Source organism: Rhipicephalus microplus, chromosome X, assembly GCF_043290135.1.
Source record: "Rhipicephalus microplus isolate Deutch F79 chromosome X, USDA_Rmic, whole genome shotgun sequence".
Lineage (NCBI taxonomy): Eukaryota > Metazoa > Arthropoda > Arachnida > Ixodida > Ixodidae > Rhipicephalus > Rhipicephalus microplus.
The window spans coordinates 194,724,010-194,796,098 of NC_134710.1; the positions used below are offsets into that span (position 1 = coordinate 194,724,010).

The window sequence follows — 72,089 nt, forward strand, 5'->3', positions numbered from 1 at the left end:
TGTCTTCCCAACTCTTAGGGTTACACCAATCATTTTTTCTTTTATTGCATGCTTTGTAGTCTTTAGCTTCTTCACTAGAAGCCAAGGTTGGGCAATTTGATGCCCTAGCTTCTTTTCCAGTTTTTTTTTTGTTATTCTCCTTGTTTACTCTCCATATGTACACTTTCTGCTTTAGTGACAGTGGTAAGTCACTGGTCGTGAGTTGAAAATGTCTACTGTATGCACGCCAACTCACCTGTGTTTTTCAGTGGATTTCCTTCACATAAAGCAGACTCCTTTGTTAATATTTGATCTAGATAGACACCATCTTCTACTTATTTAAAGTTCCAGTTGTTGCTTACAAATTCTTGCTTTCTTACTAGAACACCTGGCATTAGCTTTGTATTCTGCATTGTCATTTTTCCAATATTTATTGCAGTCATTGCTGATGACTGGAATATTGTTGGCAAAAGATAAATTTCCGACTTTCTTTGTACGAATCTTCATTACTATTTCTTTCCAGTCTATTCATTTACATGCTTTTAGACAAGCATTGAATAGCACTGGAGAGACTATATTGTCTTGACAGACTCCTTTTTTTGATCAGTATTTTCCTGCTTTTATTGAGGAGGACCAGAGCAGCTGTGAAGTCATTACACATTATCTATATGGTATGTTTCAGGTACCCCTGTTGGCTAAACACCTTCAGAACTTTTTGTATATATAAAGTCTGAATCCATTTTGCAATTCAGCAATGAAATATAAAGCAGTTTCGTGTCTTTGGCTTCAAATTTCTCATTTATTTTATCGATCATATGAAATGAATCCATTGTAAAATACCTGAAGCAAGTCACCTTGTTCTCTAGGTTGAATAAAGTCAATTGTAGTGCTCATCTTATTCAAAATAAGTTTCGTGAATATTTTGTTCAATGCTCAAAGACGACTGATTCGTCAAGTATTTCACAGGTCAATTTTGGTATATTATTAAAATAATGCAAGACACCAGAATGTTCCGCAAACTTTTCTCTTTTTGAAATTACTGTAGGATAGGAAGTTGCAGCACGAGGTAAATGTGTACACAAGGATGCCAGTGTGGACTGCAATGTATGTTTCAGCCAGCTGTCTGTTCTTATATGCAGAGGGAAGAGTGGTGTAAAGATGAACCTTGAGAGTCCTGCATTCAGTAAAATGGACGGTCGCCAGGGTGACAGTGATGGGAGGCAGCTGCTGCAATGAGCAACCATTACGGCGGAGAAGAGGAGTGGCACCTATTGTACTTTCTTTTAAATTGGCTGTATCACTTTTCTCTGTGTGTTAATGCATATTTCGGTCTTTGTAAATGGAGTGAGCGAAGAGGAGGGCTAACATAACATTTTGTGGGCAACATTTTAGGGACAAGAAGCTATAACTTTCACTTTTAGTTTTCTCTCAAGTTTGCCTTTATGTCTCACGATTAAGAAAGAGGATCAACTCTTGCAAATCAGCGGCGAAGTTTTAAAGTTATCGGCTGCTAAAGTGCTGATATGCAGTGCTGCTGCACACTTTGATTTGTAAACAAGTAGTACCAAAGCATAATTTTTATTTGCCACCACAGGGCATAGTAGCTTTTTATTTACCTAAATCCTTGCATTCAGGAAGAAAATTTGTATTCAGCTCAGATGTCGAAGGCCGTGCTTTTAGTGCAAGGAAGCACTACAGTTTTTTTGAGCGACTGTGCACAAATTTTCTTCTATGCATATTTTTTGCATTCGTGCAAGTGAAAAGATTATTGGGGATAGTTAATCACATTGTTATGTACATGATGATCCATGAGACGAAGTTAAATGTTCTGTGGCCCAGTTTGGAATGTGTAGTAGGCAAAAGAAATGATGTGACATGGGTCTGCTACTCTCATAAAACACCTCATAGGTTGTATCTTAAACAGCTGAAGTGTAAAAACAAAATCAGTAATTGTATGAAAACCTTTACATTAGCGTGATTATCTTTATCACTTTTATTTGTTTGTAACTGATATTATTGCTTTACAAAACATTGTTAGTACTTCCTGTGCATACGTACTATGCACATATTGGAGTTGAGGCTGCACTTTTGCATGCTCAAGAGTTCACTTACACTAATATTTGTTTACTTCTATAATTAGCCATGCAGTGAACATTGCCCTGACTTGTTAGTCCTTCACTGTGGCACTCTCATGTAGCACAAAAGGATCAGCTCAAGTTTTGCCATTGCACTAATTGTCCCCCTTGTAGGTTGTTCATTTAGCCGGTATGTGAATGCTTTGTATGCATGTATCTTACAGTCTACTCAATTTTGTTTTTTTTTTGAGCTTAGATGTTAAAACATTTGTGCATATATTTTGTTGCACCTTACCAAAAAACTGAACAAGCACCGAGTCAGTGATGGAATGCCTATTTCAATGCCCTGTTCCTTTCATAAAAATTATTTACACTGTGTACATTTTTGTGTACCTGAAGGATTGTTCTTGTGATGCTTGTGTTCATGCCATTTTGTAACCTTGGATAAAATGAAAATGCAGTTTGTCCATTTATGTTACTTCTAGTTTAAAGCCTGCCAGTTGCAGGGTGATTTGCAGCTTAGCACAAGTTGTATACCGTGAATAAATGGCCACTGTAGATGACACTACTGCAAAGTATACCATTTAACTTACTTTGTTTTTGTTGTACTGTATTTCTAAAAATGCCTCTCCTGGTGAGCAACAGCAGATTTCAAAATTTACTTTTGTTCCACTTCATTTATGTTCACATGTTGCTGCTTGTCTGCTGGCCTCCTGAGGTCAAGAGATCTAACCACATGTCCTGGGTTATTGTTGCATCTTTTCTGTTATATCCTCTGACCTATTTATTGTACACAAAGAATGTGGTATTAGATTAAATATGATGACGTCTAAAGACTAATGCAACTAAAATTTTAATTCTCACCAGCCTTTTGAATATTTTTCCATGCTTTTTGTCTTTTGCTGTTTCGTAAACTAGAAGTACTTTTTGCTTAGTGAATCCACTAGGCGTCTGGCTGTGACTTTTCACTAAAAAACTTTGATGCAACATTTTTGTACAAAACTCTTGCTCTTCCTGTTATGTGAGGACACCTTGAGAATGTTGCCTGTTGGTGGAAGTGTGCCATAACATATACAGCAGTTTGCATCTAGGCTGTACTGAAGGAGACAATGCACATAAATGTGCTACATGACTGGCAATAGCATTGATGTTTATTTTTGTGTAGGGGTACTTTAAAGAGATTCATTTAAAGAGCTTCATGCTGAATCTCTTGCTGAACAACCTGCATTCTCATTTGCACGTGTTCCCAAACTGCACTGTCATCTATTTTGTGTCAATCTGTTATAGCTAGGCAAGGCCTACAAGTGAGCAGATACCAGACTTGCATTGTCTCTGCTAGGTCAGAGCATTTGTGTGTAGAAGGCAACTAAGTAAACGTGCAAAAGTATTTGGGCTGGTATGGCGGCTGAAGGGATGCCCACATATAAGTGCTCCTTCAGGAAATGGCATTGTCAGGTGTAAACCACTGTTAAATGGGTGGAAATGTCTGTGTGTGTGTTTGGATACAGTGTTAGAAAAAAACACATTATTTGTGGCTGTAACATCGAAAACTTTGTCAGTCACCTGTTTCATGTGCTGCTTGTTGTAGTTTTTATCCCTGGCATTGCTCAAGAGTCTTTTCCATTTGTGACCTTGCCAGACGTTTTGCACTGTTGAAATTGTCTTGGTTGACTTGTTTTACAACATGTGCTTTCACCATACATTAAATATCCGTGCTAATATAAAGCAGATAGCAGGCATTGTTCAATATAATGCCTTTCCTACTATGGTTTCATGTTCTTGAGCTCGCTTAGTTCTTGAAACCTAATTTGGCATGCGAAATCAAAAGCAACTTCATTATGCTCTAGCCAAAGGCACCATGATGTCCCTGTAATTAGGTGGACTGAAATTTCTCAATTTTTCGTTGGCATGCAAGCCACACTTGTCTGTCCAGTGGCCCCACTTTGTAAATCATAATTAGGAACAACAGGTGCACTTTTAGAATGATTTGTGCAAAGCTACAGACATGGCAAATAGTATGCCATGTTTCTGAGCGTCATTGCAGCTCCCATCAGCTGTTGAGCTATAGTAGCTGATTCCAAATATTTTTATCTATAGCCTGTACATCCATACATGCATGCACATCGTATGTCTGGTTTAACATAAACTGCTATATTTGTTCACACTTGTGAGTGTTTTTTCGTTGTTTTGGTTGTTAACAATAAAGTTGTCGCCACACTTGAAGTATATACACGTTACAGATATGTATGGTCTGTATTGTACATGCTAAAGTAACACTAGTATAAAGTGCAGTCATTCTGAATGGGTCTGAAGTGATTGTAAAAATAACGGTACATAAGAAATTGTCATTGTTGTGTGTCCATATATTGCCACAAACAGTTGCACAGACATAAGTACTGTACAGTAACAAAAGAACAAATTTATTGAAGTAGCAATAGAACACTTTCTTTTAAAGTGGGACAACAATGATAGAATGAGCATACTGCCTACTAAAGGAGTCGGATCCTGGAAGGATATATTATGAGCATAATATTTAATATTATCATAAGGATCTTAGGTAACTGTTCACTGATTGGAGGCTACTCTTGCAGTTATTGCTCGCGGAATACGTATCTTTTCTTTTTTTTTCTAAAACCTGCTGAAGGTACAACAAAACTGTTGAGAACAACACTGTAGCTGTATCAGGGTTACCGAGACTGAACAATTACCACTTTCAGGTTTCCTAGTAATATATTTAGCAGATTATAAACTGTGTTATGTGTGCATGTGTTTAATTAATATATTAGCCAGGAACGCCTGCCCAATGGTTAGCATCTATATGCTGCTATTATGCAAGATTCGCAGGAAACCAAGCAGCAGTTCCTAGTACGAAAAAAATTTTGAAAAAAAGCTCACACAAATGGTTCGGGACTAGCATAATTTGAGCATTTGTATCACTTGCTTTTCAGTTGTTGCTTTAATAGACTGACCCTTCATTGCCATATTTTTGAAAAAAACTAAACTACATTTATCAAACATTTTTGTATAATTTTGAAAGAATATCATTCCATAACAAAGTTCAGTGCAAATTTAAAAACTTTCCCTTTGTCAAAAAGTTCAAATGCAATTTTTTTCCTGTTCTATAGTTTTTCATGACATGCAACATTTTTATAGACCTCATACACGCTTATAAAAATAAATACATTAGTCTGCTTCCTACATAGACGCTAGTTCTGGTTATGTTAGCATTACTCACTGTAGACATTCTGTACATATGCCGTGTAGGCATTCTGCCCATTATGTAACATATGTTCAAGCACTGACAATGCCCTTCCTTCCTTTGACGAAGGACGTATGATATGAAAATAAGGATATTGCCAAGAAAGTTCAGCATTAGGTTATTTGCTCCTTCATTGCCAGGGTCCCATCATGTCAGAAAGAGCCAAGGATGGACATCAAGTGCTTTGTGTGCATTCTCATAGAATGCACCATGAAACTGTCTTAGAGACATGTCAGTGAAACATAAATCTGAGTAATATTATTACACCTATTAGCTAGAACTATTCAATTGCAGTAGTTTCATTTGATGTAAGCGATGCGCTAGCGGCCCGTGTACTGGGCAGGCTAAAGAATGCCAGATAGTGGAAATTTCCGGAGCCCTCCACTACGGTGTACATGGTCTTTGCACATAAAAACATACATATTGTTGTTATTATTAGAACTGTTCAATGTAGAATCATCCTTGTTCACAACGGGCCACTTGGCAAGTGCTGGTACCATTTATTTGTTGAAGAGGTCTTTTGAGGGGATGCCAGAAGTACATTTCCTGGGTTATCATATTCTGACATGATTAGTGAAACTTCAACGAAACATCTAAAGAACCTGTCGGCTGTTTGCGCTGCCACTCTCCACCAGTGTAAGCATATGGAATGTGTCGATAATGCGCCTAGTCTACTGTTTATGTCTTTGAAGGCCTAACCATAGTAGCACCACACATAATGGAAACAAGGAAGAAGCAAGGAGTGAAACGAATGAGCGCAACTTGTCACTCCATGCTTTGACCTTGTTTATCTTGCGCAAAGTAGATAAAAGGTCAATTCGTTCTAATTAGGCCAGCTAGCAGTCTTGCTTCAGTTTTTACACATGTGCTCATTGCTATTGCTTTGTAATATCATAGATGGGCATAAAGAGAAGACACAAACACTTTCAAAACAAAAAAATAAGTCATAGAAAACTTTCTGATAGTCATCCTCCTCAGGAGGAATTGAAGCAAGCTGTTATATATGGTCACTTTGTGGGTAAAGGTTCCACATAGCATAGTACGGTCATTCATAATAACAGTGTACTTTATATATCTGCAATGCCTATGTATTGCAGTGAGGCGAGGGAATGTTCAAGTACGTTCAGCTATGGCTAGTCGACTCTCTTCGCAAGTGATATAGATGAAGTTCTGTGATAATTTGTTGGATTTGACCAGTTGGCTTGTTTTTGGATGGAGTATGAAGTGCTATGCGCAACAGTACTGGCAATCTTGAATGGGTGGGTTAATGTCCCTTCAAGACACAAATCTGCACAGAGATCTGTGCAAGATGTCCTTAGCTACCTATTGGAATAAAACAATAATTCCCACAAAGAAAAAACATTTTAACACTAATGTGTTACTTCATCTACAAAAGTGTACACACAAGTTTCGACATGTGCAAGTGGCGGCCGCAGAATCGAGCTGCTCATGATGCTAAAAATCAGGCAATTGTGAATTTGGATACATCGTGCATTAGAGCATATGGCATCATTTGTTGACAGAAGAGGGAGTAATTTCTCGCCGACTAAGAATTTTAAATTTCAGGCAGCCTGTTGCTCTATTAGCTGAGAGATCGAGCAGAGTTGCAGCCTGGTGGTCGCTGGTCGAAGCACGCCTAGTCTGGATTGTTCATGCGTCTTTTATTGCCACTTTTAGCTTGTGTGCGCATGTAGGGTCGTTTGTCTTGCTCTGTTAGCACAAGTTTTAACTGCTGGAACTTTCGCCTACTACTATTTACTGAAGCAGCTGTCCTTGCTCGGCTGGACACAATTCACAAAAGCATTTGGTGTTGCTCTGCTGTACATGCCCTACAACAAGATCAGTTCGTGTACTTGACGAAAGTGCTGTGTATAGTTGCCTTACTCTTCTTCACCAGGTCATTTCAGTGTGGCTGTTTCATGATGCTGGGTGATTTTAAGGCCACCTGATCCGAGGATCTTTATTAATGTAAACATTCTTTAATGAAGTTTTCAAAACAGTCATTACATTGGTCACACCTAATATAACACTAAAAAAGGTCCCATAGGGCCAGTCTGCAATGGTTCCTTGCGATACAAAGAACTCCATAATACAGACAATGTTGGACAACCAACATTTATCATTGATACAAATAATAACTTAAAAATAAGTGAACGTAAGAGCACACACGAATTCTCACTCGAAGGAATAACGATACTAAGGTTCTTTGGCAACACAAATACAAACAGGTGAATAACGAATTTTAAAATCAGTACGAATCATTATATGTAGTTATTATAGAACACTAAATCTCCGTCAAAGTGCGATTATATGAATTATAAGAACCAAATACACAAATAATTGAGATCTAAATAATTCGCTATCACATTACGTCCTCGCCGTGCGTCTCGCTCAAACCCACCAGCCACAATGGCAGATGGGCCACAGAGAAGAAACACGGGTCGATTCCAGAAGACGACTGATAAAATCATCCTCATTTGATGTCACCGCCTCCTCAAGGCAACCGCATACCCTGCGAAGGTTAAAACCACAGAAAAATAACGATGCAAAACCAATATGACTTCTGCACAACGTCGTATCTCATAATATGAGACAGCACATGCACAGAACAAGACATCATCAAAAAAAAGGGTAGTAGAGTTAAAAATAAACACAAACGAAAACGCTAGGACGCTGATTTCGTAAATAAAGGGGAAATTTCGATAACGTCGGCGAATACCTCTTGTCGTCAAGGTTACGCAAATGCATGCATTTTTTTCCTAAATAACTCTACCTTGGCGTGAGTTATAACCAAAAATTGCCACTAAACTCAAAGCACGCTGCCCAGCAATGGCGCATGCCTACAATGAAACATGTCTGCCAGAATGTAGACAAACAGTTTTAAAATATCACAGGTGTGAATACTGTACAAATTGTACATTTCAGTAAGTATAAAGTGTCTGTACACTTGTACACAGACACTCAGGCTTTGCGCGGCAGTTTGTAACCTCGCCAACACCTTCAAGTCTATGCCTATGACGAGATCGCTGTCGAGCCGCATCACGAAAATGTCAAAAACAGCAATCGCTAGCACTTGCCAGATGCCAAGTTTCGGGCGCCCAGCTTTGCCTGGCGAGCCTGCGGATTCTCCCTCAGAAACTTGAGGATGTCCCCACAGTCGATCGCTTGCGGCAGCCATCGCTGGAGGAGCAGCTCCTCTAGGAACCAGATCTGCCAGTCTCTGCCAGTCCCGGTCACCACGATGTAGGCGTCATCAAAATCGTCCAGATGCTGGATTTGCACACCTTGTACACCTGTCCAGTGCATAAGGAGCTGTCGCACCTGGAGGCAAAAAAAAATTTTAATGAGAGAATCGTTAAAAATGAATAGATGCCCAAAGTAAATGCACACAACAGATGCTTGTGTCGGACGCTAAATCCAGTGGTGCCACTACACACTCACAAACCTCATCACAAAATTGCATCTTAAGAGGAAATCAGTTTGTTATAATAAAAAATTCGTTATAAAGGTTATTTTTAATACTGTTGTAAAACTTTTTCATTTACTTTGTTATAACCAATATTTCGTCATATTTATGTTCATTATATTGAGGATTTAGTGCAGTCACATTCCATAAAATATACTGAACCAAACATAATAAGCCAAAAAAAAATTCAAGGAACCTTAAGCTTCGCCTTTTAAGAGTTGAACGCAATAGCGAAATCCGGCCCCTAGTGCGCCCTTCGATCGCTAAGTGCACACTTATTAATATGTTGTGTTAGCACGAATGGCACACACAGGTTTTTTATCTAAAACAAGAGTCGCATGGCCTCCAAGATACACGCCCTGTGATCGCCATTTCGGAGGCCATAAAGAGTCTCACAATGCCTCACAAATAGCAGCACATTATCTAGCTTTTGCGGTTTGCTTGATCAACGCCTCTGGAAAGGCATGATATGTTTTCCGCTAGATAGACATAGTTGTCCATTTTTAGAGTTGTTCGAAAGTTTCTGTGTGTTTTTAGTGGCAATGGCTACACTATCCCGGTCTTTTTCGACGTAGTTCAAGGCTTCCCAAATGCGCCTACAAATGGCTGAATTGTCTCGTTTTCGTTGAGACACCTGTTGAACGAAATGCGTTAAAAAGGCCGTTTAACAATTCTTCAAGTAATAATGGAATGAATTCACTAGAAGAGCTTATTACCTCTCGAGTTCAATGCCGCAATAATTTTAAGAATCCATCCAGTTCGAGTGGAACTACAAAGGTTTGTCGCGAGCTGCAATTACATTATCTCTCCTCTCGTCCCGACAAAAGTGCTGGAAGCTAAGCAGGGAGGGGTGGCAGGGGCCGAGAAACTACCATGCCTCGTGACCTTGAGCACTTTTTTTTTTCTTCGAATGCGCAGCTTTTTCAGTATGACCACGCACGCATGCATGGACAAGTATCAGCCTCCTGGGGCGATCTTGATAACCTGATTTTTCGGTCGTAGACGTAGAGACTAATTTTTGCTCACAACCAACGGGACCGACGCCGACGGCGGGTTTTCTGCGACACGAGCTCTCTAACACAATCGCGTTAAAAAGTGTTTGGTACAGTGCACCAAATATGCTGCCTTAGCACTATTTGTACTTTTTAATTAAAGTGCAGCAATTACGACACAAAGGGACATAGATTATGGACAAAAAAAAAGCTTGCCACCAGAGGGTATCGAACCCACAACCTTCAAATTTAATGTCACAGGCTACAACTGCGGCTATTTTCTTGTCTCTTTTACAGGGTAGAATTTCTGTGCATGTAGTCCCAGAAGTATTAGTCCGCACCACTAGTAATGATATGTTTTTTGTCACTGCTAGCATGAAATAAGAACTATCAGATGTCTATAGTTTACCTTCTATTTTTTTAATGTTACTATGTTGCCGTGTTACCTGAACACATGTTTCAGCAATGTTTCAGCTCCCCATACACAATGCAATGATGATAGCTTAATTTATGACTATAACTGCTGTAGTTTACTAATCAATGGCATCAACATCTCCTGCTTTTATTCAACAGCAATTAAAGAAAAGAATTTTTACAATACATCCCATAAAACTGTGCTATTTATACCGTGGAAATGACATATTTCGCTTTTATCAAACCTTCCTTGTCTAATCTTGGCCCTTTGTCAGCACATCATCACATTGAAAGCTTATGCAATCAAGCATGGCTTGGCAGCGTTACATTACGACTTGATACAGCATATGCATGCAAACTTGAAGCACTCGAAAAGACTCCAGAAATGTCCCTATCGACATATGTCACTGTTCAGTTTGTGCAGTGAAGGAGAAGTTAAAGGGACACTAAAGGCAACTGTTAAGTCAACGTTGATTGTTGAAATAGCGGTCCAGAAACCTCTCATTGTTACTTTTGTGCCAAGAAGGGCCTATCTTGAAGTAAAATCACGTTTTAGTGGTGCACGTCGGGTTAGCGCACTTCAGATTACCTGCCTCAAGAAGCGGACCGACCGGACCAACTCATCACTCACGTCACTGTTGTCATGCACTAGGTTGCCCGGATTTACTGCGCTAGTAGCAGCAGACTGAAAGCAGTGGGAGCCACAGCAGCAACAACGGCCATTGATCAATTTTCCACCCTTGGCTCCAAGATTGCAGACATTTTTCAGTTCAACTGTGCCCCGCTGGATGGCAACACCTGTCCAGTGTAACTACGCGAAAATCGAATTTTTGAACCACTCGTGTCCTTCCCCATAGTAACGCCCGGCGGTTCTTTTTTCCACGAATCAAACAGAAATGAATAAGCAGCATTTAAATGTGTCTTTTGATTCACGGAAAGTTCTTTATTTAGTGCAGCCAGATCGATCACTAGCGATTAATTGTAAGTGGTCCGTCTGATGTCATCGGTATACTTTTGAAAATGCCCAACTGAGGCGCATAGGTTCTTGTGCATTTACCTTAATTTCTCGGTAATAAGAGCACTGTTGTTGATAAAGTTGTCATTTTTGATGTCATACATAGAGCTGTCACTCTGACATAAATTGTTATTTGACTTTGGTGTCCCCTTAACATTCAGGATGAACTTGCGTGGACACGCACACATCTACAAAATATCGATGACTAATATAGCCCACAACATACTTAAAATCAAGTTTAAAGAGTGTGCCATGCCACTGCAAATGAAATGCACCTTTGGCTTTTGTGTAAAGAACCAAACACTCCTTGTATCACGAGTTTGTGTTGATTGCCACAATCCTTGTGAGCGCTCCCTTCTAGCAGACCGTTTTAAAGGAAAAAGGGGAACAGACTTGCATGAGAAGAGTAGAAAAACAGATGGCCTTGCCCTGGTGTGCGCTGCCATATGCCATAAAAATTTGTCATCTAGCCTACAAGTACGTTTCAAGCTCGCCTTGGCAGTGCATTTTTCGTAGGCCATGCATATCTATGCCACCTCAGAGGGGATTATAGTAGCACCCAGAAAACTTTCCACGTAGAGAGTTGTCAACACGGTGCTCATGTACGTGCCGTCTTGTGTGTTCACATTGCCAGCTATGTTTTACCAAAAACTACTCTGGCTCCTAGCTCACTCGGTGCTCTGTGAAATCGAAACTGCAGCTGAGCGCTACAAAACAGATTCCAAATAACTGACCGTTGCACGCTCAAGCAAGCGAGCCTTCCAGGCGTGATAAGGCGGTCGTTCGCTACCTATTGCAACAGAAAGAGTTACATTGCATGCTGATGGCGACATATTTCATAGAAACGCAGTGCATCGAAAGACAAGGAGAAGCACATACTATTAACTGCTTTATTAATAAAAAAACAGCTCTACATACCCACGTGTTTAGAGCGCTGTTGGCCAGAGCAATGCTCTCGAAAGCAGAAAGATCACTGCGAGAAGTTTGTGTGCTTTTTCTTATGGGTGTTTCGCAGATCACTCTCACGAGAAACAGAGCAAGTTTTTATTAAAATGCAACCCCCCCTACCCCCCCCCCCGAAAAAATGCCCCGAGACAACTGTCCTAGAGGTTAGCTCTGCGAATAAGAAGGAAAAGCTACGTAAGTGGGAAACTCTTTACATTTTTCATTTTAAGCAGAGTCATACGTAATGCAGTACAAGTAATGGATCACTAGTAATTGACTACATTTTGTTGTAATTTCGAAATTAACCTTAAGAATATTTTAATTAGCTTTTCATATAATTATTTACCCTTTTTTTACAAAATCGAGCTTCATCCAGACATCTAGGGCCATTCTCATCCTAAGGAATACGAGACTGCTCTGTAGGGACTCAGTAGTGATGTATTGACACCCCTTCTCTCCACCTCCCTTGGTCGACATGACCTAGGAAAAGCCTCCCAGCATTCACACGGGCCTACAGCCTTCTCTATACTATTGTAGCTAATTGTAGTTAGAGTAAATTTGAGTTGTTGCGTTACGGCAATGAAACTTTGAAGGAAAGCAACTTGAATTTGATATGTTAAATTCCTGTAATTGCTTTCAATAACTGTAATTGACCACTGTAATAAATCACTTTCATAAAAAGTAACTGTAATAGTAATTGGTTACTTATCGTTTGTCATTTGCACAAGTATAGGTCTCAGCCACATTAGCAAATGCAGAATATTAGAGAACAAGCATCTGATAATATCTGAAAACAGCACAGTGATTACGAGATAAGGCAGTACAAAGGGCTCTGCATTTCTATCACGTACCTAAGGTTAGCTTGCATATACCATATTTACTTGATTGTAACACCAGGGGTGATGTTCCACAGTGTCCAGGAAGAAAAACAGTAAAATTGTATCATTGCACTTTGTTTACCATATCAATTTTTCTGCTGTATTTTTGCTATAAAGTGCTGTATCACTGCCATTTAACCACACCTTGCTTTGGCTAAAGATATGGCTAAAAATTTGGTTAAATTCAGATAAATGAATGAAATTAAGGTAAAATGAATGAAACATTTACATAATTCGAAAAGTTGGGGGCTTATCTCGATGCCACCACTACAGCCTCTTCACGACCAGTTCATAATATCTATCTATATGTTGGCATTCTGATACTGTCAGGAAGGAGGCCAAAGTTGGTCGAGATAATCGTCATCCTAAACGCGCTCACGCAGATAGATGGCCAAAATATATCTCACGGAATTGAGCTTCTCTTTCAGGATCTGGTCCATCACTGGATTGGCTATCAGGATGCGGACGGGATCCCCCTCGAAGACTTCGCGATGAGAATCGTGGTAGGCAGGGTCACAGGGCAGCGAGATGTGGCATGGGTCGAGGGAAACTGCCAGCGAACTGTACGCCCGCAGCGCCACCATCGGCAGCCTGTGGGTCTGGCAGTCGTAGCCACCGCCCGCACAGGCACCCACACGGCACATCTCCCGCGGCAGCCGGTGTTGCTCCAGGCACCATCGCAGAAACGAGACCACCAGAGTGCCCACACGGGGGTCCTTGCCATGGTCTAGCTCGGTGTCGCACCCGTCCCATGGCTCGTGAAGGAGCAGTGCCGTGGAACTGGTGACCTCTTCGACGTCCTGCTCGTTGCACTCACCTTGTCCACCCTGCTCCGACAATCCAGAGTCCACTGTCTCGTCAGAGTCGTCCAGACAAAGGGGCTCCACAAACCCATCGATAATCTGCCAGGCTTCAGTAGGAGCCTTCTTGTGGGAAATGCATTTGCCTGCACTCAGTTTCTTTGATGCCTCCACAGTTGGATCGGCACTTGGCTTATCCTGGGAAGCTGCTGTTTCCAACATCATCATGGCATGCCGCCTCCTCGTGACAATCTTGCTCAAGGGTGCAAATTTGCTACTTTCCACAAACTGATTGTAAATGTCTAACAGGCAGTTGGAGCACAGCCCGGGCTTGAATGGGGCGCTAGGTTTGTGCTCGCCAAGCAGCGTCTCCTCTTTCAGCCACTTTTTAATTATTTGAAAGGCTGTCTTGAAGGAATCGCAACTTGCACCCAGACCATCATTCTCCGCAAGGCTGCTGTTCTCTTCGACAAGGTGGTCAATCTTCCAGTACAAAATGTTCGGGCGCCACACCTTGTCCTGAGCGCCGGCGCTGCGCAAGATCTCAATGAGAAGGTCCGCGATGCACCAGGGAAAGCTAAAAAATGAGTCCTCTTCTTTCTGCTCATACGTCACCATGTACCAGGCTGAGGCCCTGCGAAGCTTCCTCTTGGTCAATTCCTCTGTATCGAATATGCAGCTCTCCTGAATTTCTTTCAAGATGCCTTTGTAGAAGACGTCGCGTGTGGTGACCGTCAGAAACTTGACCATCTTCTCAACGAGGTCTTCTATGTTGAGCTTGTCTGACTGGGCGGTGTGATAGGCGTCGAACGTGTTCACCACGCACGCCATAACCTCACCCTCAGACCCGATGCCGTACTGGTTCAGTATTCGCCGAAGGTTCGTGTTGTAATCCGTCAGAGCCTGCGCCGCCGACTTTCGGTACTCTTCCCAACCTGGTATGGCAAGCGCCTGGCACCGACCAGGGTCAACGTGCCGGTGACCCAACCTGCCCACGGCGGCCTCCAGGGAACGGCACGTTCGGCACAAGACTACGAGTGCCCTGTCGCACCGGCACGTGGTCTTGTGGCTTCCTTTTTCCATGAAGTCTGGGTACAGCATGGGCCGCTCGTCTCGTCGAAGGTAGGCAGTCTTGCCGTTCTTTGTGAAGTCGAGGCAGACGCTTATCTTTTCAGCGATGGCAAGGCACTTCTGTGAATAAATTCCTTCAGTCTCCTGGTCAGCCCAGGCCAGGTGTGCGTTGGGGAAGATACCAATGGAATCATTCTTGATATAGTTGCATATGAATTGATTCATGTAATCGGTCTGCAATAGAGACAAAAGAGACGTGCCTTTGTGATGGAAGCTGTCACAACATGCAGCGATTGGTTAACCATGCCAGCTCAAAAAAGAACAAGAACAAAAAAGGTACCCACATGTTTTTACATTGCCGTGAACTTCTGCACAGCAAAACAAGCAATACTCAAATCACAACGACAGCACGAAGCACTTTGCCAAATCCAACATTACAGGACAATTGTATCATCTCGCTCATGCCAGAGCATCAGTGATGTTTGCATGTTAATATTATTGACACGCAGCAGCATACATGCAAGAAGTTGGCTAAATACATTGAACAATGATGCTGTCACCGGTTAATATGATGCAACAAGATAGTAGATGACAATAAGCACTAAAACTTTTTGGTTGCACCTTGCCAAACAAGGCTACAGACCTCAGCAATGAGTGAAAATATAGAAGAAATTGAGGAGAATAAATATTTGATCATGCAAAGTGATGAGTACAATTTGTATAGATAGGATACGTTAGGTCACACATAACAATATTGCAAAGTCACAGACCTGCAAACGTAAAAGCAAACTGAATTGGTTCCTTGATGATCAAAACTTTATTACTCCCAAAAGGGGGGACCGGCGGAGAGGTCGGTTACGCTGCTTAGAGGAGGTCAGCGGGGATCTCTTAGGACACCCCTGCCTCCAATGCGCATGGCCTCCAATGCGCGTGAGAAAGCGAAGACCTTCGCAAAAAATAAATATTTCCTCCTGCCCTGTCGTTTTCGCTGGTAAGCATTCTTTACCACGTGAGATTACCCGGCGTTGCTGTGCCGAGTTAGTGATATGCAGAAGAGACTCCCATGTATCTTCTGTGTGAGAAGCGTCAGCGTACTGTGGGCGCGTCCATGCCATGTGTCCTTGAGAAATGCAGTGGATGACTAGTCAATCACATCCCCAGGAGAGCAACTGAGAAACACCCTGATGAAACTGATTATTTCCGTCTTTACATGGGACACGTTTCAACTTGTTGGTACAATATCAATTCTGGAAATAGCGCGAAGACACTACAAGGCAAGAACAACATAAAAGAACGAATGCTGAAAACCATTTGTGGGCTCAATCAAGCCTATTCAAAATATTATAAGTTTCAAGGTATTCGAAATGAGCTAACAGACTTATAAACCACACGTAACCTCTTGGAATTGTGGTTTCACTGCAGTAGAGGTGCTACACCGTGAATGCACCTATCCGGGAGAAACCCACACTGTTGTGAAGCCCGACTACAAGGTTGAAGAACATAAAACCCTCACATCAATTCATCATTTCTTAACTTTAAACTTACTGAAACGAGCCAGGGCGGGCTCGAATCCGACTATAGTCAGTTATAAAATGTTAACGTGTTTTACAAGTGATCAGTTGCATATTACTGAAAATCAGATCCTGCTACTATTTAGTGTTGCTTCCACTTGCCTATAAACCAAAAAGAGTGACCTATGTGCATGCCTTGGTTCTATTTTAGATATTGTGCAGGTTAAGCCATGAGAAATATGTTCCTTTTCTTTCATAATATATAAAATATACTATTTAAATTTGTTTTGAAATCATTCAACCAAATCACTATTTCTAGCCTGAAATTTACTACACTTACACCTCAATATAACAAAGTTTCATCGTACACGAGTTTGTTATATACAAAAATTTGTTAAAGATTTATTTCTAACGCTATATCCATTGAAACACTATCTTTCATTTACTTCGTTATGACCGATATTTCATTATGTCAGGGTCCATTATATCAAGCTTTAAGTTTATTTCTCCCAGCACTTGGTCCACAGTTCTTGTCTCGTTTTTTTGCACTGTTAATAATATTACCTGTATATCTTATGTATTCATCATCATCATCATCATCATCATCATCATCAGCCTGGCTGCGTCCACTGCAGGACAAAGGCCTCTCCCATGTAATATATAATGGACATTTCAGTGTATCCTCATGCAGTGAAATGTATGAATATTTATTGCTTCATACACTGTTTTTATCCCAATGCTTCAGACTTTTTTAATCCCTAAAATTGCATTTCAATAAGTTTTAGATTGTCATCGCCCTCAGTTGCTCTGTTATAACACAAGCAGTGAAAATTTGAGTGATGACACAACTGGATGTCGAGATGAAGTTTCAACTTGGTAATTTAGGTGTCTATAACCCTTAGAGGACACTAAACACTTTTCTATCAATTAAGAACTATGCAAGACAAGTAGAGAGCCATGATTTATGATATCACAGCTATTGGTGCACAACGTTTAATGAGGCATCGCCAGCTAGATTTTTTTGGCACATTTTGCCGCTTACCGCTTTTCGTGTTAAGAGTGATACCTTTGCTACCGCAAAAGGGTACTTCACTAAAGTGAGAAAAAAATTCAAGTCAGAGCAAAGACTCAAGCTTGCAATGTATTTGGTGCAGTGTTTTGCTGGTCGTGAGCTCTAAGTCAAACCTTCAATTCTGTGAAAGTGCCAAGTGAATAATACAGAACATTTTATGGCGAAAGTACAAAAGTGGGCCTGTCGAACATGAATAGGGGCTTTGGTTAGAGTCTCATTCACATCACATAGCAGTTGACGAAACATGCGCAGGCTGAAACGTCACAACTCTGTCATGAAAGTAATCAAAACTAAAGTCAATTGCGATTAAGGCTTACTGTGATTGGCTTCCCGTGTGGCTCAGGGTTGCGATCCGAGAAGTTCATGGGCCTTCTGTTCGGCCCAGGGAACAAGAGGCACTTTTCCCAAATGACAACGTACTCGTCCCCGTCCAAGTCCGAGCCTGCATGCCATACACAATGTTCAGAGGGCAGCACACATACTCTGTAGAGTCCCCAAAGGGAGCCACACATGGAACAAAAGGACAGTTCCCACCATAGTGTAATAAAAGCACAGACATATATTGGCAACCTTCACGCAACTCTAAGCCTGCCCGCCAAATCTCACAGATAACGATTATATAACAAGTGGTACCAGGATGCCAATATCACACACAAAGACAACACACAAAATGTAGCACCCACAAAGCAAGAATACTTGAGGAGCCAAAACTGGGCTCGCTCGAGCGTCCTGAAAACGTCACGAAATCAGGCGCAGCAGCAAAGCACCCTCCATCATGAAACTCCGCTAGCGGAGAACGAAAAACGCACACGCTGCCTTCACCACGCTCTCGTTCAAAACAACTCTGCCCCATATCGCCGTTTGCGTTCAAGTGAATGTGTTTTGGTCGTTCCGGTGCGTACTCGTCGGTTCCAAATTTTAAAGCGACAGCGTTTAAGAGCTACTTTTGCAGAAATGCCAGCATTGGCGTTGTTGATTGCGAGTGAAAAATTTACGCTGTTCGTGACCACTAAATCAAGACACAAATAAAATGAATAGGCATGTTTATTTTGAGCCACCCAAGTATCTGTCCTTGCATGCTTTCTGCAAATCGCATCAGGTCAAGTTCATTTTAAAGTCGATAGTGCTGCGACAGGTTCGCCACGTTCAAGTAACCCGCCACAATCATCGTGGCACCAGCACCAGCAAGACCCGGCTAGGCTGGCATGCGCCACGCGTTCGTGCGCTCCGGCAACGAGGAAGAGGAAGATAGTTGGATCTGTGCCACTCGGCTACTCAGACTTGACGACCATAGTCTTTAGAATCGTGGGCACAAGTTCGCCCTACTAAAGACGTTTGTTTTTTTTAACCTGTCTGCCTCAGCATCACTACATTTCTGGTGGAAGCGCTGGGTTATGAATCGAAGCCCCGCGAGCTAAAGACAGCGTAGTCCCGACGACCAGCATATCAACCCCGTGGAAGTGACTCCTGTACACCAGAGGGCAAGTCGCCGTTTTCGAGGTGACTCACCTGAGTTCAGTCCTCTTCACTTCACACCAAGGGGAATTCGAACGATGGATGCCACCACTATGACTAGCCAGGTAACACCGGCACAACTGTTCATTAGCCAAACGCACCAGCCGCCAGTATTCCACGGCGACTCGTACGAGGATGTTGAAGATTGGTTGGACCTGTTCGAGAGAGTGGCGAGCTTGAATGGATGGGACGAAAGAAAGAAGCTCCCTCGCGTATACTTCGCCCAGGAAGACTTCGCAAAGACATGGTTTGAGAATCATGAAACCTCGTTGCCTACCTAGGAGGTATTTCTACGACAAGCGGTGGCTACGTTTGCGAACATAGACCGGAAAGAAAAGGCGGAGGCTGCTCTTCAATCGAGGAACCAGCTCACGAACGAGAGTGCTGCTATGTACACTCACGACATGGTCCGTCTCTTCAAGCGTGCGGATTACAACATGGCTGAGGATAAGAAGGTGCGCCATCTAATGCGCAGAGTGAAGCAAGAGCTGTTCGCCGTTCTCGTCCGCAACCCTCCAAGCACAGTTGCCGAGTTTTACTCGGAAGCGACGGCCATAGAAAAAACACTGGAACAGCGGGCTCGGCAGTAACCGTAATCTTAACTGCGCACCTGCACAGGTATTTTCCGGAGGCGTGCGAAACGACGTTGAAGCCCTGCGAGAGCTCATTAGATCACTTATTAGAGAAGAACGGAGCAGAGTGCAAATGCTCCAGACTTCAACTGCACTATCTATTACGGACGCTGTTCGTGACGAACTCAGGCAGGTGATACGAGAGCCAGAGCGTGAGCTGCAGCCGGTTCAACCGCTGTGAACATACTCTGAGGGTGTGTGACAACCCGCGGTACACAGCAATGCAGCAGTTGCGATGGCAACTACTCCTCTCCCACCTGCGGCACGCAGCGCACCTCGTCCACGGGAACCAACAGCTACCTATCTGCCCCCAGGAGCAGGTAGCACACATCACTATGTGGGGCGTAGGCCCAGGAAAAGTGACGTCTGGCGGGATCATGAACGCAGGCCTCTGTGTTTTCATTGTGGGGAAGCGGGTCATCTGTACAGATTCTGTCCTTACCGACAGGCTGGATTAAGAGGCTTCTTGTTGTATGCACCGTGCCCCCGAAACGGCGAAAGACCAGCTAAGATTGAGGAGTATATGTCCACTGTCCACGCGCCAGAACTCACCACGTCTACGCCCACATTGGTCACGGTCACCATCAGCTATGCGCTACCGGTCATCTGGCCCACGTGCATGTTCAAGGCAGCCTGGTCATCGCTCTCCAATTCCTCTTCCGGGAAACTGAAGCAAGCGACCTGTGGAGGTGAGGCCGCTGATAACGTCAGTTACGAAGATCCTCCAATATGGTTTGAGGGTGATGACTGTGTATTTCCGGTAGATGGGTGCAGCAACGAAAACGTTACTTCAGATTTGTGGTTGAGAATGGAAGGATGGGAGCTGAATGCCTTAGTCGACACCGGTGCTGATTATTCAGTGATAAGTCACAAGATGGTGAAAGAGAAAGAGCTAAACAAAGCTGTGACACAGTAGAGTGGATCGCAGATACGCATGGCAGGCGGTCACATTATTACACCCCTTGGCAGATGCACTGCAAGACTTGAAATACGGGGCTTTATTTACGTGGCCAATTTCATTGTGCTGCCAGAATGTTCAAGGGAACTCATTATAGCAATGGATTTTTTGCGAGCTAATGGCACCGTAATTAACCTGCGTAGGTCCAGCGTGTCGTTTTCGACTGAACGAGTTATACCTGTGGAAAAATCTGAGGAACAACGCCTAACTGCTCTACGTGTTGTTCATGATGACGTAACTGTTGCGCCACGCTGCAGTATAATGGTGCTCGTAGAAAATGACGCATTGTACAACAGCGAAGGCATAGCGGATACAAATGTAGGGTTGTTTTTGAACAAAGGTGCCTGCGTAGCTAGGGGACTTCTTCACTTGATGAATGGCCGTGCAGATGTCCTACTCACAAATTTCTCCAATGAACTTCAACACATCGCTCAAGGCACGGCTATTGCCTATTCACACGACTTCTGTATGGCGACTGAACTATGCAGCTTAACGACATCAACCATTCGACCAGTGCACTGCAACGTCGACACATCCATGACCGTCAATCAGAGCCTTCCGGACAGTCAAAAGAAACAGATTTACGCCTTGGTAAAAGAATTCTCTGATTGCTTTTCAACTGCCTCGAAGGTCCAGCACACGTCAATCACGAAAAACAGAATTATAACGCAAGACGACACGAGGTCTATATGCAAGCATCCATATCGGGTGTCAGAGAAAGAACGGGAAATTATCGGCGACTATAGTCTTTCTTGGGGACTTATGACGCAAAAACTTTGGTCTGCCTGTCTGTACATTTGTCTGTTTGTCCACCGTTACCGGGGACTGGGTACTCTAAACATTACCAGCCGATACCCCGCACGGCCAAACTCATCCGCAGCGACCACCAATGTTGCTCAGGAATCAACGTTCATACGTGTGTGATTGTCAAATAAAAAGCAATTAGTGCGCATATCTGAGGCACCATAACACCACGTATATATTCTGCATGTTCGTCTTTTACTAGAAAAAGCATACATAAGTAATACCAGAGTCCTTCAATACTTTTCTGGTCACGAAACTTCTCCGTTACGCTATGGGAGAGCTTCATATGGGGACCAAAGCTCCGGGGCGGTGGGGCTACGGGTCTTGTGATGGCGGCTTAGACGGCGGCGGCCACATTTGCAGTGCATTGAAGCGTGAGCTTGCTGGTGTTGTTTTTTGTGTGCTTGAGCTTTCTACACTCATCACGAAGGGCAAAGTATGTGAACTACCATGCCTCTGACGTGCTGCGTACCTGATTGCCGCTCTGGCTATCGGAGTACGAGGGAAAAAGCTTCGTTGTTGTGCCTCCCAAGCGACCGCGAACAACGCGACAGGTGGAAGCGAGCTATTCCACGACAGGGGACGGACGCTTTGAGCTTCGAGTCGAAGGTCGTTGGTGTGTGCAAGAAACATTTCGACCCCACGGACATTATTCGAGCCGATGAGTTCAAAATAAGTGGACAATCTGTTCTTCTGCAGCGCGAGAAGCCCAAGCTCCGTGTCGGTGCCATACCCCGGATATTTGAAAACCTGCCGGCGTATCTTACGAAGCCCAAGCCGGGGTCGCACTCACAACGAGAGAATCCGCCAGCAAAACATCGTCGCGTTTCGTCGCCGAACGATGGGACTGCAGCTACTGTGAGCTCCAACACAGAGATCTGCGATCATGACGCTGCCGGGGTTGATGGTAAGCCTCCAATCGCATCGCCTTGTTTTCTTTTTTTCACTATGTCGAAAGCCTGTATTGCTTGTGTGCTACGTGATGACGCTTTATCAATATTCATCCTTATTTATTCGTTTTACAGGTGGGGCGATAAGCACTGGAGGCTGCATGTCAGACAGAGAGGAATGTCTGCTCCATCTCAGAGCTCCAAGCTGTAAAAGACCAGCTTCGAAGCACTGAACAGCAACTGCGTCTGTGCCAAGTGAAGATTGCGAAATCGACAGTACAGGCGAATAAGAGCAAAAGATCGCACCAAGACGTCCAGAAACGCTCGGCTCGCGAGAAGCTCATTTTTGACCAATGGCTCATGAAAGCCAACGCGCAGTCTCCAACAGCTGCGCGGTAAGTTCCAAATACTCCATCACACACACTGCATTGCTATTGGATGACTACTTTTCCGTTTTAAAATGTTATCTAAAGGTGCAGCCCATTTCAACATCGTGTATTTGTTTCTAATGCACCGAAAAACAATTCCTATTGAGGCAGACGTTGGTTTGGCAATTTTGTTTTGTATAGTGTTCTTTGTAATTTTGGGAAAAATTGCAGGTTTGTTTAGGCAAATATAGTGTGGGCATTCTTTATAACACCATTCTCTCATTACATTTTGCTTTGCATGGATAGTTTCCAACAAGCTCATAATGGAAAACACATTTGCAATCCCATCTCTCCATGTACAAAAAAGAGTTGATTTACGACTGCTTGCTGCTAAAGATAAAGTCCACAGCAGTGTACACTTTTCTTCAAGAAAAGGAGTTTCTGCCTCTTCCGAATCCGCGCATCCTCGATGGCTACCTCAGAAACCCGAAAGCTGACTTTGGTTTCGACACCACTTTCTTCACGGTTCTGCGTGAAAAGTTAGAGAGTTCTAGAAAGAGAGCGTCGAGGTAAGAAGCAGAACTCACTTCTTTAATCGTACCATATTCAGCAACGCCATTGAGACAAAATGTTAACCTACCCAAAACTTTGCAGGGGTGCTCATGTTTGATGAAATGAGCGTCAGAAAAAGCGTGCGCATTTGCGAGTCGGACATGGCACTACTGGGCAAGGTGGATTTCGCCGAACACACACGACCAGGCGATCATGGCAAAGACGGCTACCACGTGCTGGTCTTCCTGTTTCGATCTTTCCTGGGAAGGTGGTCGCAAACTGTGGGCACATTCTGTGCTTCCGGTGCTGCCCCAGGGTAAATCGTTGCAAAGCTTCTCCTGCAGTGTATTGTTCACCTCGCAAACACTGGTGTTGTTGTTGATGCAGTGACGTGTGACAATTCCACATCAAACCAATCAGCTTTGAGATCTCTGGGTATGCATTTTCGAATTTCGTTTAGCTGTGGTGAGTGATGTAGTGGAAAAACAACTGTACGAGTAGACCGATTTATCTCTAGGTGTCACCGGGGACATTCACAAGCTCCAAACTTGTTTTGAACACCCGTGTGAGCCCTCAAAGCAAGTCCATGTAGTGATAGATCCCCCGCACATATTTGAGTGCATCAGGAACAACTTGCTGAAAGTTGGCAGGTTTTTCATAAGTGAAAAAATTTACATATGAATGCCTTGACCTGAACATAAATTATTCAGTTATAAACAAATTTGTGACTTCTCCTTATGTTGCAGCTGCCTGAAGGACAGGAGGTGTTTCACTCTCACTACAAGGACTTGCTGGACTACGAGGAGGAACAGGCTGGGCTCCGGGCTGTCCCGAAGTTGACGAAAGCCCACATTTTCCCCAATGCGTTCCAAAAGATGAGTGTCAAGTTGGCTGTCCAAGCGAGTCATGCACGTTCAATGCAAAGTATTTCAAAAACGTCTGCTCAAACGTGTTTTCGAAAGTTAACGTAAAACCTTGTTGCCACACACTTTGCAGCTGTTCAGTGAGAGTACAGTTTCGGCCATGGAGTTTTACAGCGAGCAGGAAGACTGCAAGAAGCTCAATGGGTCGACTGCGACATCCGAATTCACAAGAACACTGAACAAGCTGTTCGACTGCCTGAACTCCCGGAGGCCGGACCATGTCCGATTCAACGAAGCACAACACATTGCTGTGAGAATCTTGCGTGTGTTATGAAGTAGCCTTTGTGTACTATAGATGAAGCATACTTTTATTCCAGGTGTTGAAGGACAGCATTGCATTGCTGGACAACTGGGAGAAGTACATTCAGGCATTACCAACTCAGCGGTAAGTCTGCTTTCTGAGTAAGCAGACATGTGGAGCTCTCAGGATAACACTGCACAGCTCAGTTGCACTGATCGAGAGCTTGCTGTCAACTGGGTTCCATTACGCGCTCGTTGGTAACTTTAGGCAAGATCCTCTGGAGGTAACAAGATTACTTTTTGCGTATAAATGTGCTATGAATTTCTTATTTTTGCTATAAACTTCTTTCTAGAGGTTTTTTGGCATCGTCAGGGATTTCGCTGGTGACAGAGGGCAGCCAACTGTCCAACATTTCTTGTTCATCTATCGGATGCTCTCCGTAAACAACCTGGTTCAGCCACCAAAACGGGCCTCGGTCGTGGGAGAAGGACCCCAGCTGTTGCTCAAGCTCCAGGGTCTTTTTGACAAGGAAAAGACTGCCTCCAGTCAGGTAAAGTACCCCTTGTTTGTTTACGCACAGAAATCGCCATTATGTTAGTCATAGCTCTAGTTTCTTTTTTTAGGAGCAGTTCCACTACACAAACGACCAAATAACCAACTGAAACATAATGTGTTATTTGCATTTATGAATCTCAGCCTATACATGGAATTATTTGAAACTTGGAATGCATTTTTCAGGTTGACATGTTGGCAGTCCTCTTTGATGATGTTCTTGAGAAGCCCGGAGACCCTACGAACATTTCATCCTTGCCTGACGATACGCTCTCTACCAAAGAGTGCATCCTCGATTATATTGCTGGTTACGTGGTGAAGAAGTTTTCAACTATGAGCTGCACCGACTGCGTGGCAACACTGAAGAGCCAGACACGAGAGCCAACTGACCTAATCCTGAAGAAGTCAAGAGGATTCCTGCAAGTGCCCTCATCCCAGCTCTTCAGCCTGTTGCGTAGTGTGGAAGGACATGTTGAGGAACTCACTGTGGACACAGTTGCAAGTGGCGATGTGTATGCGAACATTGTTGACCAAGTTTTGCTCGACAGCCGCACTGCTTCTGCTGGTGTGGGCTGTAGGTTGCACTATGTGGGTACCACAGCAGAGATTGTTCATTTTTTCTTGAGGTGCCGCCTGCACTTCTACACCAGGGAAAGAAACAAGCTGATGCGAGCAACACGCCGAGCTAGCTGCCCAGCAAGTTGTGGCAACAAGCCTAGTGGATAGCAGTTCTGTTTGTCATGCAATATGTAGAGGCCAACTGTTGTTTTTTGTGTTAGCAAGTAACACAGATTTGTATGATACTGTTTATTTTCTTGCATCCGCTATGCTATTGCCATAAACTTGTATGAATAAAAACTTGTACCACACGAACGCAGCGCGTTTTCTAGTCCGTTGCATGCGCTTGGCAGCTGCCTACGATGATCAGCCAGCGGTCAGACACCTTCCTGTCATTTGTAAAGCGGAGCGAAAAATTCACGGCAGCCACATTTGGGTGATCGAATCAGATATTTTGAATTTGGAAACCTTGGCAAGGCTACTTTTGCCTGCATGTTTTTCTTTTTAACTTGCCCGCCGCGTTTGCCCAGGGGCTAAGGCGTTGTGCTGATAAACTCAAGGACGCGGGTTCCCGGCCGCTTTTCTGATGTAGACAAAAATAGAAAACGCCTATGAGTCTAAGATTTCGGCGCGAGTTAAACGATACCTGAATGGTTAAAATTCATCTGGAAGGCTACACTACGGCGCGCGTCCCATTGTCTGTGTAGCGACAGCACGCCAAATTTCATAACCAATCAATCAATCTTTTTTTAACTTCCTGTTTGGGTGGGAGGGGTGTGACAGGCACTGAGCGGGCGAAATTTCATCTGTTGACACCCTATACCTATGAGGAAAAAAGTTGCTCAATTCGCTTCTGCCCAGGCCTTTCCGCGCGCTCATTATGCTGCTTCCGTATCGTGAGCATTTTTTTTCCTTGCTGGCAACGCTAACTTTCCGAATTCAGATTATTTATTTACATTATTAGGCAGTTTTAGCATATCGTTACCGTGTTTACGTTACCGTTTACCCTGTTTGCGGGAATAGACTTCACAGCGCGAGAGTTACCGCGAACGGTAACTTACCGGTACTGGCGTCACCTCCGGTAACAACAGTAACGCAAACACCTTAACGATATGGTAAAACTGCCTATAAGTGCGCTATCAAGTAGTGCAAACACAGCGCTAACCCATTGTGCTGTACGTTTGCACACCTATTTGCTCAGTGCAGCATGTCACCCAGGGCTGAATACAGATTTATTTCTGGCCCTAGTTACCTCAATTCATGCAGGTGGCTGCAAAGGCTAATCAAAAATTGAAAACACGAGATGTCCGCCTTCTCAAAGCGAAAGCGTAGCCGAGCCTGCTGCAACAAACGAACGCTACAACACATACGCCTCAGTGATACCCGTGGACTTGCCTGAATTTCACAGCTAAGCTACACGATAACGACTGACTCAAAAACATGCACACTTCACTCGTTTTTTTACAGGAGAAAATGAAAGCAGGCGCGTTGCCGACGGAGAAACAGCCGGCCAGCAAGCCTCGCGACCGCTAGCGAAGCCTTCACATTGACAGCGGCAATCCTAGCGGTAGCTTTTGTCCCTGAATGAAACTTCGGCCGGAGTTTCGTGACCAGAAAAGTATTGAAGGACTTTGGTAATACTAAGGACCGTAGCGCTTATCATGCTCTGCTGACCGTCCAACGCTTGCACGGAAAGGAGAGCGTTTCCACTCTCCTTTCCGACGGTGGTGGCACCTACCCGTCGCCTTGCTTTCTACACCTTATCACCTCTGAGGCGGGCACACACACCCGTCTCAGAGCCACGCGCTTTGTTTTTGAAAAAAACTGTCATAAGGCGGTCATGTCTCAAGTGTGACGTGACCTGATGTGCTTGTTCGCCTCCACTACAGCTCGAGGCACTGCAACGCAGCGCCTCCAGAAAACTATTCACCGATTTTCTTGCGCAGAACATAAAATAAATGTCTTCTTCACTCTCTCCACATGCAAGACTATCGTCTTTCGACGACATTTGCAGATTAAATGCAGATACGGGACCAATTTTTTCTCCATGTGTGTGTGTATTTTTGCTCTTATGCTGCGACATTTTTTTCTTTGTGCTCTATCAGCTCAGGACCGTGCAAAGATGCAACGAGTACTTTGTTAGGCCAATTCAACTTCAGCGAGTCGCCTTGATTTCCACGAGCAATGCACGAAGCGGTCCTGCGCACAAGGGTGCAGCAGCGAACAGCACGCATTTGGTACACTTGCAGTACACTTACGTGAGCGGTAACAGCGCTAGACGCCTAAGCCACACGTACGGCCGAGGAGGCAGGTCACAACCTACCTACATTCTTTAAGATTTTTATTGCTGGCAGAATTGTTGCGATGATGTGCCGGCACGTTCGTCAACAGCCGTCATCACGCTCCTTTGCATTTCCATGCAGCCATCATAGCGCTTGAGCCAAGCTTGCAGTAATTACTGCATGTTCTACAGCTGATGCACTTATCGTAAAGGCTCAAAATTGGAAGTTGGTTGCAGTAACATATGCGACCAAATATTTGAAAAGATTGAACATTCGAGTTACTTGAAGTATTCTAAACTTTCGAATATTCGCACACCTCTAAAATTCAATGAATTCCAATACGTAATTGTATTCATCAAGGGAATCTAAATTTTCATTCAACCTCTCAAGCTTTTTCGAGAATGCTGCTAAGGTCGGTAACATTAAATAAAATCTGTGACCTGGCAGTAAAAGAAATATGATATCAATGTTCTCTTTACGATCTGTTGATGCATCTGAAGCAGATAGGTGTGACTAGAAAAGCTTACCGCCCATGTGAGCTGGCTGTGGATGGATACGATAATATATTTATTGCAGTTTTATTCTTCTAAATTTGATTTAATTTTATAAACAGGTACTGTATAGACAAAAGCACTGTGATTAATAAGATCTGCCGCGGTGAACGAGTGGTTGTGGTACTGAAGTGCGAACCGTGAGGTCGTGGGACACAATTACACTTTTTTGTTACCGTAAAAAGCGCATTATAGGTCACTTTTTTTTCAAGAAAACGCAACAAAAAGTCAACCCTCGTTTTATATACCAGTCATTAGCAGAAAAAAATGTGAAAGTCTCACTACAATGGGCAGCTGAAGTCAAAAGCCCCCATTGCGATCGTGAGCATCAGCAGAGGCGCCGTTAGGCAAAGCTAGGCAAGGTCTACAGTGTCCTAGCAATGCCATATTGCCTCGGTTATCTGCTGTCAGTCTGCCGTTTTCTTTTTTCTAGTATTTCCTTCAAAAGTGAGTGGTAGTCGACGGCAGTTCTTGATAGGCTTTAAGAAAAACGGTATGAGTATGCTGAAGCGCATGGCAACCTGGCAGCGCAATGGGAATTCGGTGCTTTGGAGGAAAGCATCCAATATAAGAGAAGCCAAAAGCAACGCGAGACATTTTGAAGCAACCAAAAAAAAAGCTGTTTCAAGGACGGACTGCAGTGCACCCAAAACTGGAAACACTACCAGCCAAATATGTCTGGGAGCTGCGTGCAAGGTCTCTACCTGCAACAGCGGGCTGCATCCGCATAAAAGCTCTCGAGATAGCGCGCAACTCTGGGTTCATGAGGGTGCAATTCGAGAGATCGCAAACGTGGGTGTGCCGATTTATGAAACGGAAAGGTTTTGCATTGAGGCGGCATATTTCGTCTTTCCACAAATGCCGCATCAGTAACGCATAGGATGGAACAGAGGACGATGCACTCTGAACGTTACTAGTGAGAAAAAGGTGTCGGACAAAAGTTTAGACGAGTCTGAGTGACAGCACTTTAGGGCCTTTGGCGTTTAACTACACAAGATTAGTGTCCAAATAAAAAAAATGTCACCAGAGTGCAACTGGTTGTGTTGCGTATTTACCAAGAAAAGGGTGAGCCATGATACTTTGCGATATTTAAAAATTTCTTTTTAGGAAATTAAAAGTTGGCGTGGTTGACTCATATAGCGATCAAACCTATATTTCAGTTTTTACAGTACATTTTCACAGAGGTGAAACCTGAAAGCCTCATATACCCTAGTTTAGACACATGTTAAACAGTCAGGGTAGCCAGAATTTCTAGGGCCCTCTCTTACGGCGTTCCTCGTAATAATATTATGGTTTCAATACGTAAAACCCCAACGATTATTATTCACTTAAAAAACAGCACCAATGATGAGGGACAAGAAAAGAAGGAGACAGACAGCGGCACTGTGATTATTAGGCATGATCACAAAGTGCGATTAGCCATCTATTTCCTCAGGCTTTATCAGTCTGATGCTATGAAACCTGCTAATGGCAAGATTAAAGTTAGCAGTCATGAAACGAAGGCTCACCAGCCATTTCATCGGGGTGCGGCCTAGGTCCATGCGCCGGGAACACAATGCAGTCAATGACGTGGTGGAGCTCAGGCACGTCGACCGTGGTGAACTTGCGCACGTCACCCGGGTGCACGCAGGGGCACTTGGTGACCAGGACCATGCCCGTGATGACCGTCTTCTTGGGCCGTCCCTTGTGCTGCACGTGCGGACTGCGCATCTCGGTGCACTGCACAAACACCTGCAAAGCACAAGTTGGGCAACTTTAGAGAGAACTGAAAGTGTGCACAAGAATAAAATGTTTTATAATAAGCCCTGAAGGGAATCTGAGCATGCACTGTATTTCGCATACGACTGTTAGGCTACTGCATATAGCCGACAGATAATGGAGACAAAAAAGGCACAGGGGGCAGCTATTAGGGACACTTAACCGAAGGTTCATCGATAATGAAGTAAAGGGAAAGGAAAGTGGATCTAAAGGTTTCCAATCAGTAAAGACCCATCCCACAATCTTAGCACTACACATGCAATGCTTTAAAAACCGTGCTTATTGCAAGACCCATTGTTTTATTCATGCAATCTGTTTCTGTATATGTAACCCACAGAGCATAACACACAGTCTTGCCAAGGGAATGTGAAACACTCCTTACTATCACCAGCGGCACCAGTGAAGAGGTACAGCACTAATTAGATGTAAACAAGCGCTACCGTCTTGTCGGGCTTGTCTAATGAGTGCTGCAGCTCATCAATAGGGAATTACCAATAACTAATTTCTTCAATCCTACGACATATGTTTCCTACAGGTGGCCACATGGCCAATCACTTCTTACGCACAACATATCCTACCTGGCAAAAAGAACATTGCACACTCACTTCCATGCCAACAGAAGCCACTGACTAACACTCCAAGAGTTCCACGTTTAGGACAACAAAGCAACCAGAAAAGAGTTTAGGACCAAGTTGAGCGCAGTGAACAAAAAGTTCTCTTTAACTTCTAAGGTGGTAAGATTTGCTGCAAAGTTTGGAAGCAAAATGCATGCATTCATATTTATTGAATCTGAACTTGGAAGCCATTCATTGAACTTTGTCGAGTTTATATCATTTAGCAGCAGTTTGGGGGTCCCATACTACCTTAAATTATTTTATTTATTTATTTTATTTATATCTAATACTGTCAGCTCTCTCTTGAGGGCTCTTACAGGGAGGGTACAACCAAATACAATTCATTCAATATACATCTATGTCACGTAGTAGTGCAACCAATTAATACATGTGTAATACTTTATCAAATAGGCAAACACTGCCTGCATTTATAGCAATGCCTGGCTACGCACTACAAGTCTTAAACACAGCTGGGAGAAAGAAAAAAAAAGAAACTCAAACCAAGGAAAATTCAGGCTAATCATCTGGCAGCTCCATCGTTCAAATACATGTACAACAATTTTTTGAATTTGTAAAGATCGCTTGCATTTACTACAATGCCTGGCAACACACTTTAAAGCTCAATCGCAGCTGAAACACGTCACTTCGACAAGAGTACGGTACTAAAACACAGTTATGATTAACCTGACTGCTTCGTTTCCCTGGCACTTTAAGTACAAATATTTGTTACTCTTTAGCTGTCCTTGCAGTATCCTGAAAAAAGCTTTCAACCGGTTTTTTCGTCTTCGTGTCTCAAGTGATTCCAGTTCACAGAAACATCTGCGTGAAAAAATCTAACCGGCAGTGATTCGTGCATATGAAGCGGACGGCACGGCGTTGTACTTTTTCTGATTTTGTTTTCAGGCTGTCTTGATGAGGACTCCGCATGACAAGCATATTCTAGTAGTGGTCTAACGAAAATTTTGTAAGCTACAAGTTTTATATCTCGCGTAGCTTGATGTAGTTTTTGTCTTAATTAGATGTAGTTTTTGTCTCACTTATTTGTCGTTCCAACACTTTGTACACCAGACGTATCACTTCGGGTGTTGCCCCACGCAACCTTCACCTCAGGCCCCACTCAGCTTCATTTCCCTTTCTACGGGCGACGCCTGTGAGAGTGTTCCACCTCGAGACAGCAGATATCCAGTTTACATCAAGCGAAAGAAACAAATCTGGGCTGCCCATGTAATGCGCGAAACAGAACCGAGGCACAGTAAGAACAACAGAATGGTTACGAATGCATCGAAGACTCACTCGAGTAACTGACAAAGTTTAAAAACTTGACAGGGATAAAATGGAATCGTCTTATCCATGATAAGTTAAACTGGAGATCACTGGGAGTAGCCTTCGTCCAGCAGTCGACTCAACAGTCCAAGAAAGATGATCATGATGATGATGGTAGTGTTGAAAATTCCTGCTACCAAGGATCGTTTGGCACAGCACTAAATCTATAAGGTGAAGGTTGGGTGCTACATTCGAACTGGCAGAAAGTCGTATTTTTGTCCCCATAAACTAATTTTTCATTTACACTCAAGCCTCATAATAACGAACCCAGATATCATAAAATACCACTTATGACGAAGTCAATAAAAGAATACTTGTAATAGATAGTGTTATAAATGTACCTTTACAATAAATTCTAGGATATAATAATGTTATTTTCGTGTAACTTTGTTACAATGAAGTCTGAGTGTACTGTGAAAGCCCGCATGTAGCTCTGACCTACATATAGTCCGGGGTGCATTTTGGGAATAGCAAACAGAAGAAGAAAAGTTTTCACCCAAATATGGCCGGAGTGAAACGAACAAATGCATTTATTGACACACTTCATTCATCTTCGTCGTCGGACGCACCTCTTCCAAAGCTCCCTTGTCGGAAATGTTCTCCTACAGCACATCATCCTCAGTAGAATAAAGCGCGTTTATTGTACAAAATAAAAAAGCATTGTGGCATGTTGCAAGTGTTCCTTATGACAACCTTACAAGTCCATTATTTGGTCAGTTTAATGTTCTCCCATTTTGTTGCAATTAGGAGTGGCGATGAAGTATAAAGAAAGTGTGAAACGAGACCACACTGGATTGATTCATTCATCTTTGTAACTTAAGAAAACCACACCTTCTCAACTATGACATTCGAGAGCGTTAAACTCAGCCTGTCCCTTTTCACGAACCAATCATGGAAAAGACCGGCTACCATACCGTATATCACTACTTGGTAACAATCTTGAGGGGGGAAACCTTAAGCTAATTTTCACTTAGCGTCAGATGCTAAAATAGTATTTTCTTAGCCGTGCGGGCATATGCGAGTAATTGTATGCCATATATGTGTTTTCTTTGTCTTGCCTGTTTCTTAGGTATGACACATATTTTATTTCGATTTTGTCAGAAAGTAATCTTACATACTTTTATGTATGCGGAAATCGGTATGGTTCCACCATTCTACATTTTTACGAAGGTGTTCAGAGAAGTTGTGTACTGCTCGCAGGAAAAGCGTCAACTCGTAAATTGTAATCTAAACATTTTCATGTTCTGAAAGATTGTCTTCCGCCCCACCGCGTTGGTCTAGTGGCTAAGGTACTCGGCTGCAAACCAGCAGGTCGCGGGATCGAATCGCGGCTACGGCGGCTGCATTTCCGTGGAGGCGGAAATGTTGTAGGCCCGTGTGCTCAGATTTGGGTTCCCGTTAAAGAACCCCAGGTGGTCGAAATTTCCGGAGCCCTCCACTACGATGTCTCAGTGGTTTTGGGACGTTAAACCCCTCATATACATCATTTAATCAGATGGAACACTAAAGAAATTCCTTGAGATAATAAAATGAAACAGTTACTCGCGAATGTCGGCGTGCTTCTGCGCATTTTATTTGAGCTAAATATTGAACCTCATCTGACGCGTTATAACTATGGGTCAATGGGGTCTCGTTGTGACCGCATAAGACCATAACATTACCGAACAGGATTCAATTACAAGCCCACATTAACAACCATATATATGTATCCTCTTCAATCATCAATCATAGGTGGCTCCGTATATTACCTTATCAGCTCTTATCGGGAGATCCAAGGTTCGTGCACTATACTCATTGGGAACGCTCGGGTGTCTAGTTCCTGCATGTTGCCGATGTTACGAGTTCTTGACCCTGCATGCTCGAGAGGTTGATTGTCTAGCTCCAACACTTCCTACGTTATGGGTATGAGTTTTTATTCTTCCACGTAGCTCCACGGACCTCTGTGTCCTTATACAGGGTGTTTCACGTGACAAGGACCAACAAATAAAAGTCCTTAACCACAATTGATAGAAAATAACTACATAACACTTACCGTCATCTGCCACTCGTTATAGTTTTTTCATACCACACTTGATCAGAATAACAAATAAGATTAACTATGTGAATTTTTTTATATTCACTCTAGGGCCAAATGCATCTCGTTACAATGTGGAAAAAACTGAGACACAAACGATCCAGTTCCTTAGTGACAGACGGGTGCATGGCAATATTTTTTGCCTTTTGAACAACACGCGAGAAAAATCAAAAGAAACCACGTGAGTGCACTCGAATAACACCCGTACTTTGAGCAAAAGGGTCTTGAGTGTGGACCTTGCAAAATGATTGGTTGCGGCTCCACACATCAGTTTACACAGCGCATCAGCAATTTTGGCGACACACGTCAAGAGAGCGTCGCCAACAATAATATATATTATTGTCGGTGACGCTCGCTTGACGTGTGTCAAAATTTAATGTACTTTTATAAACAGGCTAATGTCATTCGACATCACAATTATTAGGCTGTCTATTGTCAGTCTCATGCGCTTTTCTAATGTGTACCTAATGTGAGTCTAGTAGTACTTGGCCACCGTTAGTCTATAGAGTTATGACATTAGAGTTTCTGATGACTATAGTCTAGTGTAAGTCTTTAGAGGCCCGACATGAGAGTTTCTGATGACCATTGGCTAGCGTTAGTCTGTAGAGTTTTGACATCTGAGTTTCTGATGGCCGTTGTCTAGTGAATTGCCATCGAGCATATGCATTAGGCTGACATCAAACGTCGCATTGTAGACTAAGGCCCTATGCCTTCAACAGCACATTTGCTGAAAAGAATATCAATAAGTCACTTCTTTATTAATATGAGCGTGAGCACACATTAGAAGACTGTAAACGAAATGCCATCAGACTATTCTTAACAACGAACAGATCATTGTTTTTACATGTCAGAATCTTTCGAGGACGATAAATAATGCTGCAAGTATATAATGACTGCATTTGGAAACACGTATTACACTGTCAAGCAATTCAGTTCCGATAGGAATATAAATGAACCTAGTTCGTCCTTGTGTACAATTCTTGCAAAAGTGCTGCTTTATATTTACAAATAAAGAAACACCAAATGACACATTTCAAGAAATAACTGCATTTGCATTTAATTTTCGACTTTGCACTGATGACAGGGTCTCCTGTAACACCGTCGTGGTGGCATCGCTGCTGTATTTAAAACATGCAAGAGAGAACATGAAAACTTAGAAGGCACTGAAGCATACATTTTAGCACAGCACATGAATAGATAGTGCAATTGATGAGTTATGCCTTTTGTAAATAGTGATATATATTTATTAGGTATAATAAATAATCCATCTGAATTCAATATCGAACCACATAGCTTGACTTCATGCTGCATTGAAAAAAAAAACTAACCACTATACATCAGTTCGGAGGGCTGCCGATTCATCAGTAATTTGAGAGAAGCCAGCTATCACGAAGGAATCAGCTCAGTAAGCTTCTCTTAGGCAATATTGCAGAATAACCTCCTTTCACGATTCCAATGGCCCCCAATTTATGACTACGGCATGTAACAGTGGGCCTACTCCACATCTTTGTTTAACACAAAACTTCCACATTAAAATCCCTCTTCTTTAACAAATAGCTCCCTCTTCTTCCCTCTTCTTTAACAAATAACATCCCTCTTTAACAAATAACAAATGGCCCACCGTCTCAGGTACAAGTTGGGGGCGAGGGGGCGGCACCCACTCCTATGCGCACGGTTATGTGCAAGGTGAAATTCAGCATCAAACAGGCACATAAAATGTAGAGCTACGTCAAGGTGATACAGCTACACAACTCTAGTGAAAAGAATAAAAAATTTTGCTTTTTGTAACCCGCATTATATTACACGGATATGCATGTTGTAACATGTTACAGGTCGTTTCTACACATCTCTCTACAAGCAACAAATTGGAGGAAGCAAGCAAAACATTTTTGTACCCTTGATTACTTTTGCATACTATTCAATAGCTAAAAATACATTATTTAGGTACCTTGAAGAGGTGACAAAACTTTTATGAAAAAAGAAATAGTTTTACCTAGCTCCTTGCTTTAGAGTAAACAGTTGCCCATGTTCACTAGCCAGTATTGCAAATTATGAAATTTGTCGCTGGTCATTTATAAGCACAAGAATCCACTCTAGGGTGTGTTGGCACTTGCTGAACGTCTTGATAGGACAAGGATTGTGCATGTTTTTCCTGCTGTTGAAATATTTCTAAAGAAAAATTTCAAGAGCAGGAAAAACATGCACTATCAAAAGGGCGGCAGCGTTAACTAGCACTACTTTGTGTCGTCTCCCTTTTCTGTGTTCGTATTTTGCCGTACCTTAGAAACGTTTCTAGGCGATGAATTACCAACCTGACCAAATGTTTGCGTTAATCAAGTATTTAAGGAAAGAGCACATCACAGTGTTGAACTCATGACTATTTTAGATCATGCAGATGCAAAAAATATCCCCTGAGCCCACACGTCACAGAGACAACACAATTTAGAGTGTATGTACGAGCTCAGCGAGGAAATCAAATCTAATCTCAGTAGTGAACAGCATCATGGGCTAAGACGCCGACAGATAAAAAATAATGGATGCAGCAGTCCATGTATTTGCTTGCACTCCTGTGTCCTTCAAGTAAGTACCAACCTGCCCAGTATGGTCAACATATATGTACAGTACTTATGGATTGAAACAAGACAATCGTAGCTCGAGGCTTCCGAATCATGTGCCACCCTCATTGCTGCTCGCCGAGCCAGGGTGTTGCACCGTGGTATAGAAAGAGGGCGAAACCAGCTACGGAGCAGGCTTACTCCTTCCGGTCACTACAGAGTTGGCATTTAGTTCACAAAGCGCACACAGCCAGCGTGGCGCTGCAGGGATCGCACACATTTACATGCATAGAGCTCGAATTTAGGGGACGGGGCGAACCATTTATATTGTGACGGAAGCACACGACGCTCTCGATCGGCGCCCTTCTACGATGGGGCACGTAGGCTGCGCAAGTAGGAAATTGGATACGGCCAAGATGTCGCGCCTGAAATGCGCTCGTTGACATAATAAATAGCTGCACAAAAGCATAAAAAGTTTTCCAAGCTTTTTGTCATGACGAAAAAGATAAGCACCAATCACGGGCCTGTTTCCGTGCAGCATCAAAACAATGACTTAGTACTTTGTTGTCTTGCCCCGAGCAGTGAATAGTGCGGCTATTCTGCGTGGCAAGCACTTGTAGAGCTGTCGGACATGGTAGAACGAGCGAGCTTCTCGCATTTTTATTCAACAATAGGCAACAGTTTGCCCTAACGCCACTATTACTTTATATTATTTCTATGTTGCATGAAGGAAAGCACACGACACGTTTTCTTTCTTGTCGAGACAGAAACCACAAAGAAAACTTTTCAGGCTTTTGTGCAGATGTTTATCATGTCTACAAACGCACACAAGGCGCAATCTACTAACTGAATCCTGCGTCTTACTTGCACAGCATGCGTACTACATTGCCTAAGCAAGCAGAACAAGAGGGTCGTCTGCTGGCGTGGCAATAAAAGTGGTGCGCAGCGGCGAGCCAGTTCGGTCGGCATGCGAGCATGTGTGAGCTTTGCAGCGCTGCCCTGGCTGTGTACACGTGATGAACTACAAGCCGACAATTCGGCAATCGGAAGGAGTAGTCCTGCTCCATAGGTCTTCCCCCTATCGCCCTATACCACAACGCAACATATAGGGTCTACGCGCACCCACGAGCGGCAGCACATGTACCGTCGGCCACACGCTCTGGCTCCGAGTGTCCTGTTTCAATCTGCGAGTACTGTATTTTCATAAGAACATGAATTCATTCAACAATTTAACTTTGCATTCCAACAAGGCTATTTAAGGAACTACCACACAGATAACACTTCTCTGTATGATATGCCTTCATGTCTTGTGAGATACACACATTCATAATATATTGATAGATTATGGTGGAAACATGTTCCAAACAATGTGATGAAACATGGGTATTTGCTGCCATCCAAGAAAAGCTGACCCTAATTCAGATGATCAAACTATAAGGCATAACGATTATTTGAGAAGGCTTTGTTAGAAAGGAATAGGTATTCGCATGTTGCACGATGTTACATAAAACAAGATTGCACTACAAATTTGCTCATACATGTGAAAATTTCAAAACGAGCTGAAACAACAACCCCTGTAACTTCCTTAAACACGAATTCACCAAATTCTTGTGGCAGAATGTGCACATTGCAAAAGTGTGCTTATTTAAATTCATTAAATTTTCAGACTACAATGTTGTTTGCTGTCTCTTTAAAAAGCAGAAAAATGGATGACACTTCTACTTGTAAAAAAAAGAACTTTTTAAAAAAAATCTTTGATTTCCACTAAAAAAGTTTAGGTAAAAGCAATCATCATGACAATAAGCGAAACATAATTATAAGTAAGATTTCACTGCACACAGTTTCATGACAGTCCAAACAAAATAGATGTTGATGGACAAAACTTGGAAAGACCAGCAAATCCTATATGAGGAAATGGCGCCTCAGCCAACTTTCCAACTTATGTGATATTTAGCAAAATGTAACACAAAGACCATGAGAGAGGACGCAACACGTGCCCTAACTTCATATAAAATGGTTTATTGCAACCGAAGCACTAAAAAATACAGCATGAGCATCACGCTGCAAATTTTTGTGTTTCCGTTGCAATAACCCATTCTGTTTAGAGTGCCCCAGTCTCATCCTCGTTTTATATTGAGCTAAATAATACCTAATGTTTAACAAACAATACTGAATTTTTTCCCTAGTGCAACCCTTTAACAAGAACTCTTGCCTTGGTCAAGACAACAGTGAAAAGGAACAGCTGTTCCCATTATCAAGACGCCTCCGAGTGTCACAACGCACAACGTTGGCTCCGGCAACATTCCATGTTCAAGGAATACTGCACTGAAGTGAAGGATATACGCTTCCCACACCTAAGCTAGAAGACAGTGTATGCTATATCTCAATAGGTGCTATGTGTCCAAACTATCACTCTGTGGTAACAAAAAGAAGTGCCTACTACTTAATAAGGCTCGTTAGGGCTTGCAGGAAGACCACTTCAATCATGCACTGCAACCTGTTTTCTGTGTGGGGACCATGAACAGCTGTCATCGCTGATACTTACATAAAAGATACCACAAAAAATTACTTTCACACACAACAAACATTATATCACACACAGATAGCGAGTACCAAATATGTCTCAGCAAATTGTATACTGATACATTATAAGGTAAATCCTTGAATAAAGGGATCAGGGCACAATAAAAACAGGCAATATTGGACTAGCCGCTTCTTTCAGACAATTGGCAGAGTGCCACTGAATGTTTCGCATTCACAAAACTACGTAATATTACTACGCAGAGCATGCCCATGTGTACGGGCGATTGAAATGATGAAAACAATATTTGCAAAGAGTGCATGGTCTATGCGAACATGGCGTGTGTAAGAGCGAGCCATACATGTTATATTGCATCATAAGTGTAAGCTATTCCGGAAACAAACTGTTTGTACTCTGAAGCGAATTCCCATGTAGTTTGACTTTTGTTTACACAAGCTATCTGTAGGATTTCTTTTATTACTTAAGCCCTTCGCAAAAATAATAATATTGTGAAACTTTCTGTCAACATCTGGAAACATATGAATAAGATTTTTTTCTTCTAATTTGCAGCCTCACAGAACAATATAAATACTAAATTCCTGAATTCTACACATAGGTTATATATCCTAGTCACAAAAGCAAGTAGGCGATATCAGTACAACACTGATGTAAAAAAGAAAGCACAAAAATACAACTTGAAGCACCACACAATCAAGAAACAAATATACTACATGAGCACAGTGTAATTTATTCAGGATGGAGCACCTGGTATGCTTCAAGGAAAAAACAAAGATTTATGTAGCTAACAAAAGTTTACACATATTGCAACAAAGGGTGTCATGCATTACCTTAATTAACTAAATTAAATTAATATATTCTACGAACACTCGATATACATGCATATCTTCAATGCAGCGGTAGGAGTGTACTCTTAGTTTCAGCACATAGTGTAGATTACTGAAATACGTATACTTAAAGTTAGCTGTTTTCAAATATTTATGAGAAAATCTAACCACGATGAAATACATGGATTTCTGGCACCAGGATTCGGAGCGCAGCCACGAAAACATCCTTCGTGTGTGCTTGACAGGGCTGTGCGTTTCTCCATCTACGTGCCCAGTCGTGTGATTGTTTTGCGCGTAAAAACGCACAAACTATCGAGTTGGGTGAACGTGAATTGCTCTCGCGACACCCGTATGTTTAAAAGCAGACACTTTTACAGGGCGACAAGGGATCAAAGGATAATCTCGTGCAGTAAACAGCCAAGAAATAACAGCACGACAAGTGGCTTGCACGAACGAAGGATAGATCACGTAGCGCCACGCGAATCTTTTAAACATGCAATCAACGCACACAGCGACTGTCTCTTATGGTGATATAAAATAAGCCACCTCAAAACATACCTGCCTATCGTGTCTCTGGTTAGTCATCCTCGCTGTACCAACAAACGACCCGGCAATCGCTTCCTGCATAGCATTTCTCACGCAATGAAGTAACGCAGTTACGTAGTTCAGCGCCTTTCTTCAACTTACCAAAGTTTTGGCATTGGCTGTGCACTCTTGAGTCGCCCGTCAAAAAGCTCACGCTCTCGCATAACATCAGTCACTGCTTGTCACTCCACGGGGTCGTGGATAGTCTTCGGAAGTGCACTCGACATTGAATCACGCGAACAACACGAGTAATCGATAAATGGAGGAAGAAATCACTTTTCAGAGCGAACACAAAGGCACGCGCCTGATGAGGCTATTTGGAGCGGCAACGTACGGCGCGGCATCATCCGCCACCCGATCAAAGAAGCAAAACTTCCCAAAACGGGGAAATAATACCGTAGACGAATACCAAAGAGGATAAATATACAATGCACGCAATATTTATCAACACGGCAATATGTAACCGCGGACTTGCTGCACATGTCCTTGCATGAAGCTGATAGTGAGCCCGCCGTACAACGAGGCCTGTTGCAACTGCTGATATAAAGGCTTAACCAAAATGATTGTGCAGGTGGCAGAACCAACAAGTCGTTATACACATACTTCACAAAAACAAGAAAATGTATTTATAACTTTTCAAGCCAAATGAAGCTTTCTTTATCATTAGTTTGCAATATATGTAGGTATGCAGTTGTATGTATATTGGTATGCATACCAAAAAAGTTTCACAACTCTTGTCAAAAGCGATGGTCATCTCTGAGTCTCTGCATCACAATGCCAATAAGTAAAGATCTCAAGGGCAATGCTTTTGCAGCAGCGGCTTTGTTCATGTGCAGAAAAGAATGAATGGCATGCATTCCTGCCCTACAGAGACGAAAGGTGTCTGACCGGGTGTCCGTTCCTTTACGTATCTACGCAGTGGCGTAATCAGGGGCTGGCACACCGAGTCCATTACCCTTTCCTGCCCTCCCTCCTCCCCGCGCCTTTCGGGCGAATTTTTTGTTTCGGCGTGGCACACATGGAGCAAAATGACTAGTTGCCTGAACTTGCTCCCCCCCCCCCCTTCCCGAGAAAAACGAGGGATTCTTTCCTTCCACACCCTTGTTTTTTTTTTTTTAACTTACGCCGCTCTCTCTATGTGACAGGTAGCGTTGCGACAGCAAAACAGTGGCGGGGTGAGAGGCATGAATGCGCATTAAACTTCCCTCTTCCTCTCCATCACGCCTTCGCTCTCCACCACCTACCGGTGGCAGGGAGGGGAGAGAGGGGCACACAGGTGGCAGCTGCCGCTCCCAGCCGTATTTTTGTTGAAAATGTGTGACTCACAAATAAATACGCTTTCAAATGCTCACTTAACAATACGATGAGTTTATCACCTGTGCTGCCCTCGGTGTCCACTGATCAGCTAATGTAACCATCCCCCTCCATGCAATTGGCCAATTGGCACGTCTATGTAACTGTTTAGGGTACCGCTTCAGTGTAAGCGATCGACGCTATGCTTGTTAGATTTAAATACATACTCAAAATTTATGTGCGCAAGGTGGTGGAAAGCAATCCTGATGCCCCAGTAAATTATTCCTCCACATCGCGCTTCTGGCTCGAAAATCTCAATAATAATAATATTATTATTAATAATAATAACAATAATAATAGTTGTTGTTTTTAGATGCGCCTGTATAACCTTATAATTGTTTCTGGGCACGCTACATAAGTAAGTAAATAATAAATCATTGATTAATAATGAAATTACAAGCCTTAGATTCCTCATTAAATGCAAAATTTGACCGTTGGCAGCGTCTCGCATCCTGCACTGCAGGGAACAATAGATGCATGCAAAAAATAATCACCACGAGATGACGTGTCATCATAGCGTCACATGATAAAGTCATTACATCGCACCCAATAGAATCATAGCTTGTCTAAAGGCTGGCTGGCTGATTGGCTGCGCAAAACAGTGTCTTTAACCGTGGAGGCAATGCATAACCACATTAGTTGCAGAAAGTTTCCGGAGGGCGGCAGGATGAACACATTGACTGATTGGGAAAAAAAAGATGCCTATCACCTTCGAGTTGTCTTACGTGAATGCAAAAGGGTGCTGCATTATTATTATTTCTCTTATGGTCTAGCTGACTTGCACTTAAGCATGTGTACAAAGACATTATCATCATTTCAATGTTATATTTACTCAAACATGGTCGAAAAATCTATGGGAATACAAACTGTTTAGTATTTTAGATTTCCGAAAGACAACATGTACTTGAATGTCGAGATCAGCAGGTAATTGAATTAGACGTAGGTGCACGTTAACAAATCACAGATCGTCGAAATTTCTGAAGCACTCCGCTACGGCGTTCTTCATAATCATATAGTGGTCGTGGGATCTACAATTCTCGGATTATAAAGATTAACGCAAATTTTTCTCATTGTGATGTGCTTTGAGATTAGGACACGCACTGGAAAATCTGTGTACTTTGATCATCAGAAATCCCGGTGCATGTTGTCATCTGAGTCTCTATTGCACACCTGATGCTTAGAGACATTAGGCTTTGCAGGTCTAATGTCAATCTAATGACTCATTAGGTGTGCATTAGCCGGTATATAGACTCTCAAAATTCATTTTCACAACATAGGTCATTGGTAGGTGAACACGCGCGTAATCGTTTTGCTTAAGCCATGGTTCAGAGCAGTGGAATTCGGTAGTGCAATAAAGTGGTTTGAAGCCAAATTTTGTGGATTTTAATTGAAGCCGTCGAAATCGTTTAAAGAGCCAAATATCCATTCAACATATAGCATGTTGCCAAATTGACCATTTTGGAATGCCTTCTACAAACTAATGTCTGTAAGTTTCTGAATGTCGCTCATGTCTGTAAGTGAATATCTAAAATGAAGGAATATAACTTTTAATAAATTACTAACTAACGCAACAAAGCCGGGCGTAGCTGGCACTAGTGGCGCAAAGCTCTAACCATCGCGCAGCTGACCGGTTCTTAGCTGGTGACCAAGTGACGCTAAGTTTTACGAGATAGTTGTGCCAGTTAAGTGACAACAAGTTTTTCGAAATAATGCCTAGTGAGGTGAAGTTGTAGTCAGGTTTAGCGCAGTTGCATCTTGCCGTTTCAGCCGTACGACGACATGGACTATACTCAAACTCATCGAGTCCAGCAGTCTCGCTTAGCAGCGCACCACGATTCCCGCTAAGCGGCTTCCTCATCGGCAGTGCTCACCTTCTTCCGTCTCCACTAGTCCGTCTGGCGCCACCAGCCCGGGCCGACTTTATGCAGAACGAAGGAGCGCATGCGCACTGTGCAGGCATACGGGCTGGTAGCGGAGCAGTGCAACTGTGAATCCGGTTGCTTGGGACCACGCCGAGACATCATCGCAAACGTGGAATCGTTTCGTTAGACACATTATGGGCGACTTACACTGCTCTTTTTTAAGTGTGAATACACTTTATAAGCGACCCCAAACCATCCACCGCCGTCGGCGGCGTCCGCAGTCTTCTCTCTATCTTTAAAAGAAAAAGGACTCGGCGGGCCGCAGCGCGACACTCTACCGAATAAGCCACGGACGCGACGCTGATATCGGTGTCAGTAACGCGCCTTATATCTTTAACGCCACTGCGCGCGTCCCCCTCCCCTTCGCTCGCTCCTCTGGTCTTTCGCTCGCTGCAGCTGCGCGGGCACCCCTCTCTCTCCCGCGCCCGCCTTCTCTCTCAGTCTCCCGTCGAGAGCGGGTCGTGCGATGGATGTCCCGGAGGCAACGCTACCATCAACAACGAATGCAGTACAACCGAATGCCAGCCCTGCACCAGTCGTTGGAGGTGACGCTACCGCGGTAGTTTCGCTGACGTTGGAAGATAAGGCGGCGCTGCGAAGGGCTCGTGAGACCGAACGTAAGCGGGCGAAGCGTGCAGCGGATGCCGAACTGCGTGCTCGCGAGGCCGAGTGCAAGCGGGCGAACGCCAACGGATTTTAACTTTACTCCCCCTCATAGCATCACCCCGTGCATTCGCACTTAACCATGTTCACCCTCGGGGAAATGCTTGGGAGTTTTTCAAATACCCTAACTTGCCCCAGGTTACAGCAAACTGTATGTTTTTGGTTTCATTCCTTCGCGTTTGATCATTTCATAAACATATCGTTGGTTCTCATTACGTGGAACACATGAGAACCAACGTGAAACACAGTAAAAAATTAAAAAAGCATTAAGTCAGCGCTCTCACCATCAGTCGACGTTGCCACGGCCACCAAGATGCTGCTTGGCCAGTGCTGCCCAGTGGACGGGAACGAGGGCGGCAGGCTGCGACATCTGCGGTGTAGTTGCCGGTGAAGACGCGTGCACGGTACCCACGCGGGGTTGCCTGGCTGTTGTCCCAGGCACCCGGCATTCCGGGACACAGCCGCCTTAGATCACGGCCACATGTTCCTGGTGCTCTCGGCACGCAAGGCGTACCCCGTTGACGCGGCTTGCGCTGTATTCTAGTGGCTCTCATCGAAGCTAGCTAGGGTGGGGTGGTTGATGCTACCTCATACCTGCGGAACACTGGTGTGGCAATCCCAGTGTTCTTGCTCACGGGATTCGAGCGCGTGGGCCAATGACAGCGCACCACGAGAGTGCGCACCGTTCAATGGACCAACAGGACACCAAGTGACTGAATCGCGAAATAGCCCGTTGGTTAATTTCTTCAAAATTATGAAACATACCCTCTTGCGGATTGGGCAAGACTGCGTTCCGTAACCTTCAATAAATCTTACTAATACGTATTATAAATCAAGAAATATCGGACATCGCCACTCTTCGTCGTCGTCGTTCTCCTTTTCATTTTACTAACCATTCTATAAGCTGCTTGTGTTTGAACGTCTTTTTTTTTTCACTCTACTCGCCATTGTGTTTGAGTGGCTATAGTGCGTTATTGCAGGCCGAAAGGGCACGGGCTCAAATCACAGCAATGGCGGCCACATTTTAGATGGAGGCGAAAATGCTTGAACCCCTTCTTTTTAGATTTAGCTGCACATCAAAGAACTTCAATGGGTCCCGATTTCGGCAGCTCCTCCATCATACTTTCTCATAATCGTGTCGTTGTTTTAGGACACTAAACTCTAGCAATTATTTTAATTAACTTTTTCACTTAACACTGACTCAAAACTTGTCAGAATCTCTAGAGTCTCGGTTTCCTTGCAAAGCGCAACTGATCTGGCAGCGGTGATGTTGGTAGAACCATCTTGCTTGAAATTTTGTGTATTTTTAGTGTTTTCACGGGGTCAAGCCTTTGCTTCTGCGTAATCGTCAGAATACGGATGAACCGACGCTGCCATGAGCCTGCTGCACCGCCAGACAGATCAAGATAACTTGTACAGCTCCACTGAAAGACATCGCTCTGTATGTTATCGATGGGACCTTCTGAAAGCGAATGTTTTACTAGTGTTTAAATGAAACGAATAATTAGTTATGGCTGTGCTGATGGTTCAATCTTTGTATATTTATTATTTTTTTCGGGTTGGTAAATTGGCTTTGGTGTTTTTAAAGTACTTCACGCCTGGATGTCAAAAGAGTTTTTTTTTTTTTTTTGCTTGCTGAGGGGGGAGTCAAGTATTGGTGAGACGTTATTTGATGCAACTGCCCCTTTTGCAGACCATTTAAAGCCGTCATGCTCGTTGGTCTTATTGCTGGCACTCCGCTACCAATGCATTTTTTAAAGTTTACTATAGCTAGTGACTTTTTTCATATAGCTTCCAAAGAGAATGATGTATGCTTGGCCTGAAATGAAGGGCTTCGAGTGACCTTGTTGCTGAAGTGGACGGAGAGTAATCATTTTTATTCCGAAAACTGTTGGACTAAGATTGTGTTATAAGGCGACAACAACAATAACATCAAAGTGGGAGTTAACCAAAAACAACATCTATACAATGCCCAACAAAAACAAAGGTATACTCACAACTTAACAGTAGTATCAAAATATGAAGCGAATGCTATAAAACCAAGTCAGGCCGTCAGTTCAATGAAACAACTGATTGGTACTTCAACAACATGAGCTGTTCCTTATGTGGGTTTTCATGCTACGTGTCAAAAATAAAAAAAACATTTTTCTTCTATGCGCAAGAGTGAGCAAGCAAAAGCTTTAACAGTCTAGTTGTGTAATGTCGCTACTATGCGAAGCTCGAAGGTTTCTGCAGAGGTGCACTCCCCAACTGTGATGACAGGTTGTTTTGTTTCTCGAGGTAGGAATGAGAATGCACATGCGTGAATATCTAGTTGAGGCACAATGAACATAAAACCGTCTTTGAGAGTTCGTTTTAGCTGAGGCGTTTCGTACGGGAAAATATCAATAAGAAATTGGTGCTTGTAAAGTAAACATTGCAATTTTAGGCTTGTAACTATGGGCGCCGTCGTAGTAACAGTGGTAGTTTATGCACTTCGAGCATCACTGCTACGGAGTGAGTCGATGAATGTTTAGGAAGGATAAATCTTGCAACCCTTTGGACCTTTTTGAGTTCATTTATGAGAGGTGGTTAAAACGCATCTTATATAAGGTTTTCTTATGGCAGCGTTCACCTAACATAGGTTAGAAACGCGGCTAGCATGCCAGGTAGGGATGTCTGCTTGAACCTTTTACGCAGAAACTAACGTTTATTTTTGGCAGCAATAGTGATTTATTCACTTCATTCAGAGATACCCCGCTTTGCCAAAAGGCGTGTAAGAAGGGGCGTACAACTTGAAAAAACAAACTAACAAAAGTATTCCTTGATACAGCACACTTGATCTCAACAAAAAGAATTGCGTTCTACTGAGCGATATGATTTTTCCAGCTTAGGTTCGTAGCAATAGTTATTCCTTATTATATAAGCGTATATATTTTAGAAGGAATTTCAGAGTTAACGAAATATGTACAATCCTCTTCATGTATTATTTTCTTCTATACTCTGAAGACATCTGCCACCACGCTTCAATCGCAGCAATATGGTACTACTGCGTCGGCGTCCGCCTTTAAAAGAGACATTTGCGGTGTGCACCTTTCTTCGCAATTCGAAACCACTGCCTCGCCCCCTGCCTCAGACAGATCTTCTTAAGCGCTTTTTTACAGCGAAAGCTGTTATGAAACTACAACTCGAGTCACGCGCAGTTGTTCATCGCCACCGCTGGTGTCCGTAACTATACATTGCGCGAAATTAGAAAAAAAAAACCTAGCATCAAAGACACGATGGGGCTCAAAACCCGGGTCTGCTCGATGCAGCCTTGTATTCTACCACTGAGCTACGCCGGTGCTTGTGGTTAGCTTGCAAACTTGATTTAGGCAGGCTTGATGTCGAGAAAGCAATCGTGTTAATACAACTCATTAAGCGCTGTGAAACAGCGAAAGAACAGCCTGTCGTCGCACAATGTGAATAGCGTAACGAGTAGCCGTGCAATTCTCCAACCCATTACAAAAAATTCTTGTTCCCCTATTAACTTTGGAACATACCCACTTCAGCCTTTATGCCTCATCGTCTTTAGCCACTGCATGAACAATTGGTCCGGAAATATTTGCAAGTGTTTAGCGGATAACAAGCTTTTCAGAATAATGACGAAGAATAGCATAGTAAATGCCGGTCTAATACCGAAAAGTTTATTATTAAAGCCCCAGTGGGCATCAAGCAAGTGTGCTTGCAATACTTACCCGATGAGTGTTTTGATAAATGCCCTGAAAGGCCGCTCTTCTAGCTTTTGATGTGACTGTACTGCGACTTCCGTGCAGACCTGATGTCTTTTTTTTATCCCTCAGGTTGTTGATCTCGCAGTAGATTAGACAGTCGTCTGCATAGAACGGCATAGTAATGCCTTCGCTAATACCTGAACTGGTGTCATGGATGTACGCCATTTTAAGCCATTTAAATTCACACCATGTTCGAGTTGACTAAGGGAACATGGGAGAAGACTTTGTCGTGCAGAGAGCGCAGTCAGGCTGGTGATGATGATCATTACTGCGTTCACACGGACAAATATGCTTAGATCTATTCTGCTAAATTGTGATATATTCCCACTTGTGTGAATGTCCCTATCTAAAGTGAGTGAACTAAATTGGCTAAGGCTTTGGAAAAGTTTAAACAAATCACATCGAGTTCTTTTATAGCGATAGCAAATATATGGACACTGTCGGCTTGATTTCGCCACTGACGTTTACGTCGACGCCATGCACAGTATATTTATAGGTATCTATATATATGAAAACGCCGGAAAGAAAAAAAATCCAGAGAAAAAGGCTCCGGCACGTGGCACCAAACGTGGGACATCCACACTATAAAATCGAGGCGTTAACCACTGACCCACTCAGGGGTACCTCCTTCATCGTTCAAACGGCATGCTATTCATATCTACCACTTACCACTGTTGGCGCGTACACCGGCGGAGGGGGGGGGGGGGGGGGACCATCGTGTTCTCAGCCATATAAGCAAGATGGCGCAAATAACACGCGGCGGCTCTCATATCTCACGCGTACTTTGGCCCACGGAGAAGCGGGGAGTGGAGGATCTCTCGTGCGCCCTTATCTCCCGGTTGCGAGGATGACACGTCCTAGATGGTGTTAGGCTTGCACTAGAACATTACTGTTGTGGATACGGGGTGCACAAAGGTCACTGCAATCGTTGCACAGCCTCCGTTTGCGAAAAAGGCGAAGTAACAACTGAAGGCGTATTCGCGTTCATCTGTATAGAGTGGAAGGAAAAAACCTTATTTCAGTCCTGCAGGATGCGCTTAGCGCGTAGCGGGCGTCTCCCACGTAGGGACCGACAAGGAGTACCTGGCGGCCGCTTCGTGGGCCTGCTGGACGGCCCATTGCTGGTCGGCGAGAAGTGAGCTCCTGAGGGACCCCTCCCACTTGCTTGAGGTAGAGTCGGGAGGAGTTGTACTACACTCCCAGAGCATGTGTGCGAGTGTCGCTGTGTGTTCACATGATGAGCATGTGTCACTGGGGTATGCATGGGGATAATAAACGTGAAGCGTGGCAAGGTTTGGGTACGTGTGTGCCTGTAATAGGCGTAGGGTTAATGCCTGCGGTCGGTTAAGTTTCAGATGTGGAGGTGGAAAAATGCGGCGTTCCAGGTAATTATAATTTGTAATTTCATTGAACGTAATTGGTGCATCCCGATTGGTATCTAACCCAGCAAGATGAGGTTGCCCTGTGGCAGTGCGGTCGCTAAGTGCGCGCGCTGCATCATGGGCGATCTCGTCGAGGTTGGATAGGGCACCCGGCACCTGGCCGAGATGGGCGGGGAACCAGATGACAGTGTGGTGCTTCAGGGCACTCGGGTCCGCATTGCGCAGGATACGTAACGCCTGGTCGGAGATGACTCCGCGTTCGAAGGCTTTGATGGCCGGCCTGCAGTCGCTGTAGATGAATTCCCGTTTGCTGTCGAGCATAGCTATAGCTATACACTCTAAGCCGAAAAAGACTAAAGTGGGGTATGCCATTGGTCCTTTAGGGGTCTAAATGCGCTGCCACAGATTTTGAACCAATTTTGGACTAACTGCGGGAGTAACTGCAAGGGCTCAACTGTTACCCCAAGCACTTACTCCACTTGGTTGAAAAGTTGGCCCCAGTAGAATGCTCCAGCGGGACTAACAGTTGAACCGTCTGGACCAATGGCAAAAAAAAATGGCGACACTGCGTTTGTGCAGTATATTTTATGTTTATTCCAATTTAATCAGCACTGAAGATCATAGTATGTTATTCATGCAACACACACACACACACACACATACATACGCACTATTATTTCAAAGTAAAACACCGCAAACACTGACTGCCCGCGCTGTACTACAGAGAACAGACTCTTGGGTATATATAGCACAGTATTTTGACCTCCCATCTAGTGCCAGTGGGCGACTTTTACTCGGCTTAAGAAAACAATAAATATTGACACCGTAACGCGAAAATTTGCATGGGCTTATTCGTAGCACCGATGCACATCGATCTTTTAATATGGATCCATCTAATCTTCAACATGCCTCCAGCCCGAGAATACGAATTATCAGCTGGTATTCGATCATGTCGGCCGAACCAGCGTTCGCAGTGCTGGCGCACGAGTCCGCAAACGCAAACATAGCAGCGGCACTTGTGCGGGAAAGCCGGCGAAGCAGCCGCAGGCGCCCCGCCGATGCCATACCGTGTCGGCTTGCCGACGGCGTCGTTAGGCTTACGACGAGTACGGCTAAACGACCGCCGGCGATCGCAACATGCGGCTCGCGTGAAATTTTCGTCACCGTTATTTTATAGTCACAAATGAACAATAGGTAAGTGCCCCATGTTCGCTGTGTCTTACGGAGTGATGTAGATATCTGTATACTTACAGCGACGAGACCGTTCGCAGGCACGGTTCTTTCATCGTGCTGGTAAGGCACAACCTGTGTACCGCTGGCCGCACGATTAGTCGTATCCGCGATCGCCTACACGTTGGATTTTTGATAACGATTGTCGCATGGATAAAAAGACATAAGTTTGCCTGAGCTACTATTTTTGTGAACTTGTACGCGACGTTTTCTTCGCTTGTGCCGGCAATGCACTCACACCGGCAGCCAGCTTGATACCGATGACGTACGAAGCCTACTTTTTCTATATATCGCTTTGAACTTGTTTCATTTCATTTCATTTCATTTCATTTTATTACCTTAAAAGCCCAACAGGGGCATTACATAAGGGGTGGGTTTACATATGTTCATTATACATTGTTAGAAATGACATTTGAATAAGCATTTATTAAACATGACGTGGAAATATGGTTTACATGATTTTGTGGTATATACAATCAGTTGGAAAGATGAAAAATGACATCCAGTAATTGTTATTCTGAAAAATGATGAGATATCTCTTGCATGAATGCGGGTGCGCTGGTTAGGGCGGCAATTTGGTGAGGCAGGCTGTTCCAATCTATGGCTGTGCGAAAGAAAAAAGAACCTGAAAAGGTAGTAGTACGAGTGCGGGGGCGGCCCACATGGTTGATGTGCCCAGTTCGATGCGATGTTCTGCCAGGGGGAATAATGTACGGCGTTTGATTGAGCGAACAATGATAAAACTTATGAAAAAGAGATAGTGATAAAACACGGCGACGATGGGCAAGGGTCGGCAGACCTAAGTCCTTTCGCAATAAAGACACGCTGACATGATATGAATATTGAGAGTGTATGAACCTTACAGCACGGTTTTGCACGGTTTCGAGAGCGTTGCTTAAATATGTTTGGTGGGGGCTCCATACTGCGCATGCGTATTCGAGTTTAGGGCGGATTATGGTTTGATAGGCTAGTAATCTAACATGCTTTGGGGCTTGTTTTAGGTGGCGTTTAAGGAAACCAAGTGATTTATTAGAAGATGAGATGACGTTAGTGATATGTGCGTTCCAAGATAAATCTTTAGTTAGGGTAACACCGAGGTATTTGTATGAGGGCGAAGCTTCTAATGATATGTTATTGATTGAATATGAATAGGACAGAGGGTTACGTCGACGGGAGAATGTCACAACTTTACACTTAGCGGGGTTTAGTGTCATTAGCCAACAGTCACACCATTGTTGCAGACGGTTAATATTTGCCTGAAGAGAAATTTGGTGAGATGTATTAGTAATGGTTTTGTAAATGACGCAATCATCCGCAAACATACGGATATTACAGGTTACATGACCAGGTAGATCGTTAATATATATTAAAAAGAGGAGAGGCCCGAGAACAGATCCTTGAGGAACACCGGAAGTTACACGCAGGGAGTCAGAGGTGCTGTTGTTAATAAAGACAAACTGTGAGCGGTTATTAAGGAATGCTTCAATCCATCGTAAGACGTCGGGGTGTACATTTGCCAAAGATAGTTTTAGTAGCAATCGTTGATGTGGTACCTTATCGAACGCCTTCGCAAAGTCTAAAAATATCGCGTCTGTCTGTAGGTTAGTATCGAGATTTGTGTGAAGATCATGCAGAAACGCTGCCAATTGGGTTTCGCAAGAAAACCCTTTGCGAAATCCGTGCTGTGAAGGATGAAAGTATTTATTCGAGTCTAAAAATTTCATGATTTCTGTATAAATGACATGTTCCATGATTTTGCAAGGTACGCTTGTAAGTGAAATGGGGCGATAGTTAAGTGGGGAATTCTTGTCCCCTGATTTATAGATTGGAACAACCCTTCCCACCGTCCAGTCATGAGGTATGGTGCCTGTGGAAAGTGACTGAGAAAACAATAGACATAAATAAGCAGCACTGATATCTTTAGTATTTTTTAACACTTTTGAGTTTATGTTGTCTACTCCGGCTGAAGATGATAGTTTGAGATTGTCAATTAAAGAGGAAATACCATCAACATGGAAAGTTATAACTGGCATGGTATTAGGTGTGCTTGACGCTGTAGAAGGAAATGGTAAGCTAACTTCTTTGGTGAATACTGACGCGAAAGCTGCATTGAAAATGTTAGCGCACTCCACGTCGTCGACCGTTTCACCGTCTTCGTTAATTAGCGTGTTGCTGTTTATATCTCGAGGATTAATCACCTGCCAAAATTTCCTTGGATTGTTGACCAGCATCTTGGGTAGGTCTTCGTGAAAGTACGTTTTTTTTGCTTCCCGAACAGCTGACAAGTATGCGCGTTCCGCTGTGTAATATTTATCCCATGCGCATACATTTGTGGTACCTTTTGCTGCTCGGTATAAACGTTTCTTTTTGTTATCCAACCTTTTTAAAGAATTGCTGAACCATGGTTTTTCTGGTTGCGTTCCTATCGCTATCCTTGGGATGTATCTGTCTGCTAGGCTGTTAATTTTTTCTTTAAATATTTGCCAATTTGTATGGATGGTGCGTTTATTGAAAGACGTTTCAAATGAAACTAAAAACTCACACAGGTTATCGTACATAGCTTTGTAGTTTGCTTTCTTGTAAAGATGTATAGTTTTTTGTACTTTCAAGCGCGGAACTGCCCCAAAGTTAAAGGACGCGTGAATGACCTTATGATCACTGATTTCTTTTAGGTAGGCGATCGATGATAATTTGTCTGGTTGGTTTGTTAGTATTAAATCTAATACGTTAGCTGTGTTTTCCGTGATACGCGTTGGTTGAGACACTAGTTGACTAAGATTAAAATCAAGACAAACGTCAAGAAAGTTTTTTACCTCCGTCTCGTTTACTAAGTGGGGAGATAAGTTGTGCCAATTAATGTCTGGAAAATTGAAGTCTCCGAAAAGGAGAAGGCTAGCCTTGGTGTGCTTCGATGTTATTTCGAAGAGTGCATTGTTTAGCTCAATGGCAAAAGCTGGGCTACTGTGGGGGGGTCTATAGCAAACGCCCACAAGTACTGATTGTGGAGCGGCGTGACAATGAATGAAAAGTAGTTCTAAGTTCGACCTGATACTAAGAACAGAGCACGATAGTTCCTGGCTGGCAGCTATGAGGACACCTCCGCCTCGTGCATTCGGTCGGTCAGCACGAAACAGACTGAAATTAGGCAAATCTGTCAGTACTTCCGAATCTGAAATGTGGTCGCTAAGCCAAGTTTCGGTAAGAATTAACATGTTGCTTTTAGATGTCAGCACAAGGTTGGACACATGTTCACGTTTTGAAATGAAGCTGCGTATATTAGTGAAGATTACTGAGATGGGAAGACGTGACTTGCCTGTTGGTTTCGGACGACGGATTAATTTTGTCTCGATTTGTGGTTGCTATGCTTCTTTGACTGTTTGAGAAGCTTCATCGTATACGTACCGCTTTGGGCCCATGAACAGCGTTTTGAAACGCAAGGAATAGGGTGCAGATTTATCTTTAGCGAAGGCGACAAGGTGTTTACGGGCGTTCCTAACAGCTGGTGAAAAATCTTCTGCGACGCTAAAGTCAGTGCCTTTGAAGTTACGTCCTTTTGAAAGAACAGCTTCCTTCGTTTTATAAGACACAAATTTTACTATAATTGGGCGTTTGCGGTTACAGGAATGCCGACCAATTCGGTGTGCCCGCTCCATATCCTTGGGCTCAAGCTGTACCTTTAGGTAATCTGAGCAATGACGTAAAATAATTTTTTCAGAATCTGATGATGGCTCTGATGCAGACGGATCTGGAAGGCCGTAGAAAACCAAATTATTTCGCCTAGATCTGTTTTCAGCATCGTCTACACGCGCTTCCAGTTTATGGATCAGCTGCGCCGTACGTTCGCTGTCTGCCTGTATAGATTGCATGTCTCCTTGCAAGGCTATCACACTTTGGTAATTACCCTCGAGGTCCGTCAGCCTTTTACTTAACGTGTCCAGTAACGCGGTCGTAGCCATAGATTGGTTCTTTAGTTCCTGCATTTCAGCGATCATCTTAGCCTGACCAGCGGAAATCTTCTTCATTTCGGCAAGCAGCGCGGCATTATCGGGACCAGGATTGCTTTCAATATCACCGGAAAGCAATAATAGGGATCTAATCACGGAAAGACACTGAAAAACAATGGAAAAGCAGCACTGCGGGCTCGGTAGCTGCACAAGACAATAATTACTTGTTTTTTTAGCGAAAAGAGGATGAGATTTACAGACCTGCATGATGAACAGAAGCGGATTAGTGGACCGCATCATGGCAGTGCCACCGAGCCCACAGCGCGCGGGGGGTATTCGCTGCTCCTTTATAGGCCGCTGGCTGGCTGTTGACGATGGCGGTAGGGCGAATGGCATCTTGTCGAGGATCCATGCTTGGACTGGTGGCGCCATTGAACGGGACGATTGGTTGCCGATTCCGATTTGCAAATTGATGACACAGCTGGTGCACGGGTTCGCCTTGGCCAACGAAGCGCTCGTTGATTCCGCGGGAAAGGGCAGCAACATTCGCATGACGAAGGACGTCATAATCTGCATGATGAACAGAAGCGGATTAGTGGACCGCATCATGGCAGTGCCACCGAGCCCACGAGTCACTGTGTGGGTACACGACCGCTGATGAACAGCATAACTTTATTAGCATTGTCAGTGTTCACCGTAGTTCGAACTTATTCAGCACATTAAAAAGAGTTCTCGGCATTGCCCGTGTTTACGGAGACTTTCACTTGGCTTCGGCTCGCCCGTGCCGGCATGGTGGAAACGCGAGGGCACTTGCTGTGTGCACTGACAGCGTGTTGTACTACTTTCCTCTAATAACATTTCATAGTGCTTCACTTTCACAATGGCGTATAGCCTATTTAACTTGTTTTCATGATCGCCGACCACGCGGAGCATTGCAGCGCAGCATCGACAGGAGGCGATCGCGGCGCAGTTGCCCTCCCCGTTGGTCCCTTCATTGCCGGGCGTTTGCGCAAGACACGCATTGTCACACATTTAGTCCCTGTTGGACGAACCGTTCGTCCATTGGTTTAACGACTGCAGTTAGTCCAACTTTGCCGAATTTCGGCTTAGAGTGTAGCTACTTGCTCCGCTGCTTCGGGGTTTCGGGTGAGGATTGTGGCAGAGTTGAGAGTCTGCTGCGCGGATGATACTGCGAGCGTGGCGAAGGCTCAGTTGTCGCGATAGGCAGCGGTGTCCACGAACGACACCTTGTCCGCTTCCATGTCTATGCGCTTGAGAATGGCGGTCACCCGCGCAAGGTGCCTGCCTCTGTTGTACTCGGGGTGTACATTTCGTGGTATGGGAGCGATCGTGATAAGGTCGCGGAATTCACGGGGAATTAGAGTCAACTATGGGGGGTCCCTGGCACTCGAGGAGAAGAACCCGAGCTTGCGCAGAATATGGCGGCCCGCCTTGGTGGTAGTGAGTCGGGTCGATTGCACGCGTTCCTGAGCTTCGGCGATCTCTTTTAGCGTGTTATGTACGTCAAGCTCGATGAGTTTGTACGTTGGAGTGGTGATAGGTAGGCCAAGGGCTCCTTTGACCACGTTGCGAATAAGCGCATTGAGTTTATCGCGCTCAGCACGTAGCCATTTGTGTATAGCGGCAACGTAGGTAAAATGGCACAAAAAAAAACCGTGTACGAGACGCAGCAGGTTGTCTTCTTTGTGGCCATGGTGCCTGTTGGCTACTTTACGTACGAGTCGTATTGCATTCTCAGTCTTAGTCCTGAGCTTGTGTACTCTTTGGGTGTTGGTTCCACGGGACTCGATGATCATGCCGAGGACCTTGATGGTGTCTACCCTGGGTACAGTACGACCATCTCTGGTGTGGAGGGTGATATTGCGGTCCGCCGGAGGTTTAATTCCACCCTTTGGGCGTGGCACCTCGGCGTTTGGGCAAATATATCAACAGCTCCGACTTCGCGGGTGAGCACCTGAGACCGGTGTGGTCGAGGTAAGACTCGGCGGTGTCGATAGCCTCTTGCAGGGCGGACTTAATGAAGCCATCGGACCATGTTCATCTGTATCTGCGAGTACATTTCGTGCGCCATTTTTACGTGAGAAACGGGGAGCAAGTTTCGATCTGCTTACTATTCTGGGCTTGAATTTCCAATTTGTTGCTATCGTGTTCATGACTTCGCATTTGCGGCACAGCTTGGACTTTTTGCATTTCAAAGTGCTGAAAATTTGTTGACCTTTTCCATTAGCATTGTGGGAGTAGAAAGGCGTTGCCTGGGTTCATGCAGGTTTGGAAACATGTTTTTCCGAAAATAGTTGTATATGGACTTCATGCTCGAGTAGCATTCGGCAAACACAAGTCACTAATATGAGATGATAGTTAATTATTTCCCGCTTGTCACCGATGTATCTCTTCGGATAACAAACGTAATAGTATAAAAACTATGTTTCTGTCAGCATCATAGCGGTAAGTAGGTATTTACTTGATTGAGGAAAACACAAAACTCGTAGATCTGTACTGCCTTGACTGCATATTCAAGTGCGCTAATTTTCGAGGCAACATAGAGAAAAACATATCCGTAGAATATTATAATCATTCATGAAAGAAGAGAAAAATCCAAGTCAGTAAAAATGAAAAAAAAAATACCCGAGCACTTACCGGGGATTTTGTAGCTACACCAAAGCCGTAAGCTCGTCGACCTGTTATATAAAATGAGGAGATCACCCATCTATTTCACCGAGGAAAAGTTGGCCATTTCTACGCCAGGCGTATGCTCATACCTATTTTTTTTTGTCGCGCCCACTTCTTCGTTGCAAAAAGGAGTTTCCTGGTTGCCTTCGACCAGTTCTCGTCATGAACAGAGAATTTTTCTGCGTGGGTGTCTTTCTTTTCAAAAGTTAGTTAACACGTTCTGACTGACCCAGGAGACGCAATACAATACTCGCACCTTTGCCATTCTTCGAGGGAAACCTATGCACTGCTCCTATACGACCAAGGGTCAGTTCCGGTATTTTTAAACGTTTGTCAAGTTCGATAACCCTACCTAATAGTTCCTGTTTTCTTTGTGGTTGGTATTCCCTGAATTCAATTTTCCCCTTTTTAGCTTGTCAACAGTAGCACGACGCTGAGGAACACGTGCGGTACTGCCTTTTCTCTAAAATTTTCTAATCTTCGCATTGCTTAAGGCCTCACCGCATTATAGCCGGGACAATTCTGTCGTAGTTAGATGTCATCATGACAAAGGAAGAATTATTCTTCTCAACCTTCTCAAGAAGGGGCCCCGAGACTCAAGCTTTGTGGTAATGCTGGCCAGAGATGTTTTCACGTTAAGCTCGTGGATTGATTTTTTTTAGCTCTGCCTTTGTGTAGTCTTCCTGTGCGGCAAAGAGACACTTCAAAGATTGTTTTAACGAATATCTTTTTGGCTTCAACATCACCTCAGTCCAGTGGCAGCATTTACCTTTGTCGTAACAATTATTACACTCTGTGCATTTCGCGATTAAGATAACTCGAAGTAATTCGTTACATGCCAAACATACATTACTCTCTTGAGAAGCCATATTGAAAAGTCGCTTTCGAAATTGACCTTGACAAGTTAACATCGAAAAAAAAGTAAATGCACTGGACGCGGATTGGCAGCTATGAGAAGGCCTGCGAGCATGAGCCTCTACAAGGGGGTGCGAAAAGGGCACTGTCACCGCCCCCCTCCACCTTAAACATTCCCTACAGACAAACATGCAAGCGAGTGCTACTTGGAAAACAACAAACAATTTTTCACCAACCTGACAAAGGTAAAAATACACCATCACTCATGTTAGCCACTTCTACTATCGTCCCCGCTGCCAGAATGAAATGTTTCGTGACATAACACCAGTGGAAAGTAAACTTTGAGAGCATTACGTCGATAACGTTAGTGGACTGTATATCTGCACGCAACTGTACAAGTTATCTCGATTTACACATTGATGAAGCAGCATATAACAGCGTCGGTGGATGCATCGTGATGATTAGGCAGAATAAAGAAATCCTAAGTTTTGGCCATTTAAAAACTGTTTAAATACACGAATATATAGGCAAGGTCCTATTCAACCGTAAGTACGGCATGACAAGTAATGAACTATCGCAAAATTTGGAAACGGACAACTAAAGACAGCGTGGTCAGTGGTGAAAAGCAATTATAATACCTACTGGGCTTTAGCGTCTTAAAAACACGATGATCTTGAGAGATGCCGTACTAGACAGTGCTGGCAATTTCGACCACCTGGGGTTCTTAAACGTCCATCTAATTCTAAGAACACGGTGCTCAGCCCCTTTCACGTATACCTGGAAAATGCGGCATCTGCAGCCAGGACTCGATCCCCCCAATTCGGGTTAGCAGTCGAGCAGCGTATCCCTGCAGTTGACCACCACGGCAGGTAGAATGAAGAAAAAGATGTGCAAACACAAGCAGAGTAGCGTCGTAACAAAAAGAAGAAGAGAACGAAGACGTCAAAGAGTGGTGATGTCCCATATTTCTTGTTTAATATTACGTATTCCTGAAGTTATCCTCTAAGGTTGTGACACGCAGTCTTGCTCAATCCCCCAGAGTGTTTGTATTTGTCATAATATTAAGGAAAGAAACCAACCCATTATTTAGCGATCGCGCCACGTGACATGCTGTTAGTGCAATAAGCGGTGACCTCACGGTGAGCTGCGATTGGCCGACGCACTTGAATCCCGTGACCAAGAATAGTGGGACTGCCAGAACAGTGGTCCGCAGAAGCCAGAGTTAGAATCGACCAGGCAACAAAAGCTACCATCGATGAGAGGTACTGTAAGGCTGCCGAAGGAGCGACGGCCGGGTATGCTTTGCATTCCTGGAGAACCAGGAACATTTTTGGCCGTGATCTAAGTCGGCTGTCTCAACAAATGACTGGTGCTTCGGACAACAGCCAGGCAACCCCGTCAAAGTACCGTGCAAGCACCTTCGTCGCCACTTCCACTGCAGCTGTCACCACCTCACATCCTCGCGCCCGTGCACTAGGCAGCATCAGCCAGGCAACATCTTCATGGCCGTGGCAAGGTCAGTTGAGGGTAGTGAAAAGCATTCGATCACTCGCATCACGCACATGCGCAAGAAAACAAACGCGGCACACGCAACCGACCGAAAGACCGCCGAGAAGCCGGAGGCGAAGAATGCGCCCGAGTAACGAAACACACACACACACACACACACACACACACACACACACACACACACACACACACACACACACACACACACACACACACACACATACACACATACACACACACACACACACACACACGCACGCACGCACACGCACACGCACACCACCGGACAGGCAGCAAGAAGTTTGGGCCCTCCGCGACCGCGAGGGAAGGGAGAGAGTGTCTGCTCCGACGGGAGAGCGCACCGTAGGGTAGGGAGAAAAAAAGAAAAGAAAAAGGCCGTCAGGCAGCTCGGAGTGCCCTACGTAAACAAAGTCACGTGGGGCACCCAGGAGGCGTGGCGCGTGGCGGGAGTAAACAACGACACGTGCGTGTGAAACGGGCCTCTTTAGAGGCGCGTAAAAAGGGCTGCGTTGCCAAAAAAATCCAGCAGCGCATGGAACGCCCGGCGGAGTGTCGCAACGTTCACCGAGGGGAACAACATGTGTTCTGGACTCACGTGTGGCAGTCCGAGTTGCGCGTAGGTGTTGCAGAGACGGCGACGAATGTCCGCGTATCCCGGGCGCTGGCACAGGATATGTTCGACGGTCTCGTCTGCCGGACACTGCACGCACGAAGGGCTACCACTGCCACGCTATTTGAAGAGCAGTTGCGCTGTACGGCTGCATCCCGTACGAAGGCGCAGCAAGAAAGCTCGAGCACGCCGACCGATTCCCGTTGACGGCAGGCGTGCGACAGGTTTGCCGGCTGCTGTGCGGGGGTCCGGGTGAAGAGCGCGGACGTGGCGTGCGATGATCTGTTGCGCCACATCGTAGCTGCAAACGAAGTTCCTTTGCTAGCGCGTCGGCTGCCTCGTTGCCGCGCACTCCGACGTGTGAGGGCACCCACTGAAAGGACACATCACACCCACTTTGGACGATCACAGTAAACTTGCGCATGAGGCGATGCGCGATCGAAGTGCCATTTTCACCTTTCGCGAGGGTGAGGAGGCCCTCCCGAGAGTCGTAGAAGACGACGTCTGAAGACGACAGGAGCTCGGCCAGCTGATCGGCCGCCAAGTTCAAAGCCGCGAGCTCAGCGGTCGTCGATGTCGCCAAGAGCGGGAGACGGCACTTCTCGTCTCGGAGCGTCAGAATTACGCTAGTTGCCGCAGCCGAGCCGTCCCCCTTCACCGAGCCGTCCGTCTACTGATGGAAGTGGCCGGAGTACCTCTCCTCGATCATGGCGCAGGGGAAAGCTGTTATGACCGTCGTCAGTAGGCGCCATGCTGTCACTCAGAAGCGTAGCCGAGCAGCGCTTCCACGCCTGGAACCCCAGTTCTCTCGGAACCAGCGTCCAGAGCTGACGGGGGACCGGCGCATTTTTAATCCTCAAACAAGTAGCTGACTGGCCAGCTGCCTATGCCCGCCCGGTATTGTCCCTGCTAGCCAGGAGGATGAGACATCGTGTCGCCACGACACCGTAAGCCGTTCCAGAGAGGACAAAAAAGACAGCATCTTCCTTGGAAGAAACCGCGGCCGCCGCCACAAATCGCCCTGCTAATTGAGCGAACAGATCGGCGGACCGTTTGATGTATGCTGCCAGGAGCTTGGGACCCCTCGACCAGTGGCACATACGCGACGAGGAAGGGCCCCGCTAGTGCCACCTAGCAGTGCAGGGATCACGACTCAATATTGGATGTTCACGTGGGCCGTGCATGCTCGTACCCCTCGCCTGTTGTGTGTGTGATTGGAGTTCCTCTCAAGGAGGAGGAGCCCAACAGGGCTTAAAACGACGCCGCAGAGTGCTGGACGTCGCTCTGAACCATGTAACGGTTCAACCACCACGTTCGTGGTTTGTGAACTCCTGACCTCATGCTGTAAATAATTGTAAATAGTGCCACGTTCCATTTCCCAAGTTTTTTGTTATCAGCCCAAAACTCCACACGATTCTCAGCGCAAACCGCGCCTGCAGTTTTCGAGAAGGTTCCGGACTGTAGTAGATCATTTTGATAAGATCACGCCCACTGTGCGAACGGTACAGATTGTTCTGGAACCTACGCCACCGCCAGCGATAACGCTAGAACATTCGACGGCAAGAGTATAAATGCCGACGCGCTTCGCCGCTTGTCAGTTGTTGATCGAAGGCCGACGCTCCGTTCGCAGCTATCAGTCCGAGACTGCTATCTGTGCAAGACTGCTGCTGTAAATAAACTTTCCGTTTACCGGGCACAGGTTCGCCCAAATAAACAGTTAAATCCCAAAACGAAGTTTCCTGTCTTCGGCCACGTCACGTCCCCGTGACATCTGGTGGAGGTGCTGCTTCGTTCATGTACCGGACGCCCCCGTCAAGCCGTGAACCCAGCCCACATCGCGGAGAAGACACCGACGCCAACCAAGAGCAGCGAACAAGCTGCCGACAGCAAGGTCTCCCACCGGAGTACGGCCTTCTACAAGACAAGGCGCGGAAGATCAAGGCCATGACCTCGACTGCAGCGACAATGACAACCGGAGCGTCCCAGCCCGCGATCGTCATTCATCAACCCAGGGAACCACCAACGTTCCATGGGTCATCGTTCGAAGACCCGGAGTCCTGGCTAGAAACATACGACCGTGTGGCCGCCCTCGACCACTGGGACCATGACGAAAAGCACCGTCGTGTGTTCTTCTATTTGGGAGACACCGCATTTGGAAGACACCGCTCGAAAATTGGGAGTCCACGCTCCGAACGTGGGATGTTTTCTGCGGCGCATTCCTGCAAACGTTCGCGAGCGTCGCTCGCAAAGAGAGGGCCGCTGCTTCATTAGAGACCCGGGTTCAGCTACCAAATGAAAAGGTTGGAATTTTCACAGAGGAGATGACCCGCCTATTCCGTCACGCTGACCCAGACATGCCTTAGGAGAAGAAAGTTCGTTTCCTCATGCGAGGGGTCAAACAGGAGCTCTTCGTGGGACTAATGAGGAATCCACCGAACACCGTCCAAGAATTCGTATCCGAGGCGACCACCATCGAAAAAACCCTGGACATGCGCACCAGACAGTATAATCGTCGCCTGACTCCGGAATGCGCTGCTGCTCAAGCCAGTGACTCCGGAGACCTGCGTGAAACGATCCGAGCGATCGTGCGGGAAGAGCTGCGCAAGCTGTTGCCTTCGGCGCAGCCTCAACTGGATTCAATCGCCGACATTGTGCGAGAAGAAGTTCGGCAATCGCTTCGAATTCCCCACGCACCGCTGCCCGAGCCGGAAGCTATGAGCTACGCCGCTGCACTGCGCCACGACGCTCCCCGTCCACGCCAAAACGCCGCCCCATCGCACTTCCGTCGACAGACGCCACCGCCGCCACCACCCCCACCGACGTCATACCGTTCGCCAGCGGCCCAGCGCAGTGCATCGAGGAAGACTGACGTCTGGTGCACCCCTGACCATCGCCCGCTCTGTTACCACTGCGGCGAGGCCGGACACACATACCGCCGTTGCCAGTACCGACAGATGGGACTGCGTGGCTTCGCCGTCAATGCACCGCGTCCACAGCCAGGAGAACGACCACGTGACATCGCCGACTACCTGACAGGAACTCGGTGGACACCACGAAGCCCTTCGCGTTCGTCGTCGCCCAGCCGCCGCACGTCACCGCACCACCGGCAGTACTCTGGCCCAACGCAGGGCCGGTCTCCTGGCCCGTATCCGGGAAACTAAGGGCAGCAACCGGTGGAGGTGCTGTTGCTGTGCGACGAACTACCGAAGATCCTCCGACGACGACGCCGCCGCGACGGAGCTTTCCGAACACAACGCCAACCAGGCAAAGCCCTGAAGGCGAAAGCTCACTTACCGAAGGTGGCCTGACGACGCAACATGGAAGCAGCGGAACAAGCCCACGCAGCCGTGACCCGACGCCACGCCCTAACTGTAATGCGAGACGGCGAACTAGCGACCTCGACGTTCTTATCGACGGCCACAGTGTGACCGCTCTCGTCGATACTGGAGCCGACTATTCTGTCATCAGTGGGTCGTTCGCCGCGAAGTTAAAGAAAGTTAGAACAGCTTGGAAAGGCCCTGAAATCCGCACAGCCGGAAGTCATCTCGTAACGCCTGCAGGAATCTGCACAGCGAGAGTCACCATTAACGGCCGTATTTATCCTACAGACTTCGTAGTCCTACAGCGTTGCTCGAGAGATGTCATCCTTGGCATGGACTTCTTATGCCTCCATGGTGATGTCATCAACCTAAAAACAAAGTCGATAACGTTATCCACAGAAGAAGCACTACCGCCGCGCACGCCGTCAGGACACCATGCCTTGAATGTGCTGGAAGAACAAGTCACCATTCCGCCTCGCTCAAGCGTCATTATTTCAGTCGGCGCTCCTAAATCACCTGACTTCGAAGGCGTCGTTGAAGGCAGTCAGCATCTGTTGGTCACCCGAAATATTTGCGTCGCAAGAGGAATGGCAGAGCTGCGGGGAGGCAAAGCAACGGTTATGCTTACGAATTTCAGCAATGAGTACAAACATGTGAACAAAGGAACAACGGTCGCATACATCGAAGAAATTATCGAAGCCACCAGTGCTTTCGCCCTCGCCGATTCTGCGGAACCTGCTCAGAGGAACCAAGCCCCTCCCATAGCTTTCGACGTCAATCCCAGACTTCCGAACGATAAGCAAGAACAGCTCAAGGCCTGCTCCTACAGTACGAAGATTGCTTTTCGTCGTCATCGAAAATTCGGCAGACCCCAATCACGAAACATCGCATCATAACCGAAGAAAATGCCAGACCACTCCGTCAGGGTCCGTACAGGGTTTCGACGCGAGAACGTGAGGCCATGAAGAGACAAGTTGATGAAATGCTGCGGGAGGACATTATCCAGCCGTCCGAGAGTCCATGGGCATCCCCCGTGGTGTTAGTGAATAAAAAGAATGGGACCCTACGTTTCTGCGTCGATTATCGCCGCCTGAACAAAATCACAAGAAAGGACGTGTATCCTCTCCCACGAATAGACGACGCACTTGATCGGCTCCATAACGCCAAGTACTTTTCGTCAATGGACCTCAAGACTGGCTATTGGCAAATCGACGTCGACAAAAGAGACCGAGAGAAGACGGCGTTTATAACACCGGGCGGCCTCTTCGAGTTTAAGCTGATGCCCTTCGGCCTTTGCTCAGCGCCTGCAACTTTTTAACGCGTTATGAATACAGTACTGGCAGGATTGAAGTGGCAGACTTGCCTTGTGTACTTGGACGACGTCGTCGTGTTTTCCTCTAGTTTCGACGAGCATCTTCGGCGTCTCGAAGCTGTACTTCAAGCCATCAAGACTTCCGGACTCACACTGAAGCCAGAAAAGTGCAGATTTGCGTATGAGGAGCTCTTGTTTCTGGGGCACGTTATCAGCAAGTGTGGAGTTCATCCCGATCCACGGAAAACAGCCACGATCGCCGACTTCCCGCCACCCACTGACAAGAAAGCCGTGCGCCGATTTCTGGGCCTGTGCGCCGATTATAGGCGGTTCGTGAAAAACTTCGCCCGCATCGCCGATCCTCTCACAAACCTTACCAAGGCCGACGTCGAGTTCACGTGGGAAACGCCACAGGAACACGCTTTCCAGGAGCTTAAACATCGCCTCCAGACGCCTCCGTTACTTGCCCAATTCGACGAATTCGCCGAGACAGAAATACATACTGACGCAAGCAGCGTAGGTCTTGGCGCCGTTCTTGTGCAGAGGGCTGACGGACTTGAAAGGGTTATTAGTTACGCCAGCCGATCGCTATCCAAAGCAGAAGCAAATTATTCCACAACTGAAAAGGAGTGCCTCGCCATCATCTGGGCTACGTAGAAATTTCGCCCCTACCTCTACGGCAGGCCCTTCAAAGTTGTGAGCGACCATCACGCCTTGTGATGGCTAGCCACCTTGAAGGACCCTTCAGGTCGCCTCGCACGATGGAGCCTGAGACTTCAAGAATATGACATTACTGTCATTTACAAGTCCGGCAAAAAAACACTCCGACGCCGACTGTCTCTCTCGTGCGCCTGTAGACCAACCGCTACCCGACGACCCAGAGGACGACTACTTCTTGGGAACGATAACTACCGACGACTTCGCTGAACGACAGCGGGCCGACCCGGAACTTAAGGCCCTGATAGAATACCTCGAAGGCAGGACCGCCGAAGTCCCGAAGGTATTCAAGCGCGCACTTTCGTCGTTCTTTCTACGAAACGGTCTTCTACAAAAGAAAAACTTTTCACGGCTTCGAGCCAAGTACCTCCTTGTGGTGCCTTCAGCTCTGCGACCAGAACTCCTGCAGGCCCTGCACGACGATCCGACGGCAGGGAACCTCGGTGTTTCCCGCACGCTCGCGAGGATACAAGAAAGGTACTACTGGCCACGTCTTACCACCGACGTCACTCGTTATGTGAGGACATGCCGGGACTGTCAGCGACGCAAGACACCGCCGACAAGGCCAGCGGGACTTTTGCAGCCACTTCGCCGACCTTTCCAGCAGATTGGTATGGACCTACTGGGGCCGTTCCCGACGTCGGCTTTCGGAAACAAGTGGATCGTGGTAGCTACCGACTACCTCCCCCGCTACGCCGAGACAAAAGCCCTGCCAAAAGGCAGTGCATCCGAGGTAGCTAAGTTCTTCGTCGAAAATATCGTCCTACGTCACGGCGCCCCGGAGGTCCTTATCACCGACAGAGGAACGGCATTCACTGCCGACTTAACTCAAACGATCTTGGCATACAGCCAAACAAACCACCGCCGGACGACAGCGTACCACCCACAGACCAACGGCCTCACCGAGCGGCTTAACAAGACGATCGCCGACATGCTGTCAATGTACGTCGATGTCGAACACAAGACGTGGGACGCCATTCTTCCGTATGTGACCTTCGCATACAACACGGCGGTGCAGGAGACGACGCAGATATCTCTATACAAATTGGTCTAAGGAAGGAGCCCGGCAACGACGCTCGATGCCATGTTACCCAACGTCACCGACGAAGAAAACCTCGATGTGAGCGAGTACCTTCAACGCGCCGAAGAAGCCCGACAACTTGCGCGTCTCCGTATCAAGAATCAACAGACGACCGACAGCCACCGTTACAACCTTCGACGACGCTTCGTGGAATACCAGCCCGGTGAACGGGTTTGGGTGTGGACGCCGATACGCCGACGTGGACTAAGTGAAAAGCTTCTGCGACGGTACTTCGAACCATACAGGGTGGTTCGACGTCTCGGCCCACTGATTTACGAGGTTGTCCCCGACGGCATCACGAACTCTCAACGACGCCGATCGCGACCTGAAGTCGTCCATGTCGCGCGCCTCAAGCCGTTTCATGCGCGTTAACGAACTGAAACAGTGTTTTTTGTATTATTGTTGTATCGTAATTTATTCGTTTTACTTACTTGCATTATTATTGTACATTCATCTTTACCTAAAGCATCGGGACGATGCCTTTTTTTCAGAGGGGGGCAATGCCACGTTCCATTTCCCAAGTTTTTTGTTATCGGCCCAAAACACCACACGATTCTCAGCGCAAACCGCGCCTGCAGTTTTCGAGAAGGTTCCGGACTGTAGTAGATTATTTCGATAAGATCACGCCCACTGTGCGAACGGTACAGATTGTTCTGGAACCGACGCCACCGCCAGCGATAACGCTAGAACATTCGACGGCAAGAGTATAAATGCCGACGCACTTCGCCGCTTGTCAGTTGTTGATCGAAGGCCGACGCTCCGTTCGCAGCTATCAGTCCGAGACTGCTATCTGTGCAAGACTGCTGCTGTAATTAGACTTTCCGTTTACCGGGCACAGGTTCGCCCAAATAAACAGTTAAATCCCAACACGAAGTTTCCTGTCTTCGGCCACGTCACGACCCCGTGACAATAGTGACATAAACCTGTTTGTTTTTCGTATCCCCATCTTGTGAGCGTTCATTTCATCAACCCGAAGCTACACCACGTTACCACAGGAGACCTGGTAGACCCCGGTCCGCAACAAGTGGTGATCAGGACTGGGATTCATAGCGACAACTGGTGAACAGCGCCGAGAGCCGCAACAACTGGTTGGCAGCAGTGGGATACGACTGAGGACCGCGATTCGCAAACACACTCATCCAACAGAATTAGAGTCCGCGGGACGGCTGTCACGCTGGACAGCATAGTCATCGCGCAGCAATTGCATGGATGGATGGATGGATGGATGGATGGATGGATGGATGGATGGATGGATGGATGGATGGATGGATGGACGGATGGACGGACGGATGGACGGACGGATAGACGGACGGACGGATTGATGGATGGATGGATGGATGGATGAATGGATGGATGGATGGATGGGTGTGGCTGTACGCTTTAGATCAGGCGGCGGCTAAGGCCACCTAGTCGTGATACTTAGTAAACCACGAACTAGATTTATCTGTTTTTTTTAAATTGTGAAGTTGACGACTGGTACTTTGCAGTGAAAGATTTATTTTCACTCGTGCCTTGATTTTAGACACCAATCACATATCCTCGTTCTACTCAATTCTACCCGCTTAAAGTCTATTTTGCCCTCACTGTCCCTAATCCCCAGTGCTTTGAAAAACTCTGCGCCATCATCCTAAACGATAGGGTGAAGCCCTTTACAGAACATTATCAAGTTTTCGGCAGTTTCTTCTTCCTCTCCACACGCACTGCATACCGTGTCTACCCCTTCGTATTTGGCCCGATATGTCTTGGTTCGCAATTTCTCGTCCTGGCCTCAAACAGTAGAGAACTACCCCGAGTATTATCATAGACCCTTTCCTTGACAATTTCCTGCTTAAAAGTTCGATAGATCTCTAGCGCGGACTTGTTAATCATGCCAATTCTCCACATATTGGTCTCAGCTTCGGTCACCTTCTTCTTAATTAATAATTCTTTTTGGTTGGGCCCCATGCTGTTTTCGTCTGCTTATACGCCGACACCTCCTAAAGCGAATGGATCGTTCCCTCTCCGTGTTCGCGGCCGTGGCTTGCCTCGTAGTTCCCGAGCGTTGTTGTACAAACTAAGAGTGGGCTCTGTGCTGGTGCATGAACGATTACACTGTCAAGGGCATGTGGACAGCCCGTTATGCGCAGCTTGGGGCGCCTGCGAAACACTTGAGCATCTTGTAGTGCACTGTCCCACATTTCCTACGCAGCGGTCTTTGTTGATTAAGGAATATCAATTCCTGGGACTCAAGTGTGCGACTCTAGACGACTACCTCCTTCCGTTTCCGAGTAGTAGTGCTTCCCGACGCGACCAGGCCCACCGAGCTCTCCTTACATTTATGAACCAAACGGACCTGGCTATTCGTTTATAGATGGTCTCTCTTTTTTTTACTCATAATCGTCAAAGTCTTCATCATTTTTCCCTTCCTCATCTTCTTTCCTCTTTCTCCTCTCTATTCTTTGTTTCCTCTGTTTCTTCCCTCCTCCCGAAAGAGTGAGCAGGCGTTGTGCCCCTCCAGTTGGCAGTTGCCAGCTTGCTCTATCCCTCTTTCCTCTGTTTTTGTGTATATGTGTATGCAAATCAAATAAATAAATAAAATATTAATATTATCTGCATTTAGGTCATGTGTTGCAGCTTTGACATTTCGTATTGTTTTGAATGCAGTAGAAACAAACCCATAAAAAAGCTTCTTTTGGAAGTGTCAGCAATTAAACACAAGACTATAAGCGCGACGTATGCAAGCGCAAATCATGGGATTGAATCCCGGCCGCGGCGGCTGCATTTTCGGCGGAGGCACAAATACTGAGGTGCGTGTACTTAAATTTAGGTGGACGTTAAAAAACACAGGTGGTCGAATTTCCGGAGCACTCCTCCACGGCTTCTCTCATAATCATATGGTGGTTTTCGAACGTTAAACCTCTGCTATTACTAATACCAAAGCACAGAAGCTCATAGAAGGCAAAGCGTGAGGTGACAGTTCATGCTAATGTAGCGCCATCTCGCGGCTGTCGATACCAACTGCATAAGCCACGGCTCCTCCCTGAACACACTGCCCCATATTCTAGTACGCTATAGCCAAACAGAACCTTGTCCATGTTAAAATCTTGGCATTATCCTGAGGATCACTGCAACGAAAGCGCAAGACTTGTTTTACTTTTTTAATCCTAGCAGCTGCAAACGAGTTGCGACACTAGAAACATTTTCTCAATTCGCCACAAGCAAGAGTCTTACCTTCTGTGCGTCATCAGAGTCATCCGAAAAAGAAAAGAGCGTCGGGACGGCGTCGTCCTGAAGACGGGTCCTCGAACCCGCGCGCTTGAAACACGACTTGTCAAAGTGGTCGCTGCATAGTCTGCAGCCCGGAGACGGTCTCCACGTGTCTCTCTTCAGGTTAACGCGCCATTTCTTGAATATCTGCGGCTTGGAACGCGGAAACCTGCGTGACAGACGCCGAACTGTTTCGGCACCTTCGACTAGGAGCAAACAGACATTTCCCATCGCCAGTTTCTCGTCAAGTGCGCAAAAACGAATGGGATTTTGAGCTACCCACGCATGAAATGTCTTCCCCGAAGACTTTTTCGGGCAGCTCGTGCAGTTCGGCGCGCAACAGGCTGGCATTTCTTTGAAAAAGAAAGGAAATATGGTGCACAATAAAAAAAACTAAAGAAAATCTGGCTCGCCGGTAGCCATCGTCTATCCGCGCCGCTCGTTTCCGGAACAAAGACGGCTACGTCCGGCCCATCCGGCAGCTATTTTGCTGCGACGTTTATTCGAATGTAGGCACCGTTAGCAGCTTGTCTGAATTTAATGTCAACCATTTACCTCATTTTCGGGAGAACTAAGTGAATCGCAGTCCCATTGCTTGGTACGTATATCACCTGAGTAGCGTTCCCTAGAAATGAAGCAGTGACAAGCATCGACAATGACTCCTTTAGTTGAATGTGAATCCATAGTATTGACCATCTTGTAACAGTCATGGTTGTTCACTTTGCTCATATGTTCGTAAATAATTTTTAAATTACCGTGAAACAATGCGCAAAAACGAAAATTGTGTAGCTCTCTTCGTGCATCATCTCTAATGACGTCACATACTACCCTGAGCAACGTTTCTCTTTTTTTTAGTTTCGGAACTTTCCGCTTCGCCTTCGGGGAGCAGGCGGTAGGCTGCAGTACCCGACACCGCGGCGCTGCAAGCCAGCTAGGCACGGTGCAGCCGGTTTGCAGATTTTACACAACACCGCAAGAAGAACAAAAATTTATTAACGAAAAAGACTTTGTTTTCCCTAAACAGGACAGCGCCGCGTGGTCGGGCCCCTATTCGAAGGCATCACTGGCTCTCGCCATCCTTTCAGCCCTCCTGACTAGCCTCCGCTGGTCCATAAGGGCTGGGCAGCATTGCCTCCCACATCTCCCTGCTGTTGTTCTCTTCGTGTTCTTCGGTGTGTGCCGTACATTTTCACGTAATGTGGTAGAGCGTCGGTGTGCTTCCACACCACGGGCATGTCTCAGTAGGGGGAAGTGATTTTAAATGAAAAGAAGAGAACAGCGAGCCCCGTAACTGTCTCTCATGGGGAGGACACCTCAACAGTAGCTCACGAGGTATGGGGGTGGAGAAGGGAATAAAAGGATAGGATTAAAAATAGAAGAGATAGAGAGAGATGAAGGAGAGAGCGAGGCGCAGGATGCTGTTGAGTAGCACGTATGCAATTTGTGGATGTTTATGTATGTGTTAGTTTGGAGTCAGCGCAACGTTGCAGAATCCATGGCCGAAAGGTTCTTGTGTGGTTCTTGGTAATGTCTTCGCAAATCTCTGTAGCATTGCAGGATCACTTTGTAACTGGGATTGATCGCAACTTCTTTGTTTAGGCACGAGGAGTAGAGCCCAGATACGTGTGCGGCGTCTTTTCAGGTTCTTGGTGAAAATAATAGCTCGCGCAGCGTGGTCACGTGCTAGACGAGCATTTGTCGATTAAAGAGCCGCTTTGCCACCCTGTAACTTTTTGTTCTTCCAGGTAGTAGAAACAAAATTTAGAGCTCAGTTGTACTAGAAACGTCTCACCGAAGCCACGGTAAAGGCTGTGACTGATGTGGTTCCAGCTGGGCGTCAAATTGTCTTCAGAAGACCGTGGAAGCATGCCATGCCACGAGACATACACACAGAAAAAAAGTG

General features: G+C 45.3%; 1 protein-coding gene across 2 annotated transcripts; it reads right to left on the reverse strand.

Moving 5' to 3' along the window:
* Positions 1 to 7,272: 7,272 nt before the first annotated feature.
* Positions 7,273 to 45,102, reverse strand: LOC142775913 (uncharacterized). 2 transcript variants are annotated; one of them, XM_075878434.1, is made up of 5 exons: positions 44,801 to 45,102; positions 29,812 to 30,034; positions 17,795 to 17,919; positions 13,431 to 15,128; positions 7,273 to 8,634 (listed from the first exon to the last, which is right to left on the reverse strand). In XM_075878434.1, the coding sequence occupies exons 1-5, from the start codon at positions 45,068 to 45,070 to the stop codon at positions 8,380 to 8,382; spliced, it is 2,571 nt and encodes an 856-aa protein (XP_075734549.1). In that variant the 5' UTR covers positions 45,071 to 45,102; the 3' UTR covers positions 7,273 to 8,379. The 2 variants fall into 2 exon arrangements, with proteins under 2 accessions (XP_075734549.1, XP_075734550.1); XM_075878435.1 differs by lacking the exon at positions 44,801 to 45,102 and adding an exon at positions 40,681 to 41,083.
* Between the last annotated feature and the right edge of the window lie 26,987 nt (positions 45,103 to 72,089).

Bases quoted from the DNA above. Each gene is read 5' to 3' on its own strand.
- LOC142775913 (XM_075878434.1), bottom strand. From the start codon at position 45,070: ATGAGAGCCACTAGAATACAGCGCAAGCCGCGTCAACGGGGTACGCCT. The intron at 30,035-44,800 runs GTGAGAGCGCTG...TGTGCTTTGCAG, and splicing joins CGTGGCAACGTCGACTGATG to GTGTTTGTGCAGTGCACCGA. The intron at 15,129-17,794 runs GTAAGCCTTAAT...TCTCTATTGCAG, and splicing joins CACACGGGAAGCCAATCACA to ACCGATTACATGAATCAATT.